General features: G+C 58.0%; 1 protein-coding gene and 1 non-coding gene across 4 annotated transcripts; one reads left to right on the top strand and one right to left on the bottom strand.

Moving 5' to 3' along the window:
- Positions 1 to 12,554: 12,554 nt before the first annotated feature.
- Positions 12,555 to 12,626, top strand: TRNAA-CGC (transfer RNA alanine (anticodon CGC)). The gene has a single exon. It is a non-coding gene; the product is annotated as a tRNA-Ala (tRNA).
- Positions 12,627 to 17,793: 5,167 nt separating this feature from the next.
- Positions 17,794 to 37,440, bottom strand: PDGFB (platelet derived growth factor subunit B). Of its 3 annotated transcripts, none has more exons than XM_053919587.2 (8): positions 36,646 to 37,440; positions 36,325 to 36,469; positions 28,617 to 28,713; positions 26,317 to 26,406; positions 24,811 to 25,016; positions 23,355 to 23,478; positions 20,053 to 20,206; positions 17,794 to 19,663 (listed from the first exon to the last, which is right to left on the bottom strand). In XM_053919587.2, exons 1-7 carry the CDS (start codon positions 36,672 to 36,674, stop codon positions 20,079 to 20,081), a joined length of 819 nt encoding a protein of 272 aa, XP_053775562.1. In that variant the 5' UTR covers positions 36,675 to 37,440; the 3' UTR covers positions 17,794 to 19,663; positions 20,053 to 20,078. The 3 variants fall into 3 exon arrangements, with proteins under 3 accessions (XP_053775562.1, XP_053775564.1, XP_053775563.1); XM_053919588.2 differs by having other exon boundaries at positions 17,797 to 19,663; positions 20,053 to 20,203; positions 36,646 to 37,438; XM_053919589.2 differs by having other exon boundaries at positions 36,325 to 37,440.
- Positions 37,441 to 68,157: the final 30,717 nt, after the last annotated feature.

Genomic DNA, 68,157 nt, shown 5'->3' on the forward strand with positions numbered 1-68,157 from the left:
CCCTGTCGGGCCCTTCCACGCCTGGCTCACCTCAGAACCCCAGGAGCAAGGCTGGGTAGGGATTGTCCCATTGCTCGGGTTGGGAGGCTGAGGCCCGGAGAAAGGTGACTCAGCCCAGGTGACCCGGGGAAGGAGGGTAGGGCAAAGCCAGGGCACGACCCTGAGCTGTCTCAAGACTGTCCCTTTCCCGTAGCACAGCCCAGAGTCAGGCCCATTCCCCCACACAATGTCACGTGATGGTGAGGCCCCTGGTGCAGAGGGCATTCAAATCCTCCAGGGAGACAGGTGCAAGGGGCTGCAGCACCCAATAGGCCAAAGTTCAAATCCTGCCTCCTCCACCCTGGTTGTGTGACCCTGGGCAAGTCAGCGTCCTCATTTACAAGATGAAGAAAGAAATACTTCTGTTAGAGGTCCCTGGGGGGCACGATGGACATCACATATGTGAGGCAACGAGCACAGTGCGGCCTATGGTGCATGTTACATCCCATGTCATGGAAGGAAAGTGTAAGGCTCAATTCCACCAGCATGGAATGGTCGGCTGAACCCAGTGCTGTGAGACGCAGACGCGTCGGGGATTCTTCCAAGTAAACACTGAGGAGCAGAGTGGGGGCACGATGTTTCTCAAGAAATGAACCAGGGGTACAGGTGCGGGGGTCCTCCCTTTCTGGGAGGGACTCAGGTCCAATTCCAGTGCGATCTCTGCGGCTCAGATATGGCAGGACACTTCCACCCATTACCAGGGCCAGAGCAGAACTGTCTTCCCCTGAGCCTGGGCTCAGCGGGGGCAAGGAGGCTGCAGAGAGGGGGTCATTGTCCATTCTGGCTGGGCCCAGGTCCTGCAGCTGCCAATCCATCTGGGGCATAGGGTTGCCTCGGACCAGCCCAGCAGGGCGTGGGGGTAAAGGGGAGCAAAGATCGTTTGTCCTCCAGTTGCCAGGGGAGACCCAGATTCTACACTGGGCACTCTCTCCAGTGTCCCGACGGTGACCCCAGAGCATCTCCGACCAACAGGCCCGGGTGGGGCCTGGCAGGACAAAGCCGCCTTTGGCTGCCCAGACCCAGGCGGGCAGAGTGCGTCAGCTCGGCCACCAGCCGGAGAGACCTGGAAGTCAGCCTCGTTGCCCCCTCGGTCAGTCACCACATGCGTCTTGTTTTTGTCATGACATGATGTGACAGATGTTGCTTGTCAATTCTGCCGCCGAACTATGTCTAGACCCCGGCCCCTGCCGTCCAGCTGCACAGCTGCTGCCCTGGTCATTCCCCCCATTGCACCCTCCTTTCTGGCCTCAAAGTCAGCCTCGCCCTGCAGCTGGGGAAGCTTTTCAAATCACAGGTCAGCCGCATCAGCCCCAGGTCAGAATCCTTCACTGAGGAAATCTGCAAGACACGCCCCTGACAAAGAACTCACATATCCTGAACATATAAAGAACTCCTACAAATCAATAAGAAAAAGACACAACCAGTAGGGAAGGAGCAAGAGACTTTGAACAAGCCGTTCACAAAAGAGGTTCTTCAAATGGCCTGTAAATACATGAAAACATTATCAGTATTCAGGGGGATGCAAAATAAAACCACAATGGGATACCACTATACACCCACCCAAATGGCTAAAAATAAAATCATCAAACATATCAAGTGGTGGTGAGGATGTGGAGCAACTGGAACTCTCAGAACACCGCTGCGGGAGGGACTGTAACCTGGCGCAAGCGCTTGGGGAAGCTTTGGCGTGGTCTACTAAAGCTGAGCATACACTCATCCTCTACCCGGCAATTCTGCTCCTGGGTGCGTGTCCAGCAGAAATTCACACACACGCCTACTGAAAGGCCTGTGCAGGGTCAGTTCCTGCAGCTCAATTCGTAGCAGCCAAAACACAGAACGAACCCAACTGTCCACCAACAGCAGAATGGATGGAGAGTGGACGAGGTACTTGTGCCAGCACCAGCTGGACGCAGCTCCCGGTGTTGAAAGGAAGAAGCTGGACACAAAGGCGTGAGCACTGGACGACTCCATCTATGCGAACTTCAAACACAGGTGCAACCATGCCAAGGTCAGGGCTGGGGTTCCCTTTGGGGGAAAAGAAGGACTAAGGCCTGGGGGGGCACCAGGGGGAGTCCTGGGGACTGGCAACATCCTGTCTCTTGACCTGGGCACTGGCTACACGGGTGTACGGAGATTGTGAAAATTCATGGAGCCAAACACATGATATGAGCACCTTTCTTGGCATGTAGAACCTTCCACTAAAAGCTGTTGAAGAACCTTTTCTGACATTGCCCAGTCCTCCATGGTGGTTCCCTCAGTTCCCTGGGCATGCTGTACAGTTCTCTCTGCCTGGACTCTCTTATCTAGTTGCAAACACCCTGCTCTGCAGTCACCGCCACCACCAGGAAGGCCTCCTTCCTGGCCCCAGGCCGAGGGGGTGACTCCTTCCTCAGGGAGCCCGATGCACTTTCATTTCAGCCTTTACTCATCTGACACTCACTCCACAGCGTTTGTTGAGCACTTGCTACGTGCCAGGCACCTACACTTGTGAGTAAAACAGTCATAAGTTAACAGGTTAAATAAGAAAATTTTTAAACCAGTTGCAGAAGTAAAAAGACACTGACAAATTGCAATAAATGCTCCGCAGGAGCTTCGCACCGGGCCTGGCCCAGCGAGGAGTCTGGGAGCGCTTTCTGGAAGAGTGAATGACAGAGGGCTGGACAGGGCTGGCAGGGCCGTCACAGGCAGGCGTCTGGGACCTAGAGGACACAGGTTGTCCCTTCACAAGTGTGCACGTCCAGCTGGCAGAGCCAATGCGGGGAATAAAGGTTGGGGTTCCCAGCAGCGCAGGACCCCCCACAAGTGTGCAGAGGCACCAACCAATCCTTCATTCATTCATTCAACTGATAAATATTAATTGAACACCTACTTTGTGTGGGGCCCTATACTTTGGGCTGTCTCCTTTGCCTCCTGTTCATGCCAAATTCCCAGCAGCTACTTCACCTTCTGGGATCTCTGGGGTGGAGGTCTCTCTCTGCTTCTGAATGTTTTCCCACCCCATACCTCAGTCCCCTCCAGTGGACCAGGCAGGATTCTGAGTTATGTTGCCTAGTTATACATAAACCCAAACATAATTTAGGGGGCAGCTGTTCATTTTGCCAAAATAACATTTGCTTTTGCCAAAGAATTCCCAAAGCTATCGTAGTTAGTTTTCCCAACAGGATTTCCCGGGTGCTGCTCAAAGGGGCATGGGTGACACTGCCCTCCCAGGAGCAACAGGCCGGGACTTGGGGCGGTCATGGAGGTGTGTGCCCACAACCCAGCAGCCCCACTCCGTGGCATGGGCCTTGGAGCACGCTCCGACCAGGTCTACAGCAGGCACGCCCGGGGGTTCCGGCAGCAGCGTCTGCCATGGCAGTGAATTGGGGAAGACTCGGGCGTCCCTCAGCTCGAGTGAAAGGTGGTGGATGCATGGGCGGTCAGAAGGCAGCGCTCCTGCAGGACAACGTGGGTCCAACCAGAAGACCTGGTTCTAGGTAAAAAGGGAAACAAGTAAGATGGGATGCCTGACACCATACATTCTGTGTGAACTTAAAACAAAGCACGCACACCCCCTCCCCAAGGAGCTGCGTACTCGCTGAGGACACGTGTGTTCAAGGGCGCCTACTGCGTGCATCAGAGCGGGAGACTGGGAAGGGGAGGGGAATGGGTGGGTTCAGGGATAAGGGGAGTTTCATACGCACGCTTACGTACTTTATAGAAAATAAAAGAGGGCCTTGCGTGGACAACAGAAGTGTACGAAAAACCAAGGATTTTAACAACTCGACAATGTCCACTGGAGGTATAGAGTACAATTTACATTTTAGAAGTTTACTGTTTCTGGGAAGATGTAACAGACATATATACTCTTTTTCCGATTCCTCCCACGAAGCACAACTGAAACGCACAGACCTAACAGATAAAACGAGCATGGGGCTGGGTGGGGGGCAGATGAGCTGGGGATTGCAGGATCCAAGGGACAACACGGGGGTGAGCTACCTGCTTTTGTATTTGCTTTACACACCCCACACAGGGAGCCGAAGAAGCCAGCAACCTGGAAGCATCAAGGGGCCTAGACCTCAGCAGCCATCTCTCCCCATGCAAAGAAACTGAAATAGGCACCTAGCGAGAGAGAAGCACTTAAGGCAATAATTAGTCTAGCCAAACACCTCAGAAAAATCTGTGGCCCCGTCCACACCAGGAAGACTGAGTGGGAAACCTAGATTTCCACCCGCAACTGGTTATCACAAAGTGCTCCAATCTCCCTGCCAGGGTGCTGTCTGAGAGGGCCCAGGAGGGAGCTGGGACTTTTCTCCCCACCTAAGCAGCAACAAGGAGCCCTCCAACCTCGCGTATCCAGACACCAAGTGAGGGACTCGGCCTTCTAACCTCATGTGGCGGCAGTGAGGTGGCATCCCCACTCCCCTGCTGAGTCGCATCAGAGGAAACCAGCGAAAGAAGGTTTCGTAAGATACCATCTCATAACGTAATACCCACCACCTCTATGGGCAGAACAGAACGCTGAAAAAGCAAACGGGCAGAACTAAACCTTCACAGATCAGCAATGACCTCTGTTACACTAATAATGCTAACATACAGATCAAGGACAAAGACTGGCGGAGTAGACTGAAGAACGTGACCCAGTTCCATGCGGTCTATGAGAAAACCACTTCCAGTGGAATGACACAGGTTGAGTGTGAAAAAATGGAAAACGATCACAATGCATGAAGAGACATGTCACCAACGAGGGTACATAGATGGCAGATAAGCACTGGAAAATATGTTCCACATCATTAGCCACGACTGAAATGCAAATTAAATCGCAAGGAGCTATCATTTCACACCTTTCAAAAGGGTTAAAATAAAAAATAGTGACCACACCAAATGCTGGCGGGGATGCGGAGAAACTGGGTCACTCACACACCACTGGTGAGAACATAAAGCGGCACAGCCATTCCGGAAAAGAGTTTGGCAATTTCTTTAAAAATTAAACCTGCAGCCACCATAAAACCCAGCAACTGCCCCCCGGGGCATTTACCCCAGAGAAACGAAGGCTTCTGTTCAAATACAAACCTGCGCAGGAATGTTTATGGTAACTTCATTCAGAACGGCCCCGCGCTGGAAACAATCCAAGTGCCCTTCAACAGATGAGCCGTTAAACAAGCCGTGGGGCCTTTATACTGTGGGAAACTACGCAGCGGTAAAAAGGAATGAACTATTGACGTGCGTAACAACCTGGACGGCTCTCCAGGGAATCACGCTGAGTGAGAAAGTCAGTGCCACAAGGTTACACACTGTACGATTCCATTCATGCAACATTCTTGGAATGACAACATTGCAGACGTGGCAGACAGATTAGTGCTGGCCAGGGGTTAGGGAGGGGTAGGGACTGGGGGAAGTGGGTGTGGCCCTGAAGGGGCAAAGTGAGGGATGGCAACGGTGTGTCTTGACTGTACCCATGTGAATATCCAGGTGGTGAGCCTGTGCTATTGTTTTGCCAGACATTCCAACTGGGGAGAAACCAGGTAAAATGTACACGGTTGCTTTGTGTTGTTTCTTAAAACTGTATGTGAATTGGCAATTATCTCAAACTAAAAAACCATTTCAATTAAAAAAAGACATTTAGCCACAAGGGCCTCCCTCTCCCCTTCCCCTCCTCGCCCCGTCGGTGAGAGCGACAGGGTCGTTGCCCAGCTTCTGGGGACCAGGCTGTCACCAACAGCCCAGACGGGGCTGGGGAGCTCCAGAACCGCTGCCTTCCTCTTTGAGGAAACTCAGAGAATGGGACCGGAGCCAGGTGCTAAAGGCAGGCAAATGTTTCAAATGTTGGAAAGACGGGAAATGTTGATACCAGAAAATATACACTGGAGCGCTGGACAGACGCCCTGGCAGACTCCCTGTGCGGACTCGGACACCGACGGTAGGAGGAGACTACGGGGCATGCGCAAACCACAGGGCCTGGGAGGGCGCGGGGCTCTGAGGAGCAGTCGAGGGGGAGGGCCAAACGTTTGCGTTCGCACAGGCCAGCGGGAGCCCCAGGACAAGCGAGGGACCCTGCATGCGGAAATTTTGCTGTGGCATGGCCCTTAGGTATCCCTGCGTTAAGACAGAGAAGTGGGGCTCACCAAAGCCGACTTGTGGTTGAGCGATGGAATGAGTGAGACCGAACCCTGGGGATGGTTTGAGAGCTGCAGCAGGCACTGCGTGGGCTGGCCGTGGGGGGACAGCACACACTCCGCACACGTCATCACTACGAAACTCCTGCATCTGCAAGGCACTTACGTTTGAGGCCACGAACTATACTTCTGTCTTCCTTTGTCTCTGTTTTCCCCACAGAATCCCCCTTTCCCAACCTTTCCTCTGCACCCTAGGGTTAGAAAGGACCTCAGAGAATTTTCGAATGCTGCCTTGAGACCCCCAAGGGTGCAAGGTGACACACCCTCGTTGGCTGCTATGCTCAAAAGGGACTGCCCTGCCCCCTCCCAAGCGGGCCAGGATCAGAACCCAGGCCCCGGATCTCCGCTCAGCTTCACTTGGTCAGAACTGGAGGAAAGGAGAGCCCCCTCCGCACCCAGAGGGGCAATGACCAGAGTCCCCTGCCCCAGTGCCCTCCCTTCGTCCCCGCAGCCACACCCCGGCTCTGTCATCACGCCTGTGACGTTACAAGCTGAGGACCCTCTGTGAGCCAGGCACTGTTCTAGGCTCTGAGGGCGCAGCAGTGAACAAAGCCTTCAGAGCCCAGAGGCACAGCTGTCTCTGCGCAGGACTCTCCTCCATCCTGCCCCCCGCCCCCATCCTACAGCCCTCCTCCCGGTCCCACACAGAGGGTCCTGTCCCTGGGTGGGGGGGGGGACGGGGGTCGGAAGGCCCGTGGGCTCAGGCGTCGTGTTCACGGAAGACCTGCTTTGACCTTTCAGGTTAATCCAGACAAGGACCTGCGTGCGGCTGTGCATCACGAACCTGGGTTTGGTGAATGTCAGATACCTAAAGCACAGCACGACTTCCCTAATCCCATCTGGATGTTTGTTTCTTCACGCTTTCGATATGACCCAAGGCCTCCACCAGATGGAAGTTTCCAGACCCCTCTGGACCTGCCTGGGGTGAGGTGCAGCCCCCTCCCAGTCTGGCCCCAGCCTCTCCAAAGGTGGTTCCTGCACCAGCCGTGTTGGCCTCGCCTGGAAGCTTGTTAGAATGCAGAGTCTCAGGCCCTACCCCGGACCTACTGAACTAGAATTTGCATTCTAAAAATATCCTCGGGGATTTTTTTGGACATTAATATTTGAGAAGCTCTGTCTCATAGCGTAGAATCCCCCAAATCCCCCTACTGAGCCCAGACACATTGGTCCAATCAACTCATCAATCAGTAAAAGGTTGGGTAAGTGAATTCCAGTTCTAGCACCTTCCACTGCTAGAGCCTGCCATCAGGGGTGAGTCCAGTGCTCCTGGGAGAGCCATCCATGAAGCCACTGGGCTCCATTCTGGAGGATCAGCACTCCCCTGCTCAAGACAGGCCTGGTATCCATCTGCTCCAGGTGGCCAGCCTGTCCTGGCTGTGACCAAGTGGCCCCCTCTGTGGGGGTCTGGCTGCAGTGAGCTGAAGGACTTAACTGTGAGAAAGCCGAAGCACGCCCCTGACCCCAGCTCAGGCCCCTCCCCCTAACAGATGCACACAGACACACTCAGGGCCCGGCTGTGTCTCCGTGAGTCAGAAGGTGACTCACAAGCACTCCCTCCCTGGGTCTTCTCCTCCGAGGAGACTGGAAAGGGGAGGAGAAGTGTCTCAGCTCAAAACCTGGGAAAACACCTGTGGACACAGCTGGGCTGAGGGACTGCCAGGGTCAGGCCTGGGGTTGGGGCTGGAGTCCCGGGTGGCCTGCCTGTGCTAGCTTGGAAAACAGGGTGAGTGCCCAGGTCAGGTTCTCCTCTCCTTCCCAAGTCCCTGGGACACCAAGGGAGAAGGACCAGCACTAACCCCAGCTCCCCAGGGAGTTCGTGGGGGTGGGAGCCATTCAGACTGGCAGCCAACCATCACCCTGGGTCTCGCCCCACCTGACCTCACCTGGGGGCCACACCCCCCAAAGGCAGGGGTGCAGACCAGGGAGGGAGTCACCTGCTTTCACGGATGAGTGGCCAGAACGGAGACCCAGGCAGAGCCTGGACCACACTGGTTTGAGTGATCGTGTGACCTGCTGCTGTCTCCTCAGCCCACGACACCTGGGACATAAACTGCATGAGTGACAAGCAGGAGAGCGGTGGGCAGGGAGAACACGTGGCCTTCAGGCAGGACCCTGGGGCTGGGATGACCACAGCACCCCTTGAGACCTGGGGCCCTCCTCGGTTTCTCTGTCTAGGTGACTTCCCACCATCACTGACTGCGCTGGGCATCTATTTATACCATGACCTCGAAAAGGAGTGGGGTAACCTGGGGATGCCCTGGGCAGGGCTGGCCGGGGGCAGGGGGCTCACAAGGAGGAGCCTTGGAAAGATAGGCACTCCCCCTCCCTGCTCCCCTATAGACACACAGTGTCCTGCTCCCCCACTCAGAACCCCTCCACGAGCTGGACGGTGGGCTGGACCCCAGGCCCTATTCTCCCACCTACCCCAGAAGGGAGCTGGGGGCTGGTGAGCAGTGCCTGACCGGAGGCTCGCTGGGACGTGGGAGCGAGCAGTGGAGTCCCCTGGGTCTGGGAGCTCCCCCCTAGCATTGCCCAACAGCTTCCCAGGCCCCAACAGGTGGTCACGATGCAGGGCTGAGGGCAGCCTCAGGCAGCGGCCCCCACACCCCTGCTTTCCGCCTTGATTAGCAGAAACATTCCTACATCTGTCACGGCAAGACAGCCTGCTCCCAGTCGTCAATCACCCAGGAAACGCAAACACATTCTGGCTGCACCCTGCCCTTCTTTCCATAAAGTCACAGGCACCCGCAGGGCGCCCCAACCCCACCCCAGAGCCAAGGGGACAGGTGTGTGGGAGAAGCCCCCCCCAGACTGAGCTTCTGCCACAGCTGGGGAAGGTCTGAGTCACAGCTCTCCCTTCCCTTCTCTCACACACTCACACACTCAGGCTTACACGGAGCTGCCAGCAAAACACGGATGCACGCAGAGCCACGCCCACGGACAGCTGTGCACACAGACACCCAATCACGCAGACCACTGACCACAGACCCACAGAGACGGGGGCAAACGCGCACTCCCACTAGGTAGAGCTCCCGGCATGCAGCAATCTCAGCTCTCTGTATCTGGCACATAGTAGGTGGGCAGTGAGCAGCCCTTCCACACGAGTCTCAGTGTGGTACCCATTTCTTTCACCCACTTCCACTGCCCTCTCCCCCCACTAGGATGTGAGTTCCGTATGGACAGGGACTTTCTCCCACTCACAGGTGTATCCCAGCACCCAGTACAGGGCTTGGCACTGTACTTGGCACTGCAGTAGGTCCTCGCTAAACACTTGTTTGTTGAGTGAATGACTGGGCCACCCCACCTCAGACCCCGCTCCACCCACAGTCCTGCAGTCCCCACACTCATCCCCCAAGCACGCCCCTCAAGGAGCTGCCCGATTCTCCAGGAGAATGGACAGACGTGACCACATAACCCTTCCAGGGCCCAGGGAGCACCAGCCCCTCCTGCGTCACCTGGCTGGGAGCTGCCACCGCCTGACCCACACAACCCTCCATCCTCAACTCCCCAGCCTGCCCCTGACACTCTCTGAGGACATGGCCCTGCCCACCCCACCTCCTGGCCCTGGCTGAACTCACTTCCTCTGCAGCCTGACCCACCTGTTGCAGGACAGCCTGCTTCAAGGTCAGGTTCACTCCTACGCCCTCCCTCAAGGCATCCTCCCAATCACCCCAGGCCATGGCAGGCAGTCTCTCTCCAGCTCCAAACTCCCCTGCACCTGTGTGGGGAGCAGGACACCCTCGGTCTCTGTCTCAGGGCCAAGGCGAACAGGCAACGACAACACAGGATGCAGGGGATGGGGTGTGACAATGCGGGCAGTGCCGGAGGCCCCAAGGAGGTGCTGGACGACCAGCAGAGACGGCTCCCTCGGGTTACTTTGGCTCTTTCCATGGCTGGTGCGCACGTCAGCAGGCACCACCACACCTCCCACCTCTTCCCACTTTTGCCCACATCCTGCCCTCTGGCCATGGACCCGCAGTCCTAAACACCCCTTCTCCTTCTCTCATTCCTGGGTGCCTGTGTGCATGCCAGGCCATCCCCCTCTCCCTCACCCACATGCTGGATGACCACCCCTACCCCCAAAGCCCGGGGCGAGGAGTCTCTGCCAGTCCCCCCGCCCCCGCCCTTTGAGACCAAGCTCCTCGAGGCTTCCACAGCCTCCCTGCCCCCCACCGTGACAGCCCCGTCACTCCATCTTCAGGGTGTTTACCCCAGTGGCCTGTGAATCTTGTTGGTCTCTGTGTCCCCAGTACCAGCAGGCCTAGCCAGGGCCTGGCACGCAGTGGGGTTCAATTGATGTTGGATAGCAGACCGTGAGGGGCAGGCACGATGGCACGGGCTTCACCTGCTGCAGCGCCTGACATGGTAACCAGAAGCTTCCGGCTCTTCCAGTGCCCAGGACAGGCCATGCTCCGTGGGACGCCACGGTCGTGCAGGACTGGAGTGCTGGCCTCTGCTCTCGCTGCCCTGGTGCAGGGCTGCACGTCCACATCGTGCGTGCCTTCCCCACCCCTGGGCTGTGGGCTTGGGTGGGACCTGCTCTGGCCAAAGGGACAGGACGTGAGCAAAAGTCAGAAACGTGCTTGACGATTGCTGTCTTATGCTCCTGCCTTTCGCCAAGAGAAGGCCAGAGAGCCACCGGTCCAAAGAGGATGAGAGGCAGTGGAGCAAATCTGGGCCCAGCACACAGCTTGGAACCAAGTCCCATGGACCCGCAGACCCGCAGACCCGTGAGGGGAAAAGGAGTGTGCGCTCAGCGCTCCGTGTCAGAGTTGGGAATCTGCCGTGGCGTTCGCGCGGCCACCGCTGGCTGCAGAGGCGGGTGCGTGTGCCCACGGAGCTCACCGCGGCTGCTGGGCTCTCAGGAGCTTCGGCCAGAGGCCGAGCCGCATGGCTTGTTCTTTCATCCACCCAGCATCCTCCGGTGCCAGGCACCAGACAGGCCTTTCGGGAACAGACTGGAGGCCGAGGCGCGGACCCTGCCCTTCCGGAAGGACCTTGCCACCCTGTCTCTCCCCATTCAAGGAAACCTTGGGGCGATGCGTGGAGGGATCCGAAGGAGAAAAGGCTCACTTCTGGCCACAGGGCAGTCTTTTTTTCCTCCCATTTTGTACTGTGGTAAAGTATTACCATCTGAGCCATGTTTAAGTGGTTTTAAGTACATTCCCATTGTTGGGCAGCCATCAGCACATCCGTCTCCAGAACTCTGCTCATCGTGCAACATCGCAGCTCCGTCCCCATTCAGCACTACCGCCCTCTCCCGAAGCCCCTGGGAGCCACCATCCTCTCATGTCTGTGAATCTGACTCCACCAGGTACCTCAGTGAAGTGGAAGCATACAGGTGTTCTGACTGGCACATTTCACTGAGCGTAGTCCCCTCAAGGCTCTCCCGTGCTGTAGCTTCCATCAGAACCCCCTTCCTTCCCAAGGCTGAACAACATTCACTGCAGGCACAGACCGCACCTGCTTATCCATTCATCCGTCGACAGCCAGCTTTCGGCTGCTGTGAGTAATGCCGCAATGAACACGGATGGGTGTGCAACCAGCTCTTCGAGACTCAAGGGCGTTCAAGTCTCTGGGGACTATATCCAGGAGTGGGATTGCTGGATCACGTGGTAATTCTACTTTTTTGAGGAACCACCATACTGTTTTCCACAGAGGTTACACCATTTTTTTACATTCCTGCGGGGGCAGTTTTACAGTGAGTTTGAGTTTGACCTTGAAGACGATCCTTGGGATTTAGATGTGGGGAAAGGCACTCTACACGGGGGATGGGAGGAGAAGGCATAGCCTGAACATGGAGGGGGAGGGCAGGCTGCGTGCGGGGCTGGCTGGGGAGGAAGAGGCGGGCGTGGGATCAGGACAGAGGGCTTTGCCTGTCTTAAAGGTGAGTGTGGCCCTCACCTGGGGACAGGAGCCACCGAAGGTTTTGAGCAAAGGAATGACTTGACCACTCGGCCCCCAGGAGGCTATCGGGGCAGCTGAGAGTGAAGCAGACAGTGGCGGGAGATTTTGGGGGTGGGGAAACCCAGGGCGGGGTTCTTGGTGGTTGGAGCAAGAAAGAGCAAAGAGATGTGAGACCCGGGGCACAAAATGAAGAAGAAAGAACCGTGACAATGGAGCCAGGACAGCAGGGCAGGGACTAGGGTGAGGCCAGTGGAGCTCTCAGCTCAGTCACAAAATGTTAAACACAGATATTTATATTTTGCTTAAATAAAGGAATTGACAGGGTCAGAATTAGGGAGAGACAAGTGAGGCATCGTGGAAGGAAAGGGTTGGAGCCTGTCTTTAACTGAAATTTGATACTTGGTTCGTTGCAGAATTTTTGCATTCATTTTTATTGGAGGGAAGGCTGGAGTTGGGGGTGTAGCTCAGTGGTAGAGCACGTGCTTCGCATGTACGAGGTCCCTGGTTCGATCCCTGGCACCTCCACTTTTCCTTCCACCAACCCCTTCCTCATGCTTTCCCTGTTCACAGCAGAAGGGAGTACAATGGATTGCTTTTATTGTTCTCTCATTTCTACCCCGAGGGGTTTACCATCTCCCGGCTCGAGGCATTGGCAAAAGGAAGACAAGAGGGGAAATATATATATATATATATATATATATATATATATATATATACACACACACACACACACACATATGCATATATATGCATATTGCATTAAAATATTACTTATCTTGGTCACTGAGGTTTTGGTGCCCCCTGGAACTTCGCTGCGGAGGTGAGCACCTCACTCACCCACCCTCATCCTGGGCTGAGGGACAGACCCCTACAGTCATCCAAGGACATTCACTGGGTACTGGTGACATGCCTGCAACTGCGCTGGGAACCGGGGGTCCAACAGCAAGGGCAGTAGTTATAGTTCTCCGTCCTCAAGTTTACAGCCAAGTAGAGATTGTAAATCAGAAGGTACAGAGACTGGGACAGGTGGTCTCCCTCTCTGCTAGCCTGGAGGAAATGAAAGACGTGGGCACAGAAGGGGACAGGCATGTGGCTGTTGTTTGGTTTCATGATTTTGCCCACCTGCTCTCTGAACCCTACATCGCAGGTCTTGAACCCCTCTCTATAGCAACTAAAACTACCAGCCACCTGCGGGCTCCACTTCCCTTGCACCCAGGGCCTTTGAGGCTCGCCAATCAGATGCACTGACTCGTGACTTAAAAACCAGAACTTGTGCTGCAAAGAAGCAGAGCACCTCCCCGCTGAGCCCCCAGGGCAGCAGTGCCCGGTGCTGGGGTGGATGTGGGGCCTGCTGGTCCCTGGGCTGCTGCCCCCTGCAGCTGTTTGCACCGCTCACGGCACGGGCCATCAGAGAGTATCGATCTTGTTTGCATGCCACAACCCCAGGTCTCCAGCTCGGGGTTCATTAGTCACCCAACATTCTTTGAATACCATTTTGCATATCTATTCTTTGAACATCCTCTTCTACTTAAGTTAACCTGAGTTTGTTTCTGATGCCCGCAGCTAAGAATGTTGCCTTATATAGAAATTGGTGCCAGGAGTGGTTGCAAGCAATAGATGTTGGAGGAAATTCAGAGGAGCTGCGGTGGGGTATCTGGGCTGCTCGGGCTGGAGACAGTAAAAACCCAGCACGTGGTACGGGCTCTGGCATCCTCCAGCATGCAGAGGGAAACAGGAATTCAGATTCACCACCGGGAGCCACCTGGAACCAAGGAGAGCCCGCTGAAGGCACAGCTTTGAGACTGAGACGCCAGCCTTCCGAGAGAATGACGAGACTGAGGAATTACACTGTGGGTGTGGGCGGCCGATTCTCACGGGGCCGGCTCACTGGAGAAACAAGGCCATCTCCTAAATCCTAAATTCTTGGCTCAAGCCCAGCGCAAAAAATGAGGACTTCTATGCTGGCTAAAGGCACCTCTTCATTCTTGCAGCCGCGAGGAAGAGAAAGCCAAAAATGAAACTCTAAATCTGAGCCTGCAGGGTGGCGAGTGACCTCACTGGCCAATGCCACGGTCTACCAGCCCTGTGGGGGCGAGACTGTCGAATGTGAACTAGTGAGCTCAGTGTTTGCAAGGAGCCACAGGGAAGGGTTTGGGGTGATGCTGAACCTTCTGAACCCCTGACCCCCACCCAGCCCCCCATTGCGGGCTGAAGCAACCTCTTCTCACTGTCTGTTGAAGCTGGTCCTACCTCAACAGTGCCTCTGGAATGCACTCCATGCCCCACGACACCTCAGTGTCACCAGACCACAGCTGGGTCCCCAGATAGCCAAAGGGATGGGGCGGGATTGAATATCAACCCAAAGCAAGCGGCTCTGTTTCCTATCATCAGAAACCTGTGGACGGTGTGTGAATGGCTTGACTGAGCGGAACTCACTAACACAGAGCACCAGCCGGCAGCACTGGGTCGGGGTGCCAGCCTCAGGGCTGGGGCTGGCTCTCATTGTTTCCGGGGCTGGCCTGTCGGTTGGCACAGGGCACTGAAGCCCGACTCAGCGGCGGCCCACACTCAGTGAAGGGGAGATTACAGCAATTCTGAGTATAATGTAGACAGGCGATTAACTACAGGTGACTGACACACCTAACCGCAGCCCCTGAACACTCTTGTCCCTTCACCAAGATGGCACAAGCCACCTTGTTGAGACAGCCCAAAAGCCTTGGTGTAAGGTGGGAGATGTCTGGGGTGCAAACCAAGGCCTCTAGGAGGACAAAGTCTCTCTGGCAGCAGCAACGGCCCGGGGTGGACACGCAGGAGTGGGTGGGGCGAACGGACCAAAAGGGCCGCAGGGCAAAATGGATGAGGAACCCACAAGGACCCAAAAGGTCTGGGAAACAGAACTCTGACTTGAGTCCCCAGATGCAGCCCCTAGTGTGTCCCCAGTCCCAGACCACAGTCAGTGGACAGATGGACAGACGCAGAGAGCCCTAACTGAGGAAAGAACCTCTGAGTGTGGGCCGTGACGCCCCGAGGAGACTGGCTGGCCGCTTACAGGAGAACTGTGCGCCCCAGGAGCCGGGGAGGGCCTCGCTGAGTCCTTGTTTCCGCATCTGTAACACGAGGACAATAATAGCTGCCTGAAAGGATTGCGGGTTAATTGAGTGGAATAACGGGACAGTGCCTGGAATATAAATGCACGCGTTGGCTGCAGCTGAACTTTTAATCCCTCTGTGATTTCGTGTTCATTCTTTCCATTGTTTCCATCTTCACTCCACCGTACCATGAGCAGCCATTTGCTGGGGGCTGAGAGTTAAGAAATAATCCCGACCGTGGACTGCGGGCGCAGCGTGCAACAGCCCTGCCGGGTCATGCGGCGGGAGGCAGCCGGGCTGGGGCGAGCACCTGCTGAGGGTTGCTGCGCTCTGCTGCGGTGCCCAGCTCCTCGGAAGTTGGTCAAGTGAGAGAGCAAGTGCAGGGCTTGGGACATGGTGACGCTGATAACTAGAGAGGAGAGGAAGGAGGGGGACGGATGGGTGGGTAAGTGGATGGATGGGTGGGTGGACAGACAGACGGATGGACTGATGAATGAATGGTTGGATGGAGAAGTGTAGACACAGAGGGAGATAATGGCCGGATAGACTTAGGAAATGGACTCGACGTGCCCCCAACCCTGGAGGATCTTCCAATCCAGGGAGATGCAGTGCTAAGCAGGGAGATCGCTGAGAAGCCAGACTGTCTCATCTGCAGTCTCTAGTGACACCCTCCGAGTCTGCAATTCTCCAGCCACATCACAGTGAGTGATGAAGACCAGCCAGGTGACCTGCAGCTTGACGCCAGCACACCTGGTTGCTCCAATAACAGACCTTTATGGCCATTCATTCAATAAGCATTTACTGAGCACCTACTATGTGCCTATTCAAGGCTCTGTGGGCACAGTCGTGAACAAAATAACTCCCAGTGGGGCTGGCATGGGGGAGACAAAGCTGACAAGGATAAGTGCTGAGGGGGTAACTGAAGCAGGGTGATGAGGGGTCTCTGCAGCAGGGTCTGCTCGTCTGGAAAGGTTGGACAGAGCCGGACTCCCTGCTGGGCTGACACTTGGCTTGGAGGCCTGAAGAAAGGGCAGGGGCCAGTTGGGCCAGGACCTAGAAGGAGCAATGGCATTCCTGGATCACACGGTAACTCGGAGGGTGAATCAGGACTATAAGCCAGGTTATGCACAGGTATTAGGGATCTGGGGCTCCTGGGGCTCCTGGTCTGGCCTGACACAGAGTGGAAGCACAGCTGATACCGTGCTGGCAGAGGAGGGCCTTGCTGGGGGCCAGCCGGCCAGGAGCTGTGTGGTCTTCATTCCTCTGAGCTGGTTTGGCATCGCTGTGCCACTCGTTTCTTCCTTTCTTAAAGCCACCTTGCCAGGATTAAGAATTCACAGATATCCCTGGCCCATGTGGCTCAGTTAGTTGGAGTGTAGTCCTATAAACTGAAAGGTTGCTGGTTCAATTCCCAGTCAGGGCACGTGCCTGGGTTGGGGGTTCAGTCCCCGGTCTGCACCCGTGTGAGAGAGAACTGATCAATGTTTCTCTCTCGCATCAATGTGTGTCTCCCCCCACCCCTCGCCCTGCCTTCCCCTCTCTCTAAAATCAATAAGCATGCCTCCGGTGAGGATTTTTTTTTTTAATTCATACATATTTTGCTTGATGAGCAGTAAACATTCGTTGTTTTGTTCTGTTATGGAGGCAGCAAACGCTAAGTCCCCGAAGAGGGCTCAGCACTGCTCTAGTGCATGTGCGGAGCCCTCTAGCTGCCCTGTCATTCTGTCACCTGGGCAGGCTGTCCCCTCTGCCCCCCAGCCAGAGCCTGCACTGGTGCCCGGGGAACCCAGGACACTGGGAGTGTGGTGGAGGGGACGGTCCTACACACAGGGTTGGGCAGGCAGGGGCAGGGGTTTCCAGGTAAACCCCTCTGACCTGCACCACCCACCACCCCACCAGTGGTCTCCACTTCCTCGGGCATAGGGCCCGGAATCCTAGGAGGAATTTAAACCACGCTGTTGTAACAGCCCCCCACAGAGACAGACACTCTGTGCTAGGGGCTCAAAAAGGTGAGTGAATGAACGAATGAACCAATCAATCAGCCAACCACTCAGTCATGGGGAACCCAAATGTTATTCAGTCTAACCTCAGCCAAGTGGTCACCCAGCTTCCACTTCCACACTTCCAGTGACAGGGAGCTCACTACTTCTGGTTTCAGATCATCCTTAAGATGAGTCAGATTCTCCACCTCCCGATTTCCCCATCGGCCCCAGTGGCCTGCAGGTGGGACCCACAACACATTTAACATCTCTGTTATCAGACGGTACCCAAGCCTTCACAGGCAAGGGAAAGCATGGAACCCCACAGCTGGACTTGAGGGGCCACAGGTCTCCTGGTCATCTTGTGTTTCAGATGAGGTTTTGGCCAGAGAGGGGCTGTGACTTGCCCAGGGCCACAGAGACAGCTAAGGACTGAACCACGATGAGACTGCAGACCCAACTTTCAGCCGTGTTCCTTCGAAACCCCAGAGCCCCTCTGGGACCTCCCCCAGCCACCCCCACTCTGAGAAGCCCCTCCCAACAGTCAGTCTAACTCTGCCATGCTGAGCACCTGCTTGCCTTATGGAGACCCTCAGCCTGGAGAAAGCCATTTCTGGTCACTGCCGGCGAGAGGCGCAGCGCTGAGGCCTGGGGTCCGGATGTCAGGAGCCGCTGCAGGACCAAGACCTACAGCTCTTGCCCACCCCCAGACAGGGGCCTCCCTCCAGCAGCAGGTCCACGTGTGTGCGCACGCATGTGTGAGCGTGTGTGTGCATGAATATGCGCCGAGCCTCCCAGAGCGAGAGGAACACGCCGCAAGCTGTCGGCAAATCCCGCCAACTCGGAAAGGGTAATCGCCACGCACGATGCCAACAGACAGACCTCCAGCGGATTCGTTTGGTTTGATTTTGTGGTTATTTTTTTTTTTACAACTTTAAATATGGAATATAAATAAATTTTACATTTAAAAAATAAAAGGAAAGCCCCCAAAAATATAATCACCGACTTTACAAACTGAAGGAAGCAGATTTTGGAGAGGGGGAGGGGGGAAGTGCAGTGGAAGCTGGGAAGGGGGTGGGAGCTCAGAGCCCCCTAAGCCAGGGGGCCTGGGGATCTTTGCCCTTTCCCCCCTACTCCCAGCCAGAGCTGCTTTCCTGGGAGAAGCCACCAGAGGCGGAACTCAAAAGCATCTAAGATGGGGGAGTGTGTGTGGTGGGGGGGGGCCTGAGGGCTGCCCCTCCCTTGGAGACCTTCTCTTGGTTTTTCTCATGCCTACGTGGAAAGAGACTGCTCGAGCTGAGGACCTGGGGAAGTGGAGGCCAGGAGGACCATGTCATCTCCACCCCCACCACGAGGCCCACTCTTGTCCCACCCTCCAAGCCACGGGCTGGGTCAGAGGCATATCCAGTCCACACAGAGCCTCTGTGTCGATAGGAAAAAGATCCCTTTCCTCAAGACATGTTACCTCCACTTGCCAGAAAACTGCCATAATAAGTTCACAAAGTGGCCCCGTTGACGGTGTGAACAGTGACCCCTGCCTGCCGGGCCCCAGAGCAGTGCGCGCCCTGTACAACCTGGCCGGGCAGTCTGGGCTAGGCCGGGGTACGCTGGGCAGTCCCCTGCGGCCCCGGCCCCTGGTCTCCTGCCCCAGGGAGCAGTCACTGGGCTCATCAGGAGCCTCAGTAAGGGGTGCTCCCCTTGGTGGAGCAGACTGAAGGGCCAGGACAGGGGGAAGGATGCAGGGTGGAGGTAGAGAGGTGAAACAGGAGGAAGCGGGGGGCAGGGGTGGGCGGGAGAAGGCAGTGGGTGCCCAGGTCGCCATCTGCACCCACCTGTAGCGCAAACTTCATCCCTAGCGCATCTGAGAGGGCACTCAGGCCAAGCCTGCCCAGAGGAGTCCACGTCTTCAAAGATGCCGTGTGTGTAAAATGAAAGAAAGCCACTGTGAGCAGAGGTGAGGAGGGAGAAGCGACTGGGCCTGGGCGCTGTGGGCGGGGTTTGCTCCATCCAGTCTGTGCCCCAGCCTGGTCTCAGCCACAGAAGTACGAGGCCCTCGGGCGGCCTGCCTGCGGGCGTTCCCATCAGACCTGGCTGGGGGCCAGGGACCCGGCAGGCCGTGCCGAGACATCGCAGGGCCACAGGCAGGGTTCCTCGAGCCAGTCCAATGCGCTCGGGGTGCCCTGGGCAGGCACTGGGGACGGGAGCCCCTTCCCCCATAAGTCTCTCTTGCACTCTTATCCCAGATTCTTAGGGTCAGGGGGAGGAAGGCTTCGATGGAGTCCAGGTTCTTCATTTCCTTCTCAAGCTTCCGGGTAAGACCGCTAGAGGCCACAGAGGGGAGACGCACTTGCAGAGGGGTGACAGACGCGTGGAGGGGTGGGGGAAGCACCATTGGCCGTCCGAATCAGGCATCGAGACAGACGGACGAGGGGAACAATATTATCACTCCAAGGACCCCATGGGGGCAATACAGCAAATACCATATTAAATAACCCTGTAAACCAAGCAGAGGGACAGCGGGCGCTCAGAGACAGCCCAGGAGCTCCCCGCCACACTCACATGCCCTGCTTGCCAGGGGCAGGGAGCCGGGGGCAACCTGGAGTCCCTGATTTCCAGCAGCGCTCAGGGCTGGACAGTTGAGGTTTCGACTGCGCCTTCTCTGAGGGCATGCTGGGACAGAGCTGGGCTGGGGTCCCCAAAGCTCCCCACCCACCTGTCCCAAGGAAAAACTCCGTTGATAACTGGGCAGAGGGGACCAAAGCTTAGCGCCTGCATTTCATCTGGGAAAATGCCTCTCCCTCAACGCCTTCCGCAGCCCCACCCACAGTCCAGAGAGAAGGAAACTCAGGGCTCTGGGCCTCAGCTTCCCCGCCCGGCCCTTACCTGCCCGCACTCTCCTGCCGATGCCCCTAGGCTCCGAGGGTCTCCTTCAGGGCCTTCTTGTTTTGCGTGTGCTTGAACTTCCTGTGCTTCCCCTTGGGGGGCCCGCGGACGCGCACCGTTCTAATGGCCACCCGAGTCTGGGGCATCCTGGCTGCTTGAGAAAAACGAAGGTTCGTCAGCAGGCGGGCAACCACTGTGGGGGATCTATCCCTCTCCACTGAGACCTGCCGTGGACCTCCCCGGAGCCTCGGGGCTGAGGGAAGGGGCCGGACCTCCTGGGTTCAAATCCCAACCCTGCTGCCCACCAGCTGTATGTGCCTTGGTAATAATCACTGAAACTCTCCCTGCTGCAGTGCCCCCATCTGTGAAGCAGGGTGACAAGACTGCCCACCACACAGCACTGGTGGGAGCAATAAATGATAGAGGGCCGGCAAACTCATCGTTACCCCACTGACATGCCCTTTATTTCCAAGCCCCTCGAACCTGGCCTGAACCTGGATCCGCCGGGCAATAAAGGGGGATGGAATGGTGCTGTGCCGGTCCCAGACGTAAGCCTTAAAAAGGCCTGGCAGCTCCCACCTTTGCACTTTGGGGAGCCCTGTGCCACCACATAAGAAGGCTGGTTACCCTGCTGTGGAGGCCCCATGGGGAGGAGAGGCCCTGGGTGACAAGAAGAGGGGCAGAGGCCAGCTGTCCCAGTGCAGCCTCCGGATGGCTGACTGCAGCTACAAGAGACACCAGCAGGACCTCGCAGCCGAGCCCGGTCAGCCCACGGACCAGAGGGGCGGAAATGGCTACCGTCCCTGCCACAAAGTTCAGAGTAGCCGTGATGGGCGAATGGCCGCTGCTCTCACTCACTTGCCTCTTATTTCCTCTGCTTGACCCCTGTTGAGGTTTCCCCCCACCAACCTTTCAGCCCCTTGCAGTTGTGTGGTGGGGAGCCCCTGGGCTTCTGGCCAGAACCAGACCCCCACCACAGAGTTGGCCCTTTCCCTCGTGGTGCCTATGGTCAGCCTGGCCCTCGCCACTCGGAGGAGCGGCACCGGGGGGCAGGCCAGAGCTCGGCCGCTGGGCCAGACCACCTGGGTTCAAGTCTCTTGTGTGCTTCGGGGCAAGTCAGCAAACTGTGCCTTGATCTCCACATTTTACCCAGCAGCCGTGGCCTCCTACGGCTGGGAGGTAATACAGGGAAATAGCCAGAAACTCGTGGCTCGCCCTCACCATGCACCTGGCAATGTTCAAAGCCCATTTGTCCGCACAGAGGGCACAAGGATCTACGTTTCACAGATGAGGAAACTGAGGCAGAGGGATTGGGATTTAAACCAGGGATCTGCCTCTGGAGTCCACACTGTCAACCCCTCTGCTATAAATCACACAGTGCCCACAAGCCTCGGTCAAGGTCAGCACTCACCCCTCTCTCCCTCTGGGCACCCAGGCGGACACCCTCGTAGTGGAAGCTTTCTCTGCCGAGCTCAAGGACCCCCCTTCCTGGAGCCTTCCGACTTCTCCCAGCCCATCCAGCCCTTCGGGGCCAAGGCCTGACCTCCTGCCTCGAATACAAGCTCCCATGAGACAGTCACCCCATCTCTGTGACTTGGGGACTTGGGGACTCAGGGCCTTTGCACCAGGAAAGCCACTGAAGGGCCTGGAGTTTCTGATGCAGAGACCAGGCCACCAGCAGGACGCTGGGCTGGCAACACCCGAGCCAGCTCCAGGGTGTCACACAGCTCAGGAGGGACAGACCAGCACAGACGCTGGAGCCCAGAGATTGACACTGAGCGCCACATCACACGGGCCACACCACCGAGCCTTAACCCGCCTGTGGACAGCTGCCAGAAGTTCTGTCCCACGGGGCCAAAGCGCTAACACTGAAACAGCAAGACCTTACCTAAATGCTAGCTGGTTCCACGTGCCCCCTCCCAGAAACTGGGTCGAAAAATCACGTGAAACAAATGTGTGTGAAAAAAGCCCCATCTAAACGTAAAGAAGAACGTTTTTCCCGGATTGAAAGTCATTCTCCATGCTGACTCTACACACAATTTACAACACGTCGGCTTGAAGCTGCCACATTGTCAGCCTGCGCAGAGCACCCAGGCCTCACCTCGGCCCTGGGAACAGGACGCAGAGGCGGAGAGGCGGCCCTGCCTTCAGAAGGCTCCTTAGTGAGAAATAACAGCGGGGGGCTGTTCTGTCCCCGAGCAGGAGCAAGTTCCTGAAAATCACAACAGTAACTCGGGGGATTTTTTTTTTAACCTTTAATCACATTAACTTAATGATTTTCGTTGGATCCTTACTGCGAACTTTTGAGGGAGAAAAGGCAGCTGGACATAGTCTAAAGAACCCAGAACTGGACATTATCAGACCTGGACTAGCTCTGTGACCCTGGGCAAGACCTCAGCTTCTCGGGCCTCAGGCACACCCTCTGCAAAATTAAACCACATCTTTATTTTGGTCCCTTTCACCTCTCTAAGCTGAACTGATTTGTAAAATCTGAAGATGGGAAGGAAACTCTGGTTCCACTTAGCCATCTGGTGCTTGAGGCCCGTCTCTGATATTCCTCTGCATGGTTGCCCAGCCTTTACTGACACACCTCCAAAGACAGGGAACTCACTCCATCACAAGGAAAACGATTCCATCCTGGACGTCTGACTAGTACATGGAATTAAAAATCTCTGTCTGGTGGCTTTGCCCGCTGGCCCTAATGTCCCCCTCAAGGCCACAGGAATTAGTTTGTTTCTTCACCCCCAGGAGAAGGTGTCACATATCTGAAGACGATGTGCATGGGGTATTCTCTCACCCAGGCTCTCTTTCCTCCCTCTTTCATGCACTCATTCAACAAAGTAGGGGCTGACAAGTCTGGGATGGGCTACACTGCACAGGGTGGTCAGGGCAGACCTCCAGGAGGAGGAGACTTCTGAGTTGAGACCCAAATAAAGAGAATAAGTAGACTTACGAAGAGCTGAGAGAAGTGAGTTTCAGTGAGATTGGCATGTGCAAAGGCCCTGGGGCAGAAACGTTTCTAGCCACTCAAAAAGGCCAGGGTGGCAACTATGAAGGGGACTGGTTGTCAGCAAGGCCAGAAGGCCAACTGGACGTTCTGTCCTCAGGTAGGGCCTCGCAGGCAGGGGAGGAACCTGACTGTTCTCAGCTGGACGGAAAGCTTCGGATGAAGTTAACCAGGGTGGGGCATGCCTGATCCAATCCTCCCTACCAGCAGCCACCATGGGTGAGGGGGGCTGCTAGGCCGAGCCATCAGAGGCAGACCCTGGACCAATGGTTACCTCGCTGCTCCTGGGACCTACCTGGCTTTCGGGTCACAGGTTGTGCCGCAACCACTGTCTCACACCTGCATGCCAGGTGGTCTTCCAGGGTCACTGTGACCAGCTTATTGATCGGGTTTTTCCTCACGATCTCGATCTTTTTCACCTGGAGGACAGAATCACCCGAGTGCCCGTGTAAGACGATGCGGGAAGGGGCTGAGGGAGCTGCCTGCCTGCTCTTCCTACCCCAGCATCCCCTGCGGGAATCTTTCCTCGAAAGCCAAAAGTCCAGAGAGCTGTGAACCTCAGGGCAGACACTGTGGCCCAAACAATAGCAGGACCCTGCCCTCTGCCCTTCTTGTAGCTTTTCCATCAAAACAAGCCCTCCCGACCTGGCCTCCAGCTTGGCCAGGGCCCCCTCAGCACTCCCAGAGAGGGAGAAAGGCATTTCCGGGTGGAGCATGGGGCCTGCGGTGTCCTCATTCCTGGAGCGCCAGCCAAGGTCAGGGGCTGTGGCAGGGGCGGGGGGTGGTTGTCTGGAAGGAAGTGGGGGGCGGCTTTATCCAGGAGGGAGGCGGAAAGGGGGAGGTCAGCTGTCAGGTGTCCATCTACAAAGATGGACGCGTTGGGGACAGGAGATAGCAGGACAGTGGGCGGTGTGGTGGAGAGTGACACTCATCAGCTCGGGCACATGGCTCAGGCCTCGGATGCAAGTGGGCATGAGGAAGGGGGGCAGAGTGAAGCCTACGGAGTGTGTGGCACTGGCCGCGGATCCAGCCCTCAGTGTGTCTACCACCCAGCAGCTCAGCCCAGCCTGCATCGGTGTGTGGCAAGGCTGGCCCGAGGGGTGCAGAGACCTTTCCACCTGACTCAGAGGCAGCTGAGGCTTCTCTGGCCCTGCGCTGCCCGGCGTGAGACCAGCGGCTCCCCCAGCATGGACTCGACTCTCAAATTCCCCTTGAGTCAGAGGTATACCCAGTGTTTCCAGGGGAGAGGCAGGGTTCGAGTTCTGACTGTGCGAGGGCTGCCCCACCTCTGGCGGTGTCTCTGCGCCCTCCTTATTAAAGACACAGCTTGTCAGAGGGGGTGAGCAGGTGCCGCAGACACGGGGGAGCCTTTCTCTCTGCGAAATGAAGGAAACCGACAGGCCAGGACAGGGGAGAGCTTTGGGGGGCCTCTGAACAGCTGCCCAGAACGTTCTGAGTGTCCAGTATGTTTGCTGCCATGTCTTTTCAAGAGACGTTTGGGGATTTTGTCCCTGTAAAACACGAGGCAGCACCCTTTACCTAACATCCTACACCCAGCCTGCCTTGGGGTCCGCCTGTGGCTCTGGTCACAGCAGCCTGGGTGGCCTCAGCACAAATGTCCAGACGGCTTCCTGAGGGGGTCCTCTCTGGACAGAGCCCAGCAGCCTGCCAGGAATGGCTTTCCACCGATTCGGAAGCCTGGGCAGCCCCGCCAGCAGTGCTGGGCCTCGGGAGCGGGCGGGGCCGCTCACCTGGACGGGCCGCAGCTGCACCTGGGTGGGGCGGCACTGCACCCTGTTACTGTTGCAGCAGCCGGAGCAGCGCTGCACCTCCACGCAGGGTGGCCACACCAGGTAGTTGGCGTTGCTGCGGTCGATGAGGTTCCGGGAGATCTTGAACACCTCCGTGCGGGTCTTGCACTCGGCGATCCTGGCTGGCTCAGCCACTGTCAGGGAATCTGAAGGGAGACAGGACCTCTGTCAGCGGGGTGGGCCTGCCTAGAGCCACCAGCTGGCAGGGAAGCACGGTGGGGCACCTCTGGGCCTGCTCTCCTCCTACATGACCGGCCAATCCCCTCTCCCTTCCATGGCAGGGGAGTTTTCGGGTCCGGGCCCTTATCAGCCCATCAGCCACGGGACCTGGGCAGTTGCCGATGTGCTCTAAGCCTCAGTTTCCCCGTGTGCACACGGGGACGATCTACACTCAAGAACCATTGCCAGGGTCAAAGAGAGGTCATTCGGAAGGTGCTGGCATGTTGTAAATGTCAGAGTCCTTCCGCCTGCCCTCACTCAGGTCACTCTGTAACTTCATACCCTTATGGGTTTGCTGGACATGTGGTCCTTACTCATCACATATGGCCTTGTAACCGCTTTCCTTAGCAGCTTTATACCGCGGGCTGTTCTGACACCGTTGCCTCTTTGGGAGCCACGGTGTGCTCATCCATACAGCGGGCTAATAACAGCGTCTGCACAACACTTGCAGACCTAAGGGGTCCTGGGAGGGACGCCTGGCCTAGGCACAGTCAATGCTGGGGCTTGTCATTGTCCACCCACGAGGAACGGAGGCTCCGGGAGCCAAACGAGCTTCCTGACTTCAGGGACCGAGGAGTGGAACTCAGGGCCCGACTCCTATGAGGAGCCCCCACCCCCACGGCACCATCTACAGTATTTTGGGTACTGCAGGTGGGAAGAGAGGAGGAGGGCTTGGGGTGAGCCCCGGCCATCCCTGGGAAGGCTTCCCTGCAACCTAACATTCTACATTGTCCCTCGGTTTCTGCAGTAGAGTGGGAAGCAGGTCCCGGGCTCTGCTCCAGGCCTGCTGTCCAGGCCTGCTGTCCCTGGCCATAGCAGCAATGCATAGCCAGGAGGGCACTGGGTTCACCTGAGAAGCGCTCTTGGGATCCCAGCCCTACCACTTGTTACCCGTGTAAGCGCACCTACTTCCTCACCCTCTCCTGGGCTCCAGTCTCCCACTCTGTGAAATGGGGTCCACAGTACCTATTTCTAGGGTTGAAGTAACAAAAAATAAGGTTAAAGGCATTATATTTAGGACACGGAGTATGTTGGGGGTGGGGCGTGACGCTGCACCTCAACGTAAGGTATTTAAGGACGCTGCGCTGTCTTAGTTCGTCCCCGTCCCGAGTGGGGGGGGGGGCACACGGAATCGGCCCTCGGAGCCTTGGGTGGGCTGCAGGCCCTGGTCCTCCTTCTCTGGCCCCCACCTTTGTGGAGGGGCCTTGTTCTCACACTCAGGCTTACCTAGGCTCCTTCTCCCTCGGGATAAGCTCTCCGGCTCATCTCCAGGATGCGACCGGGTCAAATTCAGGTCCAACTCGGCTCCATCTTCATCTGCAAGAGTCGGCACAGACAGATGCGCTCTGATAACTGCTGGCCTGACCCCGGGGCGGGGGCTCTGGGGGGCCCTGGGACAGGCAGGAGGATTGCCCGTCACCCCTCACCGGGACCCCACTCCAGAGAACAGGCTCCCCTGCCGGCTCCCAGTAAACTCAGGTCCCAGCTCTGAGGAGAGGCCCCCCTGGGCAAACCCCAGGTGGCCACGGGGCTCAGGGTGGGTGGAGCCCTGACTGTAAACTCTCGGGGGCTTCAGCCCCACTCTGGGCTCTTCAGGCACATTTTTGGACAGAACCCGTGTCAATGGAGTTAAAAATAACCCTTCCCCTTTGCTACTGTACTCGAACCCTCCTTGGCCTCCAGGGCAGGGCCAGGACCCAGAGCTCTGAAGGCCGCTTTCCAGTGCCCTCCGCCCAGCGTTCCCACAGGAAGTGCTGAATGGAGAAATTCCCAGAATCCCCGGGGGGACCGCCATGCCCTGGACACAGCCCCTCTGGAGCCCCTGACAATGGCCTAGTTGGGCGGAGAGAAGGGGGGAGGGAGGGAGAGGGATGTGGGTGGGGGCTGAAGGCAGAGAGGGGTGGGGAGCCGGGGCTGCTGAGATCACAAGCCTCACCCAGGGCCCTTCTAAATCAGGGTCTCTCTCCATCTCCCAGCCTCTCATTGTGTTTCTGTCTTCTCCCCTCTAACCTTTGGCCCCACATCTGCCCTCAGCTGTCCTTTTATGCCTAAGGTCACAACTGCAGCTCCTCCTCTCATCTCAGCGACATCAGCACTCTAGAGACATGACCGGAGCTGGCTGCTGGAGGTGCCGGCTGGGCAGGGGGACTTTGAGCTTGATGTTCACTGGTGGGCAGATTCTTCTAGCTCTCTGCTGGCCGAGAGCCAGCAAACAAACTGAGGGATGTGGGGGACCAGCTCCCGCCCTGTCCCTCTCTGCCCTACACAGCACCTCAGGCTCCCATTGTCTCTCCATCCTGCTGGTCCTGCTCGTCCCTGCAGGCTGCCAGCAGGTCCTGTTTGGAGGGGACTGTCCTGTAACTGGTGCATTCCCATCTAGCCTACTGTCCCACATCAGTGAGTCTGTCCTTGCCTCGTGGTCCCTTCCTTTCTCTCTGCCATCTCTGGAATGTCCCTACTGGGGAGGAGATGGGGAAAAGATGTGCTTTGTGGAAAGGTTAAGTTGATTAGGAAAAAATAGCCACATGGTTGCCTCGAAACAGGGCTGCTATTGAAAACTTCGTCTCCCTGATCCCGACCCCCACCAGGGTGTGGAGGGGCTGTCCAAGGGTGGGGGCGAAGGCCCTTGGAAAGAAACAGCAGAAAGGCTAAATTTGGAAGTTGCCCCATTGTGTTGACCAGGGCTGGCCAGTCGGGCATGGGGTGGGGGTGTGGGAGACGTCAGATGGGGGGCCTGGTGAACAATAGGTGGGCCCAGCTGGGGCCCCCTCCCGCCTACCTCACCGGCCCCCAGCACAGGCGGGTTTGAAAGGGCCCGGGAATGCTTTTGAGAGGGAGCCAGGGGCCCAACGGGGAGAGGAAACAAAGGCAGGAAATGCTGTCCCCCGTAGATAGCAGTCTGGGCAAGGATTACAAAGTGACAAAGAGACAAAACCCCAGAGGGAAGGGGAGCTGGGGGTGCGGGGGGGTGCTGACCAGGGCTCCAGGGATCAGGCCAGAGGTTAGAATAGAATGGAATTTGCTCTGAAGACAGCGTTTATAAATACATTCCCCACCCAGACCGCCAGCCCTGCCACGCGTGTGCCACCGAGCACGTGCCCATTCGCTGAGTGCGTTCTTGGGCACGGGCAGGGCAGCCCGCTGGCCTGGGCCAGGTGTCCCCAGGAGACCTTGTGGAGTGGGCCCTGGGCCAGAGGGGCAGGGATGTGGCTCCTCCAGCACCAGCCCCCAGCTGAGTCCACACCTGGATACTCATTGGGCAGATGCCCTGGGCACCTCTGGGTGCCCCACCCTCTGCACCAAGCCAGAGACACATGTGAGTGCTTCTCCTGCCACGCCTCACGTCCCAGGTACCAACCCGTCTGCCTACTCAGCCATGCCCCAGACAGGTGTGGCCGAGCCCTCCCTGGGCTGCCACAGGCCTCGGTTCTCTGGATGTCAAGGAGGAAAGGACGGCCTTGCCCTGTCCCTCCCAGCTCCTAGGCACTCGGTGGAGAGCCAGCACAGTGGACGAGGATTCAATTTACCTACGGAGTCTCCGTGCAGCAGGCGCTGGAGGTCATCGAAGGAGCGGATCGAGTGGTCACTCAACATCTCGTAGAGCTCCTCGGGAATGGGGTCCCCCTGCCAGGCAGACAGCACGGGATCAAGTGAGCTGGGACTCAGGGCTTCCTCTTGCCCCCATCACAGACACCTCCTCCTACTCGTTCCCACAGGGCCCCTCGGCCATGGACCTATGCACAGCCAGGCTGGGGTGGGCAGGCGGTAGAGTCCAGGCTTGACTGCCGGGAGCACAAAGTCCTGGGGCCAGAACCTGCCAAAGCCTCTGAGACCAGGCTCAGGCCACTTGCCCCCCGCCCTGCACAGAACCCCCAGCTTTCCCTGAGTTTGGGTGTGTATGTCCTTCTCCCCCCCTACACTGCAGGTTCTGGGAGGCTCCCCCATCTTTCTGCTTCTCCTCCACACCTGGCAGCTAATGACATCCAGCATTTGCCATGGGAGGTCTGATTATCCCCAGTTCACAAGTAGGGAAAGAGAGGCTCAGATAGGCGACACCCTTTGTCCGAGTCCTGCAGCCGACGAGCCGCAGAACCAGCACCCTAACCCCAGGCTCCCTGGTGGCCGAGCCTGTGCGCGTTCCCCGCCTCCTGGGTGCACGAGGGGTTGAACAAATGCTTGCAGAGGTGAATGGTCTCCAGAGGCCACAAGTACTAAGGGTGTTTATTTAATCTCTCAGAGAACAGAGAAGGGAATCCTCAGATGCGGCCGGGAACCTGAAAGCTCACCCGAGCCCCATGCCCAGCCAAACACTATTTTTAGAGCCCCCCTGGCCTGTTACCAAAAACACTTGAAACTAAATAAGCACTTGAACAGGCCCCGTTCGGAGCCGGGCTTCCTCCAGGGAAACCGCAGGTCCCACAATGACACGAGAGCATCCCAATAGGAAGGACGCGGCCTCGTCCCCTCTGGTCCAGGCAGACCCCAGGGGCTGATGCCAGAGGTCTGGACAAAGAGGTGAGGGACATGAGAGGCTGAGACGCAGGATCCGGACACCCACCTCCTCGGGACAAAGAAAATGTGCGGGGTGCTGCCGCACATCCGAGCTCACACCCCTGTGAACACACACACGTGCACGCACAAACGCGGGGTGGCAGGGTCTCGTGGAAGGGGCCCTGGGGAGGGCATCAGCTGACTTGACTGACCACTACTGTTTAACCTTGGTCCAGCAGCTCTGTGCCTCGGTCTCCCTGGGTGAGGAAGGGAGTAGCTCCTGTTCTAGTTGGTTCACTCCAAGGCCTTAAGCTGGAAGGCTTAGCACAGCCACCTCCCCTCACCACCCTGCAGGAAAGGGCGGGTCACCGCACCGTGTGGCCGGCCCGCGAGGTTCTCCCCCAAAGCTCTGGTAGATGTCTGGTGATTGATCAGTTTTTAGCCTGCCCCCGAAGTTCATTTCCTGGACACTTATCACAGCGTCTTCCTCCAGGGGTTCCAGCACGTCCAGTTGTGGCCACCCGAGTTGACCTCGTGGACATAACCACTTTTAAAACGAATTCCTTAAAACTCCTGAGCTCAGTGTCTTCATTTGAACATGGAGCTTATCATGCTGGCTGGTGTCCAGGGCTGCCAGAGGCTCCAGGGAGTGAAGGTTGGGGTGCAGCAGTAAGTCTGGCTGGAAATCGGGGTCTTTCCTTCAGGGTCCATGACTGTGCAGCCAGGCGGCCAGGGACCACATGTGTGAGACGGGCGACACGTTGGCTTGGCTGCCGCTCTCTTTTCTCTCCCATCTCCACCACGCACAGCCTCCTCCAGCCCCAGGAGAGAGGCCACACCTTGGGTGGTCTCCAACCATGGACACAGAATGGAAGGCAGGGGGCTGGTCCCAGTTAAGACCAAGGTAGGCCACTACCAGGAGGGTTCTCTCAGCCCTAGAGTCGGTGGGTGGTCCAGGGAGCTGGACCCCACTCTCTCCTGCTACTAACCACCAGTGACCTCGGGCTGGCCACTGTGCCTTTCTGCAGCTGGCTCTCACCTGTGACTCGAGGGAGTTGAAGACATTTGATTTGATTCTATTTCTGCCCAGGGATGGCAGGAGAGGCAGCAGAGGAAAGCCAAGGGGGAGGTACCCAGCCAGATAGCCCGGGCTGTGTGTGGAGTAATGATTCAATTAACTGCCCAGGAGAGGGGCCCGAAGGCCCAGTACCAAATGGCATGGAGCACTTGTGCCAAGACCTCCTTGTCCACTGGAGAGCTCAGCAGATGCCCCGGGCCTGGCCTACGATGCAAAGGAGGTGAAATCTTATGGAAACAAACCCAGAACGCCTCCCAGGCTGCATGTGGAAGAGCCCAGGACAGAGACGGGGGGGGGGGGGGGGAAGCACACAGTAGGTGCTCAGTAAATGCCCGGAAAATGAATGAAAGACTCTCCCCTTCACCCTGGGGTTCGCTCCTGTATGATTCTCCACCTGGGATAGTCTCCCCCACCCCACACGCAAACTGCCTCCTATGGAGTCCACTTTAGTCCCAGCAGAGGTCATTCCTGCACACGCTTCTATTAATTTGGCCACTCAATAAGAGCTCCTGGGTTTGATAAATTCCACAGCTAACGTTTTACTAAGTGCTGACTCTAAGCCAGGCACTGAGCTCAATTCATTACTAACTCCCCACCCCAAGAGGCTGGTGCTATTTTCATCCCCACCTTCCAGATGAGGAAGCTGAGGCTTAGACAAATGAAGTGAGTGGCTACAGGTCAACAAGACCAGTAGTAAGCCACCGAGCCGGGCCCCTCTCTCTTCCAGCTGCCACGGAGCTTCTCACCACTATTTCCAGTTCGGGCCCCTCTTCTTCCTATAGAGGTCATAGAGCAGAGGCTCCCCACCAGGGGCAAGTGGCCCCCAGGGGACACTGGCTGTGTCTGGAGGCATTTTGGGTTGCCACAAGAACAGGGGTGCTACTGGCACCTAGTGGGTAGAGGCCGGGGAGACTGCTAACCACCCTCCTGTGCCCAGGACAGCCTTCCGCAGCAAAGAACTGCCTTACCCAAAACGTCAGCAGTGCCAGGCTGAGAAACTGCAGTGGCGGATGAAAGAGCATAGGCTTCAGCTGCCAAGGAAAGCTTGACTGTTGGAATACCTCTTAACAACCTCAAATCTCAGCTTCTTTATCTTTTAAGTGGGGTTAATAACACCTCACGGGGGTTATTGGGAGGCCTAATTGCACCTAGCAGAGCAGCCAGCAAATAATAGGTGTGTAATGAGCTGTCACTGTGGTCATTCCTTCAGTGCAGCTCCTCTGAGGGCAGCAGCCAACCGCACGCACCCTCGGGGCCAGCAGCGTGGGACATTTCTGAGGATGGCAGTGGGTGGGCAGAGAGCTGCCTGCCCACGGGAGAGTGTGCACTTTGCCCTGTCCTCCGTGCTGGGCCACAGGAAATAGCACCTAGCCCCACAGTGGCGGTGCCTGGGGCCATGGGGAGTGCCGGGCTCTTTCCAGGGCTGGGGAGTAGGTGAAGAGTGAGGAAATTCAGTCTGTGGTCAGCTCCAGGGTGCAATGCCCTGAGGGGGCACTTGCGGGGCACCTGCTTGGGGTCAGAAGCTTTGGGTCAGAGGCTCTTCTTGATGTGGAAGGGTGAGTGCAAGGTGAGGGTTTTCCTGAACACAGGTTCTAGAAGCTTCCTTAGGTGGGCAGCTCCCCCTTGGAGCTGGGAAAGGAAGCTGGGCACCCCAGGGAAGCTGCCCCAGATCTCAGGCCTGGGGTTCTGGCAGGGTGAGGGTGTGGCAAGAAGGCAGCTGGGGCACAGCCAGCCACGGGAGCCAAGGCAAACAGCCTCCTCTCCGCCCCACCCCCAGTGCCAGCTGCAGAAGGTAGGAAGGGCACCAGCTAGAGCAAGGCTGGATGAATTACCTGCTCCCCATTGGGCTGGCAGATCAAAGGGGCCTGGACCCACCCTCCACCTGGGCCTCAGCACACACACAGATACACTCTCCCCAGCCCTCCTGCCCTTCAGCTGAGAGAGACAACTCGGAGCTCAGGGCTCAGCCCAAGCAACCAGGGGCGTTGGCTGTGGCTGGCAGAGGGAGAAGCCTACCGGGCTCCTCTGAGCGCCTGCCTGCCTGCCTGCCTGCCTGCCTGCGAGTCTCAGGCCTAATTTAGATTCAATGCCAAAGCCAAGCCCTTTGAAGAAGCCTCCTCTGGGCAGACCACAGAAGCCATTTAGAACCAGCCTTCCCACCTACCATTTCCCTTCCCTATTGCTCCTGGGAACCCCCCCCCATGACCCCACCCCTCCTTAATGTGAGTCCAGCCTCCCACCGGGCTCCCCACCTCTCCCTGGAGCAGAAAAACTGCTGCAGCAGGGAGAGAGAGGCCAGCGCAGCAATCTAATCCTGGCAGCCAGGCGATCACTGCCCCCCACCCCACCTCTGTCCCAGCTCCCAGCACACGGCGGAGCCCTGGATTCTGCATTTTCAAGAGGCCTGGTAACTCTGCTGCTCTTGGGGAGCTCTGAGCTAATCCGATGTTCTATTTTTAGGTGGCGGAAACTGAGGCCCAGTTCAAGAGACACAGAACCCTTGCAATCTGATTTTCCTTCTGTTCCTTCCCCTCTGTCCTGCCAGTCCAAGTCCCAAGCCGTGGAAAAGAAAGACCAGCTTGTCTCTCAAGATGGGGCAGAGGGAGCTCGAATGAGGGTGCCTGGTGGGGGGCAGCGGCCTTGCTGGTCTGCCCTGGGGGAAGGGCTAAATGCGGCAGTGTTTGTGAAGCACTCAGCAAGCGCTGGACACATATCAGTGAGGAAAGAGCAGGTAATAAACAACTGAATAAACAGGAAAATGCAAAGTGCTGTTCATTGCATCGCAGGTGAGGGAAGACTTTGCAAGGGGCTTCTGAGGCGCAAGGCAAACACTCTTCCCCACTCCTGCTGAATCTCTCTCACACACACACACACACACTCAAGCACAATCTTTCTAGGTCTTGCACCAGAGCCTCCAAATTCTGTTTGATCCTAAACTTGCAGACACTTCTAGGACTGGGAGATTCCTGCAAGCTGGTCCGCCATTAGCAAACCAGGTGGAAGCTGGGTCTGAAGGGCAGTAGGGCCCCTTCACTCTCCCAGCAGAAGGGTGTGGAGGCCAGAAGCATCACGTGACAGTGGGAGTCACCCTCCCCAGCAACCAGCTCAGCTGATGGACAGAGGAGCTCACAGGCCTCAGCCGACCCCCTATCAGGCCCTGCTTCAGACTTGCCCACCCTCCTTCCCGGCTGCTGAGGCCTCCACCTGAGGCACAGTCCATGAATGCTTGGGACATGGCCAGATTCAAGGCCACCTTTACCAGCAAGCCCTCCCAGAGTCCCCCTTCCTGGACTGGCCCCCAGGGCCACAGGTTTGCCCTTTAGCTCTCTTCTCCTAGAGCCACCTTGAGGCTTGCTCAGGCTCAGCAGGAAAGTGCTTTGTAAACTGCAAAGCACCGCCCAGCTGTGGGTTCCTAAGAGCCATGTGTTCAGGGGTGTTGTGATTGAAGAGAGGAGAGAGGCACCGGCTTCTGTGCCAAAGCGCTCCACGCCCCCAGCCCCCAACACACGTGCCCGTGGAGTTGTGGGAAAGGAGGAGGAGGTGCTGGATGAGGCTGGGAATGGTAAGGGCAGGCCTGGGAAAGCCTTAGCCAGCTGTCACCCAGCTGGGTAAGCAAAGGGGACAGAACAGTGCCGGCGGGGGGGGGGGGGGGGGCGGGGGACTCCTTCAGCAGCTCAGGGTCCGCTAGTCTCCAAGCCTTACTTGAAGGGAGAAACGCTCTGGACATGACAGTGGCCCCCAAGCACATCAGTACCATTCGCAGCCACACGGGATTAGCCGGAAAAGAGCAATCACAGAAGAGTAATGTTTGAAGGGCGTGGAGCTGACCTTAGGGGCGGGGGGACAAAACGTGGGTGCTGTGGAGCCGGGACTGATGGGAGGGTCCCTGTTTCCCCTCCCTCATAGCACCCAGGAAAGAAATGGAGTCGCTACAGAGGTGAGGCGGTTCCAGGGCCCACCATGGGCCCACCTGTGGCGCGGGGGTGGGTAGCTGGCGTTGGGCCGTGCGTGCGTAGGTGGGCGCGTACGTGTGCTGAGTGTGCGGGGGGCCTTGCGTACGTGTGTGTGCGGTGCGCGCGCGTGTGTCCCGCGTGTGCACGGGCGTGGCAACGGCGGGCGCGCGACCCGGCCGCAGTAGTGCGTGCCCGTCGCTCTGCGCGCCCGCCCGCCGGAGCGCAGCATCGCCTCCGGCCAAGAGTGTGCATGCGTGGGGTGAGTGAGCGAGTCGGGGGGCCGGACGGGGTGGGCTGCAGAGAGCAGCGACGGGGACGCCGCGGTTCCCAGGACATCCTGGCACCGGGCCCAAACCCCAGGCCCCGCGGCGAGGCGGCAGCTGGGGCCGGCCGGTGCCCCCTCCTCAACAGCTGGCCGCGGCCCAGGGGGCTGCGGGAGGAGAGGAGGGGGCGTCGGGAGGGGCCTGCAGGCGTCCTGGCCGAGCCCCGCGTCCTCCCTCCCGGGTGCGGGCCGCGGGGGACGGCCGCGGAAGGGCGGGGCCCCAGGGCGGGCGGCCGGCGGCCCTCAAGGATCCCCGAGAACAAAAGGAGACGGCGACAGCTCCTCCGTGGTCAAAACAACCTGCGCTGGCGGCGGCCCAAGGCCCGGCCCCGGCCTCGGAGCCCTTCGCCTTAACCCTTTCGCTGCCGCCGCTGCCTCCTTCCTGCCTTGTTAGAGGTCGAAAGGGGAGATGCGGGCTCCCGGCCACGGCCGAGCAGAAGCGGGACCGGACCTAGGCGCGCCGCGCTCCGGGCAGCCCTGTTCTCCCCTCCACCTCGCGCCTCCTCCCTGCCCCGCCCCCTTTCCCACCTGGATTCCGGGTACACTTGCCAACTCACTGCTACTTGAGGCTGGGGGGTGGGGGGACCGATCAGACGCGATAGCGCTGGCAGACGTTTTTATACCCCACCTCCCTTGCAGCTAGGCTTTTTCCAGGCACCCTGCAAGCGGGGGAGAGAGGTGCTTCCTCTTGCAGGGCTCGGGCGTAGGCATGGCGGGGCTTCAGGCACACACCGTCCTGGGGCTGGATTTCCTAAGAGCCCCCACTCCTCCCTAACCCCAAGTGCTCAAAACCTGTCCGAAACCCCCACCTCCCTTCCGGCGCACCCGAGACACAAGCTGCTCCTGGACAGCGCTCTGGGGCTGGGCATGCCCTGCACGGGCCTGAGGGTGCCCACTGTGACCGGGAGTGGGAGCCAGGGTGGGACCAAAACCTTGCCGAAGGTTGGTGTGGCTGCTACCAGTGCGCAAGCTTTCTCCTCCCGTGCAAGCCAGGTCCCAGACAGAACCTAAGCTGGAACCGAAGTGGGCTCGGGAGGACGCGCTGCCTTCTGCACACTCGGGCACCACCCCACCCCCTCTCCACTCGGCGGGGAAGGGGCTCATTCGGTTCCTGAGGGGTGGGGGACAGGACCACACACATCTTCCCGGACGCTTAAAGGTGGAGAAATCTGGGATAGCTCCTGGGAAGGAAAGCCACCTCTGCACCCTCCCCTTAGAGCCTGGCACCTCCCGCACCTCGCGTGTCAGCCCTCGGAGGTCACCTAGCGCCCAGCACCAGACCCACGGGTTGTAAGGGTCCAAAGTTCACTGTGGGGAGCAGAGGGGCGACCAAGGGATAGGAGTAGGTGTAATGAATGAAGCGAACCAGCCCCACCGCCTTCGCAACTCACCTCAGCACTGACCAGACGCAGGTAGCAGCAGAGAGACAGGAAGAGTGCCCAGCAGCGATTCATGCCGACTCCGGGCCCGGCCCCACGGGGCCCCAGACGTGTGAACCGACCGCGCCGCCCCCTCGGCCAGGGTGGAGGGCGGGGGCTGGGGAGGAAGGTGGGCTCGGCTGGGGTCTGCGGCGATCAGGCGCTCAGGCCGCTGCAGCCGCTGTAGCGGCTCACCCGCATGGCCCCCGGGCGCCCCCGCCCTCAGCCCCGACTCCGTCGTCGTTGGGGGACTGGGAAGAGCCTGGGCGCGGGGCAGGGGTCCAAAGCCGCTACCTGGGCGGATCCCGAGCCCGAGCGAGCATCCACAGCCGGGGGGCTGCGTCGCGAACCAGCCGAGGTGTCTAGCCGTGTGGGGGCGCCCAGGGGACTCCAACCTCCAAGAGGAAAAAGAACACGGCAGTCGATGGTTTGTCTTCTCTCGCCGGCTAAAGGCGTTCTCCTCTGCCTGCCGGCTTAGCTTTTTTGCAACATTTTCTGGGAAGGCCCTTGAAGTCAGAAAGCGCAGAGCTGGGCACCTCAAAACCAAAGTCACCCCCCCAAAACTTTTTCCAAAGTTGGCTTTGCAGCGGCGGCCCGAGTACCCAAGCAGCGAGAGGTGCAAACTCCCTCCCGGGCCGGGTGGGGGGGTCGGAGCGTGTGAGCCCTGGCGTTGGAGCCCCGGCGGCGGGCACGGCTGCTCCTCGGGCGGTGTGTGGGCCCTGGCGGCGGCGGGCACGGCTGCTCCGAGTGCTGCGTGCCCGCTGCTCTCTGGACCGGACACAGCAGACAGGTGGACGTGGCGTGAGTCCCTCGGTTAGTCCGCCCGCCTGCTTCCCACTCTGGGAGTCTTCTACGGGCTGCGAGCTGCGGCTGCTCTGGCTTTCTCTTTGCAGCGAGGTTGGAGGGTGGGCTTTTTCCCCCCCGTTTTGCGTGTGTGTGTATGTGTGCGTGTGTGCCAGATATCTCTATCGGGAATGAAAGATGGGCGCTGGCGGCCAAAGGAGAGCCCTCAGGGAGGCCGCGGGGGTTGGCTGCAGGCTCGAGGGGAGGCAGGCGGGCTGCTCCCCGTGGCAGGAGGAGAAGTTGCCACCCTTTCAGCTGTTCTGGCCTTTATAAAGAAGGGAGAGTGCGAGAGGTGGGTGGAGACAGCCTTTCCTCTTCTGGCTGAGAGTCAGCACCAGGAGGGAAGGGGGGGGGGGAGTGGCAGGAGCTCTGGAGGGCCTGAGGCAAGGATGAGGAGCTTGGTGGTCTCCAAGAGCCCAGCAGCCCCTCTGCCCAGGAATTTAGCCCCTGGAAAGAGAGAGCTAGAGGCAACCAACCCCTGAGCCTGTCAACGCAGTGATCGTAGCCTGGTTTCACGTGGCTGGGGAGAGTCTCCAGGACCACGGCCAGGAGTCTGAGCCGGCTCCTGCAGGACCAGGCATTTGAACCCTGGCACAGGAGTGGTGGAGAAAGACTCAGGCTCTGCGGCTCAGTTCAAATCCTGCCCTGGTGCTGAGTACCTGGGTCACCTTGGGCAAGTCATTTCCTTTCTGTGCTCCTCCATCTAGCCTCAAAGTAAGATAGGGTTACTCTGAGGATTTAATGCCAGAAATGGCAGAAAGCACCCAGCTCCATGCCAGCCGCAACAGCATCACGCAAACCCCACAGCCAGTACCATTCAGCTGAATGCTGGGTTCCTGCCTCCTTCTCCTAGCTGGTTGCCTGGCACATCACAGGCACTGCCGGCGTTAGCTGAATCTGAATTTGTTGAACTGCAAAGTCACACAACTCCCCCAATCCTGCAGCATCCAAGTCACCCTGATGTTTACTACCTCCCTCAGCCCCCAGTTTGGAGGCCCGGGCCCCCCACCCACACCAGCACTCACACAGTTAACACCTTCCGCCCCCAGCTCTGGGAGCTGCTATGTCCCTGCCTTCAGCAGTCACACCGTCACAGTCACAGAGTCACACGCACACCCACTGAACCCAGCACCCAGCTCACTGCATCCCTCTGCTCCTGGCTTTAGGATACTTTATCTGGTCCCCTTGCGGTGCCTCTCATCTGCCCTTTGTGCCCAAACATCCTTGGGGGAGGAGGGGGTGGCCTGCTCCTTACATGCATGTACACCCACTGTCACTGAGACAAGCATACCGACACCCCCTCGTCAGTCGTCTCCTGGGACCTACACAGGGTCAGTCGCTTGAGGAGGGCGTCTCAGGAGGGCCTGTTTAACCGAGGGCCGACAAAGACTGGTCTAGAGACTCGGACAGGATGAGCCATGCAGGAGCACAGAGCAGGACACCTGGCGCACGAAGCAAGCGCATCGTTCTCTCAGCACAGCTCCCACGTGTTTCCCGGGGGCCAGGGACCGTGCGGGCACTGGGGAGGCGGCAGAATGCTGATGCATGCTCCCGCCGGGGAGGGGCCCCCAGCTAGAGGACAGACAGGTGCATGAACAGGTAAGTTAGAAGGCAGAGTGACAAGGGAGATGGGGTGAGAGACTGGGTGGGATGATAACCCCAAAACATGAGATTTGACCTGTAAAGACTTAGAGATTAAAACTGTCCCACTGGACAGCTAGGTGATCTTGATCTTGACCTTCTATATTCTTATCTGCAAATGGGATGATAATAGCTACCATTATTATTGAGGTGATCACGTGGTAGGTAATGTCCTTACTCTGTGTGCAACCTCTCAATGCTCCTATGAGATATGTTACTCTTACCTTGCAAATGGAGAAATTGAAGCACAGAGAGGTTAAGCAACTTGTTCAGGGTCACACAGCCAGTAGGTAGTAGAGCCAGGACTTGAACCCAGCAGTCCAGCTGCAGAGCCCACACACTTAAACCACCGTGATGTGCTTTCTTCTGGCAGGTGATGATGGTGACAGTGATGACACTTTTTACACAGGGCTTGTGTAAACACCACACACATTAATATAAGTAAAAGTGTTTTGCCAACTGAAAAGGGCTGTACCAATATGAGCCCTCACTTGCGTACAAGGTGCTATAAGAGCAGGAAGGAGGGAGCACACAGCTCAGCCTTGGGAGGGATGCAAAGAGGGGAAGGCTACTGGGTGGGCTCAGCATCAGTGAGCACCTACTGTGTGCCAGCCCTGCGTGACACCCAGGGAATGGAATGAGGAAGGAGAACCAGTCCTGGCACCTGGGACCTCCCCAGCTCCTGAGATAGACACAAATCACACAGCCCAGTTGTCTTTGTGCCCTGGTTAGAAGTGGCAGGACACAGACCACAGAGGCAGCAGGGACCATGTGACACAGGGCCTGAATGCCATGCCTAGATGAACCCTTTCCTGTGCCCTCTCCTTGCAGACACCATGTCAACATGCGGGCCTTTCCACATGCAGTTCTCTAAAGAACAGCTCCTCTCGCCCTCCTGTCATGCTCAGCTCAGCCTGCGCCTCCTCCGGGAAGCCCCCCAGCCTGGCTTATTGCTTGCTCTGGGTTCCCATGGCATGTGTCTCATGGTGTTGTCATTGCCCATCAACAGGTCTAGCACTAGACTGAGCTCCAGGTGAGCAAGGGCCTAGTTCCAGTTCCCACCATGCAGGAGCTGCCCTACAAATGTCTGCTGAAGGAATGAATAAATGAATCAAATCTTACCTGTTTCTCGTTCTGAGCCCTGGCCTGTCGGTGCACAGATGTCAGACCCTGCCAGAGAGGTGGACAGAGGTGAGGAGGGGCTCGAGCCTCTGAACTCAGAAGCAAAGGGCACCACACTCATAGGCCTAGGGAGGCCCCAGCTGATCTCTGGCATTGGGGCCACTGAGGAATCAGGCTTTCCAGTAGGGCTAGAGTGGGTTTATGTGGGGTGGGGGGCCCCACCCCCATAACTCTCACCCACCAACCCCCTGACAGGTCCAAACCAAGCAGCTACAGCCCTCAGCCAAGTGCCCAGATGGTGGCTGCCCAAGGCCAGGGCATTGCAGACGGGGTCTTCAGAGCAAACCGTGCATACCCTTGTCCATTAAATTACCCCACCCGCCCACTAGGAGTGGGGACTCAGGCTGAGGAAGGAACCGGCCTCAAACCCAGGGGCAGACTCAAGTCCAGAGGATGGGGATGCCCTGTACCAGGCACCCCATTCCACCAGCGGCCCCTGGCAGCACCTGTGCCAGACAAGCGTGCCTTTCCTGGCTTGGTGGAGAAGGACATGGGGACCCAAACTGGGGACAGTCCAAGGGCATGCCCAGAAGGGCCTGAGACCCAGCCCTCTGCGATGGCAAAGTGCACGTACTCTGCGCCACACCCTTGAGCTGCGGTGTGCCCCCCAGGCCCCTGGCTGCCTCGTCCCCACCTCCCCGTCCTCACAGCTTTGCCCCGTCTCACCCTCAGAGTCCCCAGCAAGGGAGGCATTATGTTGTACGTGCTCATTTTACAGATGGGGAAACTGAGGCTCAGAGAGGGTGAGGGACTAGGTTTCCCGTCAAAGACTGCCTGGGCTCAAAGCCTGCTCCACCGTTTACACACTCGTGGCCTCAAGCCAGTTCCTCCAGCTTTCTGACCTCAGTCTGCTCATCGTTCCGTGTGGGTCGCAACAGTGGTCGACACACAGAGTCAAATGCGTGACTGCGTCCTGGGTGTTGAGAGCAGGGATAAGTAATCCACGCGTGCTGGCTGTCAGGATTATCAATGATCCACGCTACACGCATATTTTGCATGCACACACATACACACGCACAACGTGAGCTCCAGAGACAGCTCTAGGAGAGGAGGCCGAGGCTGGGAAAGCCAGGGCACATTGCCTCAGGTACGGCGTGTCCACGCACAGAGCCCCAACCCAGGCCAGGCTCTGGCCATGGCGACTATGGGTGGCAGGGAGGCAGGCAGGCAGACTGACCCAGCCTCTGCAGGGAGCCATCTCACCGCCTCTGCAGCCTTGGCCTTGTGTCCTGTATACAAAGGCAAGGGAAGCTCAGTGTTTGTTTTCCTGGGCCAAGCGGCACATTTTTAGCTCCTCAGTCTCCAGACAAGGAAGAGGATGTTTGGACGGGGCAGCTCAGATCTACCTGTCCTGGAAGCCGGCTGGACATGGAGTGAAGCTCCCCTGGGTGAGGGGAGCTGGGCTGCTCCAGGCTAGGTGATAACCCCACCGGGATTTCGTGATGGGCCTGTCCAAGCTCATTCTCACTGCACCCTCTGCTGCTCACCTGCCGGGCCTCGGGCACTCTCATACGGTGACACGCTCTTACAGAGCATTCGCCCGGCGCCGAGTGCTTTGCCTGAACTGAGTGCCTTGCCTGAACTGACCGCCATGAGGGAGGTACAGCAATTATTCCTATTTTATCAGCAACGGACCGAAGCGAGCTGAGTCCTTGCCCCCTTCCCAGAGGGCTGGCGCGCTCCTTGTGTTCAGACCTGAGGACGGGCTCCAAGGCTCAGAGAGGGAAACTAGTTTGTCCAGCACCACCCAGCAAGGAAGTGGCAGTGCCTGGATTTGAAATCTGGGCTGCTGTGTCGAAGCCCACCCTTTTGCCATCTCCCTGTTACGTGATTCCTCCCCACTCAGCCTGGGTCCCAGCTGCCCAGCTTTACGTGCCACTTTGCACACAGAAAATCAAACAAATGAGCTCGATGGAAGATGCTGCGCGGGGCTGGAGCCAGTGGGCCCCCACAACCCGCCCACCACCCCCAGGGCTAGAAGACATTTGCAACCCCCCAGGTGGGAAGCTGGGTCGGGGACCTGAGTTAGCCAGCCCAGGGGGGCCTTGCAGCCATGTTCTGAGGGTTCGGCTGGGGGCTCTGGAAGGGATGAGGCAGGAGGGAGAGAGGGGCAGACAGGCAGTAGCAGCCCCTCTGGGGGGGAGGGCATGGCTAGGAACACACGGACCCCCACCAGCTTTCCAGAGGAAGTATTTGTAACTGCAGGGAATGTGATGTGCCTGTCAAAGGCATGGGAAGCCAGCCACAGTGTGAAGGGGACCAATCTGCATCCACATTCCTAAGAGCAAGTGTGTATGTGGCGCTCACTGTTTCGGCCGGCAGCTTGCTCCGAGCCCCTCCAGAGTGTTAACTCAGTTCAGCCTCACAACATGCCTGGAAGAGAGGAGCTATGATCACCCTCCTTTAACAGATGGGGAACCAAGGTCCGGAGCAGCTTTGCAAGGTCAAGGATGAGTGAGGGCAGAGCTGGGATTTGAACCTGGGCAGCCTGGTGCCGGTGTCACTCTGGACATCTATGCCCACCTGCCAGGCCAGGAAACGATGAAAACACACAGGTCCACCTGGGCCCCAGCCTCACTCACCCACATATTTTAGCCGAGCCCCACCCTGTCTGGGAAGGGCCCTAGGGTGGGCATTAGGCTGAAGGAGCCTCCTCTGGCTGCAGTGAACACCCTGCTGGGCTGATGCTGGACAGGGGGCCCTAGAGGCCGCTAGAAGGAAACGCAGGTGGAAGGTGCAGTGGCCTGCAGCACCTGCAGACAGTCCTGTCCTTGTCCTCCTCCCCCTGGCTCATCCTGTACCCCAAGTCCTCACCTCCCGCTGCCATGATGGGGTTCCCCTTTGGGAGAAGGTCTGACACAGCTCCAGTGTTCAGGCTCTGCCCCACAGTATAAGCCCGGGGTGTTCAGAGGGGGCATCTGAGGTTCAGAGGTGTCATGTGACTTGCCCAAGGTCGCACAGTGAGGCAGGGACGGGAATGGGGTGACACTGAGTTCTGCCAAGTGCGGGGACTCCAGCCCTCCTCTGTGGGAAGTGTTTTCAGAAATGAGGGAGGGAGGCAGGGGCTGGGAGAAAATGGTCTGGGTGAGGCTGGGCTTCACGAAAAAAAGATGGTGGCTTTTTTCACCCCCAAACCACACCCGTACTCACGCTATTCCCAGGGTGCCCTTCACGTTCCTCTCCCGCCCCCTCACCCTTTTCCTCACCACTCCTGCCTGCCCACAGGGGAGCTTTCCCTAGGGCGGGTTCCCGAACGTAGCAAATTGCCCCTTCCCCCCACTGCCTGCAGGCCACTCGAGGATGTTTCCACGTCCTGGGTATATCTTAGGTCCTCGTCTTGGTCCCCGTCAGGACTGTAAGCTTCTCAAGGGAAGGGCCGGGAGCTTGTGCAAAGGTTTGGATTAATGGACAAGCACCCTGTACACCCTAGAGGCCTGGCTTTGAGACCCTGCTGCTCCAGTTTCTGGCTGTGAGACCTTGGGCGGGGCACTGACCTCTCTGGGCCTCAGCTTCCACATCGGTAAGCTGGGGGCAACCACGTCTGCCTTGCAGGGATGCTGTGGGGGTCGGACGTGAGAATGGGCAGGACGGCACAGCCCAGCGCCTGGCACAGTCCAGGGTGTAGTCAGGACCTACACTGCTGCCCCTGAGAGCGTGGCCCACTGGCCAGCAGCGCACAGTGTCAGGCCTGTGGGGACCTGCTGCATGTTCCGAAGGCCCCGGGGCCACACGCAGGACAGAAGCCCTGACCTAGACGGCGGGGAACAAGCGGCGGGGACTTCATACGACTCCAGCTACCGCCTCAGCCCCTGCTCCCCCAATAGTCCCGGCACAGCAAAGGACACTGTCCCCATTTTACGGACAAGAAAACCAAGTCCTGGAGGTGGCTGAGGCAGATTGGAACCGGCACCGTGGACATCAGGGTTCACCTCCTAGAGTGGCCACCCCAGCCTGCCCAGGGCTGGGCTTGGAGGAGCGAAGTCCAAGACCACAGTGCCCTCGTCTGTGGAGGGGTCCCGACGCCCACATATTGCGGGGAGCGTGTGCAGACAGGCCCTACCCGCTACCCCGGGGTCGTCCTCACACGGGATTGAGTCTGAGCTACTTTGCCTGTTCACCTCTCCAGAGCCCGCTGCCCTCGCCGTGCTTACGGGCTGAGGCATGCAGGTGGAAGACAGAAAGACTGAGACAACTGTACAAACACCCTCGGGTGGCGCTTACGTGAGGCAATAAGCAAACAGAGGGCAGTCCAGTGGGGTGACTAACCATCTTAACAGTAACTACCGCGGCAGCAGTGGGCAGAGCGCTCCTTGGGCGAAGATGCGCCCCCCTGGCCAGTGGGGCACATCCCTGCTGAAGCCAGGGCCTTGTCATCCAGGGTCCCAGGTGGGCGCACAAGGCCCAAGGAAACTGGGCCGCCCTCCTCTCACATCTCCCTCCCTCCCCTTCATTCTTCTCTGGGCTCTGATCAGATCTCCATTCTCCCTTGGATGCGCGTCGTGCTAAGGAGCGTGGAGTTCCCCGCCCACCAGCCTTGACCACATCCCAGCTGTTTGACCCTGGTGAGTCCCTGCCCTCTGGGCCGTGGATGAAGATAATTCTAGAACCTCCCACATGTGGTGAGGGGGTTGACCTAGCGACTGAATGTAGGTGCTTAGTACATAGAGAGCGCTCAGGAAACAGGAGCTGTGGTTCCAGCCCTACCTCCGCCCACACACACACTTGGACCAGGAAGTCTCCAAGACCTGCCCCGGAGGAAGTGACCGCAACCTTATTACAGATGAGAAACCTGAGGCTCGGAGAAAGAAGGTGACTTCCCTAAGATCACCTGCTGGTTCGGGCAGGAGCAAAGTCAAATTTGAGCTTGAAGTCACAGGACTCCCAGGACAGTGCTCGAGCGAGGTGGAAAGAAAGCAAGTAGGTCAGGGAGGCTGACCCCACCCTAAGTCCCACCCACCCAGAGTGAGACCTTTTCTCTGTGGCTTCTGGTGGGGGTGTGTGGGGTGGGCACGCACGTCTGTGTGGCTTGAGAATTGGGGAGAAACATGGGTCAGCGGGCCCGTGGGCATGTGTGTGTGCCCGTGAATGCACCCAGGACTGGGAGGAAGGAACCATGAAACCGCCCCCCACATCTGGGTCTGGTCCACACAGGGGACACCTGGGGCCAGACCTGGGTCAGTGGGCCTTAGAGGGCAGACGCCTGGGGGCTTTCCTTCCCTGAAGACCACCCCAGGGCGGAGGATGCATCTCAGCCTCCACCCGTCATCTCCCTATCCACCCTCCCACCTCCCCCAGCTCCTTCCTGTTTTGATGGAAGGAAAAAATTTCAGCTTTTTCCTTCTTTATTTTTCCAGACGGATGACTCGTTCGGAAAAGGAATTCCCCCCTCCCCAAACCATCATAGCACCTATATATCGATGCCGTGGGTCCAGGCCCATCCTGTTGTGCTGAGAGTCACGGTTATTTTTGGGTGCTTTACGGGGGTGGTACCCTAGGGGAGGGCATATGGGGGGTGCTCAGCTGCCTTCTCCCAGTCCACATCCCCCCTCCCAGGTTCCTCCCCACCCCCACCTCATCCTCCCTGCCCGAGTGCTGGGAGGAGGGAAGGAAGCCAGAGTATAAATAACTCAGGTGGTTACTCAGCCCCTGAGAACACGATAACATGAGTCATGGTGTGAAATCAGGAGGAGCAGCGAACAGCCTGGGGCAGCCGCCCGGGGCAGGGCAGCGGCACTACAGGGGAGGAGGGCTGCTGTCCGGTCCTGCAGTGGGCGGGGCCCCGGAGGACAGGTGAAGCTGCTGCCCCATGAATGGCCTCAGACAAGGCTCTTCCTAGCTCAGACCCTCAGGCTTCTCACCTGTAAAGGGCTGGGGGCGGAGGAGGGGCTGGCCTCTCTCTCAAAACCATCCCTGAGCTGGACAGAGGAAGGAAGGAAGGCAGGGGCCACGCTCTGGCCATCGTAGGTCCTCTCCCTGTGCTTGTCACAGGTCAGTAGGAAGAGCAGGTCTGTTGGGCCTTCTGGTCCCCTCCCCCATTTTAAAGGCAGGTGGCCCAAAAAGTTCCCCGGGCATCAATGGGACTTGCAAGAGGGGAGGTAGGGGGCTTGAACAGGGGCATGAGATTCTTGGACACTTGGCCTGCTGAGCCTTCCCCCACCAGGGTGGCCTTGAATTGGGGACAGTCCCCACACTTCTTTAGCTGCCTGGTCATAGTGTGGGCATGAGGCGTGGGTGCAGAAACAGGACACCCTCAAGGATCACTGGCCTAGCCCTGTGATCAGCCCAGGCAGCTAGGCCGGGCTCCTGGCCCAGTCCCAGGCTCTGGCAGGCCAAGGTCAGAAGGCACCCCAGCCCCTGCCGGCTCACCCGAGGAAATCCCCAGCTGAATTCAGGCTCATCTCCAGAGGAGGGCAGGCCTGGACCCTGGGTTGCCATGGCAATGGGTCCTAGAGCCTGTGCAGGCAGAGCCACCCTCTCCTGTCACCCTGAGGCTGCTTGGCCGGGTGGGAGGGCAGCAGGCCAGGGGCGCAGCTGACTGCTGTGGGCACAGGCTGGGAGTCAGGACACTGGGCCCACGTGGCCTTGAGCAGCTAGCTCCCGGTGTGAGCAACTAGCCACACTGGGTCTGAGCCTCAGGCTTCTGGCCTGTAAAGGGCAGAGTAGAGAGGAGGGCTGACAGTGGCCCCAGCTGCTGTGACAGCTGCATGGCCAAGAGCTTGTCGTCCACCCAGAGCCTACTCCTCACCTGCAGAGCATCCTCCTTTCCACCTTGGGCCTTAATCCCAAAGGCACCTCCCCCAGGCCCTGCCCCAATGACCCTGGACCTGGGTTCTCCCCTGGCAGGAAGGGGGCCACCCGTCCCACTGCCCCCAACCACTGCACTTCCAGACAGCTTGGCATGGCTCAGACCCAGCCATTCAATGGACATTCTGCCCTCTGGCCCCTCACAACAATGGGGACTCCAGGAATATTGTCTGGCCCGAGCTGAATCAAACGCTCTAAATTTAGCTCCTCTGATTCGTCCTCCACTTCCTGCCCCTGCTGCCCTCCTTTCAAGGCAATGAGGTCACCCCAGAATCACCACCCCAGCAGCCAGACCCAGGGGGTTTCCAGGTCCAGGGCTGTGCTCCAGCTCTTGGGGAATTGAGTACGAGGGGACCAGGGGTCACGGATCTTCCCTCTCAACCCTGCTGGCCCGTTGGCTGCTGGACCCAGAGCTGAGTCCCAAGAACCTCACTACCAGTCTGGGTACGGGAGGCCACGGACGGAGGGACGGAGCATCAAGCACCCGGGCGAAAAGGACACATTGAAGAACCAGCGGCCTGGGCAAGGTGGGCAAAAACACCAAGTCTCGTAGGCATCCATTTAAAAACGACCCACCTAGGGCCTGCTGCATGCTGGGCCCAGTGCTGGGCCAAGAGCCCAACCACGTTTTCCCTGAGTGGACAGTCCAGAGGAAGAAGGATAATCAGCAAGTAAACAATAAGTGACCAAGATCATTTTGGCATGACAAATGTTCTGAAGGAAATAGATCGGAGATCTGAAAAGCTGGCTGGGGTGGAGGGCCCTGGTGTAGAGAAAGGGTGAGCAAAGGCCTGCCGAAGAGATGACATCTGAGCTGAGTCTTGGATGAGCAGAAGGGACTATTCGAAGGCCTGGGTGGGGCCGAACCATCTAGGCCAGAGGAGGCTCAAGGACAGATTCCAGGAGAGGAGAAACTCATCTGGCTTAGGGCTGTCGGGAGGCGGGACCCCACTCCCAGGAGGACCAGAGTTCCCTATGTGATGGGGTCCCCTCCCCCAGGGTGATGAGCAGGGGAGTCAGTGCCCAAACCTCTGGTTTAAAAGGAACTGTTGGCCCGGACTGGTGTGGTTCAGTGGGTTGGGCGCTGTCCTGCAAACCAAAAGGTCACTGGTTCAATTCCCGGTTAGGGCAGAAGCCTGGGTTGTGGGCCAGATTCCAGGTTGGGGACATGAGAAAGGCAGCCAATCAATGTTTCTCTCACACGTCGATGTTTCTCCCCGTCTTTCTCCTTCCCTTCCCCTCTCTCTAAAAATAAAAATAAATGAATAAAAAGACCCGTTGGCTGCTGTGTAGTGATGGGACCCCAGGGAGACCAGGGAGGAGACCAACGTCATCCTATCTTGGGATAGGAACAACCCAAGAGGACCTTCAAGACTGACCTGCTTCCATCCTCTCCTGACTCTCTGAGGCCCAGAGAGGGCCTGTGTCTTGCCCAGGGTCACACAGGGAGTCGGAGCTCTGCGTGGAAAACCTTTTATAGTAGGTAGTAAGAGGAACTTCGCACCTGAAAAGTATGTGTCTTTTCAGGAACCCCGTATCCAAGACACTACCCCTGGCCCAGTGCCCCATTCTGTAGGCTGCACTGTCGCCCCAGCCCAGGCTGCCACTGGGGTGGGGGTGAGCAGGCTGCAGATGCACAGTCCCTGGGGGATGGGTGGGGGTCTGCCCAGTCTCTGGCCTGGCTCCTCCTACTTCCTGTGGACAGGTGTTCTGACTCTGGCCCCTCCCACAACTCTCCCCAACCGTAACCCTCACCCCCTTGCTCCTGCCCCATTCATCTCCCAGAAGCCCCCTCTCTCCTGCTCTGCCAAGAATCTGGGGTTGGCAGGGAGTTGTGGGGAGCCTCTGGAATGTCGCTTTCCAGTGCCAGCACCAGTGTGCCAACCTTGGCAGAGCCCTCAGGGGCGGATGGGGGATCACCGGATCTCGTCTGGAACGGGGAGGCTGGAGGCCATGAGCCATGGAGGGGAGGACCGGCCTGCCTGCCTCATCTCAGGGTGGGGGGTATCCTGTACTCCCACCGCCCTGAACTACTTACTGGCTCTCCACTTACCATCCCTCCCGGAGTGGGGGAGCGGGTCTCCTAGCAACACTGCCCCCCATCACACTCTTCCCTCCAGCTGCTCACACCCACAGTGCCTCTAGGTTTACACTTGAACCCTGCTGAGGGAGGGGGAGGTAATGCTGGGTGTTGGAGACTCCTGTTAACCCTTCGGTCACTGGGTGTAAGGGAAGAGCTTTGGGCTGGTCTGGGTTCCAATGCCATCTCATCAGTAACTGCCTCTCTGGGCCTCAGTTTCCTCATCTACAAAATGGGGACAGCCCACTGTGCAAGGGCTTGGTGTGAGATTTTAATAAGGTAACACCCCTGCCACACACACGCACACACACACACACACACTCAGGCCCTGGCTGTTTCCCTTCTTCCTCTTCCCACTCCCACCCAGTTTTCCCATCCCTGACCATTTTGGGGAAATAAAAAGCTTCTTCCCTCTGCTGGCCCTCGGAGGGCCTGGGGCAGGAGCAGGGGAAGGTGGAGCACTGGAGTGAAGGGGGCAAGGGGCACCAGGTTAGGTCCTCACTCAGGAGTCAGACAGACCTGGGCATGGGCGCTGGCTCCTCCACTGACCAGCTGTGTGGCCTTAGGCAAGTCACTAAACCACTCTGAGCCTTGATTCCCTCATTTGTCTAATGGTACTAGCGACAGCGCCTTCCCCACTGGGGTTGTCGGGCACTGCTGTTATCGTTAGTCTCATCAGCTGGCGGGAAAAAGAGGGTATTGGTGAAAGCTTGTGCCCCTGCAGTGGCCCCAGGTTGTTGGAAGCTTCTTTTGAAGGTGAGGGGCATCCTTGGTGGCCAGAGTGAGGGCAGCCGAAGACAGTGGGCAACCAGACACCCTCAGCCTGTGTCCCTTGTGGCAAGAAAAGGTGAGGTGCCACAGATTCTCTGGGGACCCCCCACGCTCCCAGCTATGCTGGTGGTGGCGCTGGGTGAGGCCTCCTCTTGCAGCCAGATGCCCTTCAGCCTGGGGCACAGCCGCCCCCTCCTCCGCTCTGCCAGCAGGGTGCGGGCCAAGATGCCTTTATTTTTAAACCTGAGAACAATGCCTGGCCAGCACAGCCTCCCGCAGAGGACAGAGGGATCCAGGACAGGCTGGGAGCTGCACTTCCTGGGCCAGCGCACCTCACCTTCAGACGGGGGCTGAGGGGACAGAAAGCCAGCTCTCCCTCCAGGAGTCTGCCTTCTAGAGTCCTCCCTGGTCCCTGTCCCCCTGGCTGGGACACGTAGCCCCCATCACAGATGTGAATGAGGCATGCCTGCTGTGCTCAGGCCCCTGCAGCGGCCAGGCCCAGGAGCGGCTTTGGGACCCAGGACACCTGCCCCTCAGACTCTTCCTTCACCCTCACAGCTCCCCAAGACCAGGCCGAACATCATGCCTGCTCGGGAAGGCTCCCCGCCCCGCCCAGCGTCCGTGATGCGCTATTGCCCGCTCACACCTCTCTTTGCTCACAGCTCTTCAGAAAAGTCCTGAGTCTGTGCCATAGAGGACAGTGGGCCTGGCGGAGACCAGCCGCTCAACACTTCCAAAGGGCAGGGCAAGGTGGATGGACCAGGCGGCAGGGACATCCGTCTAGTCCCGGTTTGGCTGTCAGGCCCAGCTTGACCTTGAGCGAGGAGACCCTTACCGCCCCTTCTCCCTCCAGTTCCTCTTCTGTGAAACGGAGGTAACTGACCCACCCTGCTCCCATCTCAGGGTGGGAGAGGGCTCCGTAAGCTCTGAGGTGCTGGGCACGTGTGGGGCACGGGGCCTCTGCGTGGGCAGGAGACACTGGAGACAGGTGTCCCCAACACAAGGTGGTGTCTATGGAGAGCCACAGACACAGGATCCCAGGGCCAGGCAGCCTGGCTTCAGACTGCGGCTCCCACTGTCGGGCTGGGACTTTGGGCACCCCCCTCCCAGGCACCTGTTTCCCCATCCATACCGTGGGGAGTGAGAGCGCCTGCTTCGCAGCGCTGTCGGGAAGACTGCGATAGAATGCGTAAACAGTAAGTGCTCAATAGCCTTAGCTCCTCCCGCGTGTGCAGCACAGCCGAGGAGGTGTGCCTGTGAGTGTGTGTGTGCACCGGCCTGCATGTGCTTGTGCCCGCAGAGAGGGTGGAAGCCACAGGATGTGTGTGAAAGAGGACGGGCACCAACACTTGGGTGTGGACGTGTACTCAGGCCAGAGTCCAGTGTCGGTGTGCGCGCCCTGGTGTCCTAGGAGGATGTGTGCGCCCAGGGCGCGTTCACAAGGACCTGAACCGGCCGGAGTCCCCTCGCCCTGGCACCGAGGTGGGAGCACAGGAGCATCCGCGTGTCTGTTCCCTCTGGCATCTCCTCCTGCCGGTACAGGGAGCATCAGGGCCCCTCTCCCAGGCTTCAGGGGAACTGCTTCGAGGGGACACCTCTGAGAGGAAGCAGGTCACCTGAGACCTTGAAATGAACTTGGCCTCTCCTGTCTCCCGGGCTGCTTTGATGTTCTGCATAGCCCCGCCGCCTGCTGTATTCCCTGGAGTGACTGTGTCTGCCCGTGAGGACGAGGACTTTGTCCATTCTGTCTACTGGTGTGCCAGGCACTTGGACAGCCGAGGAGCCTAGTTATCGTCGTCTTTATCAAGGTGTGATGTACACACAACAAAAGTCACCAGTTGTCAAACCTCAATGCACACAGTTGTGTAACCTCCTCAATCAGGATGCACGTAGCACATTTTGTCACTCTAGAAGTCCCTTCATGCCCCTCCGGCCCAGCTGCTGACAGCCACTGGCCTGCCTTCTGATGGGTAGTGTTGCCCTGTCTAAATCTGCACGCCTGTGTCCGAGGGGAGGACTCAGGCTGCTGCGTGGGCCCTGAAGAGGAGGACCAGGAGGATGGAGGCCCCTGCAGCGTGGAGGCGGCGGTGACAGGCCTGGCCCAAGGAAGGTGGAGGAGGGCCGCCTGAGGACTGGGCTTGAGAGGAACCCTCCGGGCCAGGTAAGCATCTGGTCCTGGAGGATGTGGCCAGGTGTCCTGAATGAGCAGCTGGCTGGTGGCTGAGACACCCCTCATGGCTTGGCTGGGAGAGAGCACATGAGTTCATGGGTGTGCACACACAAGTACCCCTGTTGCACACGCATGGCCACAGGTGCACACACACACAGAAAGAAGAGGTCAGCCTAGGGCCAGCCAGGTGGCACAGAGGGGGCAGACCCCTCCAGCCACTCAACACCTATTTCCATCCTCTCTGTGGAGGCAGCCTCTCCAGCTGCACTTAGGGGGTTGGGGGTCACAGGGCTGGTGGGAAGCAGGGAAGGGAAGCTCCAGTTCACTGAGCCCGTCCCTGGCTGCAGCAGGTTCATGTGAAATCCCAACCTTAGAATTAGCTAGTACCCACCCCCCTTACAACGGAGGAGATGGAGGCGTGAGGAGGCGGAGCCCTGTGGTTCCGTCACACAGCGACAGCCCTCAAACTGGCATTCCCAGCCTGTGGCAGGTGGTGTTCCCAGAGAGCACTGCCACCATATTTTCCACCCCCCGTGTTCTTACAGTGGGACGCTGGTGCTCCCCCCACGGAGACGTGTTTCCTCTCCTCGAATCTGCATAGACTTGAACTTGCGAAAGCAATGCCCTAGCTTTTGAGCCTGGTCACAAAATGCAATGCGGCTTCTGCGTGGTTCTCCTGGGATGCTGGCCTGGGCAGCTGCGAGCCGCCATGCTGTGAGGAGGCCCAACCAGCCCACATGGAGAGACCAAATGGAGAGGCCCCAAGAGTACAGGAAGTGGAGAGAGACGCCCTGCCAGCACCCACTGCTCCCACTCTGCTGCTCCAGCCACTGGCTGCAACTTTGTGAGAGGCCCCCACAGCCAGACCACTAGCCAAGCCCATCCCAAACCACTGAAACTACGAGAAATAATAAAAAGATTCTTATGGTTTAAAGCTACTAAGTTTTGTGTTGGTTTGTTACGCAGTAGTAGTTAATTGGAACCCGACCCATTGCAAACCCTGTCTGCCCAATGTTCAGAACTAATCCAGAATCCAACTGCTTGTCACGTCTTCCCCCAGGTCCCTGTTCCGGACCGCCAACATCCCTTGCCTAGACAAATGCAGTAGACTCCCGACCAGTCTCCCTCCTCTGCCCTGCACCCTGCAGTCTGTGCTCCTCCAGCAGCCAGAGCGAGCCTGTGGAGCAGAGACACCTCTGCTCAAAGCCCTCCAGGGGTTCCCATCTTCCTCGAATCCTGCCAGCGACCTGCAGGCCCCACACGGTCTGCGCCCGCAAACCCTCTGACCTCGGCTCCCTCACTGTGCTCCAGCTGTTTCCCCAAACTCATCAAGCCCATCCCTTCCTCAGGGCCATTGACCTTGCTATTCCTTCTGCCTAGGGTTCCTTCTCCACAACACCTACCTGGCTCACAGCTCTCCCCGTCAGCTCTCAGGTCGGATGTCACCTGTTCAGGGAGGACCCCTGGCCGCCTGCCCCCGCCAGGCCCCCATTCTCACCTGCTGTGTTTTTCTCTATTGAATCCCAATGATGAGGACAAGTTGTATCTCAGTTTTTTGTTGTTGCTTTTCTCCATCATCAAACGAGCTCCCTGCCGGCAGTGACTTTGTCTTTACGGCCTTACCCTCTGTGCCTAGCGCAGGGCCCGGCCCATGGTAGAGCTTCAGATGGCCATAGGATGGGTGGGTGGATGGATGGATGGAAGGTGACTTCAGAACCCTTCCAGTCAAATGAAGCCCCTGAAGGGACCCAGGGTGAGAGAGAGGGCGTTGAGACTCTCAAAATGGGCTGCCCTCCTGCCTGCTCAGGGAGCATCCTCAGGCTCCAAATGAGGAAACCGAGGCCTGAAGAAGGTTAACTCATTGGTGAAGGTGCAGGCCATCGACATACACAGAGGTAAAGGCTGTAGAGCATCCAAACCTTCCAGCATCTTTGAATTCAGATTTCCTGACCTCAATTACCAAGGCTGACACCTGCGAGCCAAGATGTTACTTAACCTCTCTGTGCCTCAGTTTCCTCACACCTAACAGGGGTAGGCCCCCACTCAAGGCACCGTTCCTAGTTAGTATTTCTGACTATGCGTGTTTTCCTCAAAGATCCAGAGACTGATTCAGCTTTGGGCCCACCATTCCAGGACGGGCCCCTGCCTGCCGCATTTTCAGAATTAAATGAGTTATTGCTGGGCGGACGGTGCCTGGCACGTGGCGTGTGCTCAGTGCTGTGCCACGTGGCCCCATGTGTGCCAGACACTGTGCCCGGATCTGGGGCTCAGTGGTGAGCAGATGGGCCAAGCCCCTGTCCCCATGGGGCTTATGTCCTGAGAGGGGGCAGACAACAGAGGAGTGAGCAAAGGGACCTTCGATGGCAGGCAGTAACGAGGGCAATAGTGAGTGTTGGGAACAGGAAAGATGGACGAGGATGGGGCAGTGCAGTTTTGAGGGGGCAGGAGACTTCTCTCCGAGGAGTGACATTTGAAGAGGTGAACGATTAAAAGAAGCCATTTTTGGCGGCGGGGACAGCAGATGCAAAGGCCCCGAGGCGGGAGTGAGCTGCACACATCGGAGAACCAGTGACCAGCGCAGTGGGAAGCGAGTGAGGAAGTGAGCGGCGGGAGATGAGGTCAGAGCAGCTAGTCGCTGGGTCCACTTCCCTCTGCCCCCCCAGCCTCAGAGGGACAAGCACTTGCAGAACTGTTCCTTCCCCGCCCTGGCCTGAATGGGGCTGCTGCTCCGCCACCATCGTTCCTGCCTTGTGACCTCAGCCCCACCCAGCCCCCAACCCCCACTTCCCCTTCCAGTTGTGACCCAGAAAGGCAGCAACCCTGTCCTTTTCTCAAAGGCACCTCCCCTCCCTCTATTCCTCCCCGGGAGTGGACCTTGGGTCTCCACAGTGGATGGCAGGGGACGAAGCAGCTGACCTTCAGCCTGTGACTAACTCCCTCCCATCTGCCTTCCCACCTCACCTACCCGCTGGCCCTGGCAGAGTCAGATCCTGGTAGCCCCTCTCCTCTTCCACCAATGGGGGGGTTCCCCAAATGCATCTGCCATTCCCTAGGCCCAGACCGCCCTTTCTTCCCCCCTCTCTCCAACCAAATCTCAGAGGTTACCTCCTCCTGGAAGTCCCTGGGTTATGAGCAAAAGATGTGTCTTGCTCGTCTCTGCACCCTCAAGGCCAGACATAGGGTTTGGCATCCAGAAGAATCTTAGCAAATGAATGAGCGAATGAATGAATGGAAAGAATGAATGCACGGGGAAGTTATTCCAGTCCCATCAGCCCGTCATCCACTGGCCTGTGTCCCAAGCACTGTGCTGGGCGCAAAAGCCAGGATGACTATGACAAACTCACTGGCATTCGTGTTCAAAGGGCCCGTTTCCCTAATCCAGGGGTCTGGAGCAGGTCTGGGCTCTGCACTACTTCGCTGTGTGACCTTAGGCGGCCACTGACCTGTGCTGAGCTTCTCATTGGCCAGAGCAGCAGCTGGAAGAGGCTCAATGATCTGGGAGCATCACAGTTACTAGTGTGGACTCCAGCCAGACAGCCTGGCTTCAAACCCTGGCCCCGCCCCCTTGCTGGAGCTATGTGACCTTGGGCAAGTTTCTTGACCCCTCTGAGCCTCTGTTTCACCCTCTGTGAGTGCTGAAGGGCATCAGGGCTTATCCCACAGACAGCTCAGAAGAGTCACTGCCACGGCCCCTGCAGAAAGCCCAGCCTCGGGGAAGCGCTGGAGGAGCATCCACCCTGTGGTTGATTAGACCATAATGAGGTCTGAGGCCCTTGAGCTGCGTCTGCAGGGTGGAGACAGGTTTGTGCACACACATCTACTGCGTGCCAGAGCAGGAGGCTGGGAGTGTCCCAGACTGAGTCTAGGGTTCCTGGTGGCAAGGACAGGGGCAGCTGTCACCCCCAGGCTGCGCGAGTGTGCAGGCTGCTTGTACGCACTGTCTGCCCTGAAGCAGCCTTCGCCCTTTTCCCCACTGCTGGACCCTCCGAGGGGTCAAAAAGGACAGACGGTGCTGAGAGGACCTGAGGGCGATCCCACCATGGCAGGCTGGGCTTCCAGACACCTGCTGGGAAATGCACCCCCTCTCCCCTCCCAGGGAATGAGGGGCTAGAAATGAGGCCACAGGCCAAGGTGAGAGGTTCTGGGCCCCCGCCTGCGGCGCTGCCTGGAAGGGCCTGGAGGAACTGGCCTCTCAAACCTAGTCAGTTCAGGAATCTTAGTAATCTCTGTGTCCAGAGCCTGTGGCACAGGGGAAGCTGACGCCAGAAAGGCTGAGTAACTCGCCCAAGGTCACACAGCAGTGAGGGAAGAGCTAGGACCTGGGATTCTAACCGCCCCCCCCCCACCATGCTCCTCCCCCACAGGGTGATGTGCTTCTGGAAATCACCCCAGTTCTACTTTCCAAAATGAGTCAGTCACATCTGTACCTCCACGGGGCCAAAAATACCCCTGGGGCACCCTGATGAGGATGCTGACACCTTCCTGAGGTGTCCGATATCAGAACTGGCTTTCCCAGGAACTGATAATAACCATACCACTTACTTCATTCCCTCAGAATTCCCGAAGGCCTTATAAAGCCACGTGCTGGTCCTGATCTCGCTATACCCCTGTGTAATAGGGAACCAGGCCCTCTTCGACAGGTGACACCACGGACCCCAAACGGGTGAGGCGATTTGCCCAGGGTCACACAGGCAGCCCTGACTCTGACACTCGGGTGGCCAGACCCCAAGCCCAGGACCCTCTCTGGCACCCCGGAGGTGAGTTTGACCTTCCTTCTCAGAGACGGAGGCAGATCTTAGACAAGCAACCACTCCCACCCCCTCATTCTAATTGTTTTTTTATTTCATGGCTTTACCATCAAAGCAACAATACATGTTCACTTACAAAAATCTGAAAAATGCATACAAGTCAAAATAAGGAAGAAAAATCACCACCCGCAGCCCCACCACGCAGAGACAATCATTGTTAAGGTTTGATGTATTTCCTTCCATAGTTTTTTGTTTCGGGACTTTTTTAAAAAACGTGGCTGAGATCATACCGTATATTAAAAAGAAAAAAACAAACCGGTGGTACCCTGCCTTTCTGACTTGCCGTTCTATCACGGGCACATTTCGAGATATTCGCTCTCAGCGAGCCCATTCCTTTCCTCTTTCCGGAGCCTCGTTTTTATTGGCTGCCTAGGGATTTGCCAAAGTGGAAGTTCCACGGTTTATTTAGCCGCTTCCTCGGTGTTGGACATCTTCATTGGTTCCAGTTTTTCAACGTTATAAATAATGTGTTTTGGTAGATCTCTGCACAGAAAGCTTTCCTTTTTCCACATTCAGGGACAGCTCCAGGGCTGCGGTGGAATGACTGGGTCAGTGAGTCACGTGCACGGGAGCAGAGAGAGGCCCCACGAGGCACCGTGAACTGTCCGTCACCCAGCCAGGCAGCAGCGCCTGCGACCCTTCCTCTGTACCCCACCTATCTCCAGCACCACGTGTCCCTTGGTCTTTCATTCATTCACTCTTCATTCAGGGGACACGGTGCACCTACCACGGGCCAGGTACAGGTGTAGGCCCTGGAGATACTGCAGTGGACGAAACAGACAAACCCCTTGCCCTCCAAGTGTTTCAATCCCAAAGGCGTGGACAGAAGGAGCACAGAGGAAGAAGGTCAGGTGCACTCTCCCTGTCTTTGCATTTGGTCATATGCAAATCAAGGTGTTCATTTGCATCGAGGTGCTCATTTGCATACCAGAGTCCTGGGCCTTATAAAGCCACATTCTGGTCCTACTTGATATCAGAGGTGAAAAGGCAGAGGGTGACATCTGGCAGCCCCACGACAGAGTCCAGCCCAGTTTTCCTTGACCCCAAAATGTTTTCTAAAATTTGGCCTTTCCTTAAAAATTGGGAGATTTCACAGAATGGATTTATGGCATCTCCCGAACACCACACACCTGGCCATGCTGGGCCTGATCTCATCTGGTCCCTGGGGACCAATGCTCAGCTGAGGCACCCCCACTGCCCAGGCCCTGACTGGCCACCCTGACCCTGTGGCCGTGCTTCCCACCCACATTCAGTCTGTGGACCTTCCTTAACGGGAGCTGGGTTGGAGGGACTCAGTGATGAGGACAATAACGATGATAACACTATGATAAGTAACAAGAAGGTGAGTCCCTCGGGGCAGACAATGGTCTGTGACAGGCAGGATTTGACCTGGGCCATGCGGCTGCTGAGTCTGGGCTTTTGAATGCACCTGCCTGGCGTGGAAGCCGTCAGGTACCAGGAGCCCCACAGGGGCACAGAGAGCCCGGCCGTGGCCTGAGGAAGGCCTGAGGGGTCCCCAGAACAGCGCAGGTCCAAGAAGCAGCACTGGGAAAACGAGCCTGGCAGCTGGAAGTGACTAGTCAGGTCGGAGATTTCCTGTTTTTTTGGACCTGGGGTTCCCTGTGCTCAGAATGCCCTCTCCCTCTTCCTCGACCTGCTTAATGCTTCCTCTTGCTCAGCTGATATACCTCCTCCTCCAAGAAGCCTTCCCTCCCAGGGGAGGTTTATAGCTGGCTCCTGAGCCTGGAGAGGGCACAAGGCCTGGCTGGGTGAGAGAGACGGGAACACCAGCAATACCCACATTCTCGAGTTCACACAACCCTCCCCCATGGGAGACCCTCACTCCCCAGCCCCCAACCCCCTATCCTGCTCCGTGTGGGTTAGGAGAGACAGGGAGAGTGAGCAGAGGCCCCAGGACAGTGGGTGGGGCTTGAATCCTGGGTGCGCATCCCAGCTTCAGCATCCGCTCACCGCGTTCCTTAGCCTCCCTGTGCCTTGGTGTCCCCCCTCTAAACCAGACTGCAATGGTATGTTTCTCTCCCTGTCCCTGTGAGACACAGCTGGCACAGGCCTGGCGTGGACGCCCCAGTGACTGTTCACTCTGGTACAGTGATTGGACAGGGAGCTACGCCCCAGAGGTCATAGGCTCCCAGAACACCAGGGGGTTAGAGAGCCACAGCCCCACTCTCCCACTGCACGGCTGAGGAACTGAGCCCAGAGGGGGAGGAGGCCAGGCCTAAACAAGCCCCTTCCCCCCACCACACTCACTCTCACCCACTGCCCTGGGTCCTGGGTCCTGGGTCCTGCTCCATCCCCTGGAAGGAGTTTCTGAGAAGAAGAGACTTAGTGACCCAGGGGTAAGCAGCCCCAGTCCTGGCCCCACCTTTAAAGGGCCATAGTGTGTCTTCTGCCTCAGGCCCTGCCCCGGCCTGCTCCCTGAGGCTTCACTTCTCTGGAAGGAACTTTCCCCCCAGAGACCGCCTGCCTCCCCTGGCCCCAGAGGGAGGGGGTGGCTTCCTGGCCTGAACAATGGGGCCGGGATGTCCCTCTGCCTCTGGCATGCAGGGGTGTGGGACATCTGATGAGGATGCCATTACCACTCAGGGAGCTCAGGGAATGTGGAGGCGGGGGCAGCAGTCCCGGGCCGGAGGCAGTAGCGCTGCTGCGGAGCACTCCCCAGCCTTGCTCCTGCAAGACGGACAAGACCCCACGTCTCCCCCGACCCCCACCCCAGGGTAGTGGTGCAATTCACCCGGGCCTTCCCGTAAAGGGCCTAACCCACCCGGGTGGGAGCAGAATCCACACAGGGGGTGAAGACGGGCGGTGAGGGTGGCAGCCACACGCAGCCACCCTGAGTCAGAATCCCACCCTGCTGCTTCCTGCGGTGTGGCCTTGGGAGGGTTCCTGACCCTCCCTGTGCCTTAGTTTTCTCATCTGTAAAATGGGAATAAGCACAGTGCCTCTGCAGAGCGGGGGTTGAAGGTTAACTGAGTCAGCCTACAGAAAGTGCTTCCAGGACCCCCCGCCCCTGCCCTGGGCCTGAGCACTCTCCGCCAGTAGCACCCCTTTACCTTCTGCATGAGCTTCCTGCGGCTGCTGTAACTAAGGAGCATGAACGGGGTGACTCAAGAACACATTTTTTTATCTTACGGTTTTGGAGATCCAGATGTCAGCAGGGCGGTGCTCCTTCTGGAGGCTCTAGGGGACAGTCGGCTTCCTGGCCTTTTCCGGCTTCTAGAGGCCCCTGCATTCCATCGTCAAAGCCAGTGGCGCAGCTGATTCTGTTTCCGTCACACGTGTCTGCTCTGACTTCGGCCCTCTCCCCTCCCTCTTTTTTTTCTTTTTATTTAGAACTCACTCTAGCTTTCCAGAGTTATAAAGGTAAATCAGAGTTCACGTGAAAGGTCGCCCAGACTCCCTCACATTAGCAGCTAACATAACTGCAACGTTTATCCAAATGAGCACATTAACGCTGATACACACACCCCTGTAACTACAGACTCCGTTCAGATGTCACCAGTTCTGCCAGCAGCCCCTTCCCTGTTCCAGACCCCGTTCGGGACCCCACGTGGCGTCTGGTCACCGCAGCGATGCTCCTCACTCTGTCCATAGTAGGTGCTCAGTGAGGATGTGCTGAGTGAGTGCAGAGGGGGACTTGACAACCCTCGAGGGCCCCTTGCTCCCCGCCCCATGTCGGGTCTACTCAGACTCACTTCTGTCTCCCCCTGTGGCCTTGGCGCTGTAGCAGTGCCCCCCCCTGTTTCCCGGGGGGCCAGTGGGCATGAGGGGGGCAGAACAAGAGGGCTTTGAAGCAGCTCTATCTCCGGAGGGAAGTGGAGGAGATAACACAGCTTCTCACGTTCCCAGCTTGTCCCAGACCAGAGATAACCCAGGGGAGACAGGGTGCCCGGAGCCCTACGAGCAGCGGGGCCACCCACCGGCCCCTCGGGTCTCCCACAATCCCCCTAGCACAGACTCCACCTGAGGCCGAAACCTGAGGAGCCACTCGGAAGGGCCGCCTGAGACAGGCAGATGATAAGTGGGGCCAGAGCTGGTGGGGAGGGGGACTAGTCTCCAGTGTCCCTGGAAAATGACCTGTAGGGTGTAGCCGCCCTTCCCTAAGCCTGCTTGCACCCATACCTCCCCCAGGAAAGTCACCCTGACCCAGCCTAAGACACAGCCCCTACCAAGAACCCTTCAAAAGCAGTGAAGAAGCTAGAACCAGAGAGGCTGGAGGTTCTTGTCCAAGTCACACAGCATCTTTATAGCGGAGTGAGGGCTTGAACCCAGATCCTCCCAGCTGCTGCAAGTTCCTCTTCAGCACACCAGACATTCGTCCTCAAATACCGGTCATATACTTGGAGAAGAGGGGAAGGCAGTGCAGAGCACCAGGTCTGGATTCTAGAGGGTGGGATGCGGAGCTGAGAGGAAGGGGCAGGCGGTGTGGGAAGGAGCCCAGGGCTGGGAGCAGGATGCCAGGTTTCTGCCCCTTGCTCTGCAACTAACTCACTGGGGCAGCTCGACCCGGTCCCTAGTGTCCCCATCTGTAATGGAGATGATGATGCCTGGCCCCTCACATTCTGACACCTGGCTCTGGCGGCGGTTCCTTCTCTTTCCATCTCTCCTGCTCTACCCGGAGCTCCAGGAGGGCAGGGCTGGGTGTATTCAGCTCTCAGTGTGGGCCCCAGGCTCGTGGCATCCACCCCTTCGTCAAGTTTCCTGAGATGGTGACCATGCTGTGATCAGTGCTGGTAGCAGGAAGGCACCAGGCTGGGGAAGGGCAGCACCCAGCCTGGGTGGATGACATGAATGTGAGTGAGCGAGTGAATGAATGAATGAATCAATCCCAATGAATCGATGAGTAAATCTGCTGAGTTTCTATACCAGAGCAGGGCCTCTCAGCCTAGCTCCCTCCCCAGCCTGACCCAACCCCACCCCCTTTTCAGCTTCCTGCCTCACCCCCGGCCCCAGGTGGAAGCAGCAGGTGGACAGTGGGAAGGACACGCTCACCAGGAACAAATGTACTGCTTCCCACAGACAAGTAGCCCGGGCTCAGCCCACCTGCTCTCTGGCAGCCTGAGCAAGGTCTCGCTGCAGGCTCAGCACCTCCCCGTGTTTGGTGCCCAAGAGTGCAGGCTGGCTCACCACCCAACAAAGGGCCCTGCCCACAGCCCACCCTGGCAGGCCAGTGACTGGAGGGCAAGAGACCCAGGGGTCTGCAACTTGCCCTCATGTTGCCTTCAGTGAATTCACTCATAGCACCAAGTCCGATTCTCAGAGCAGAATAGAGGTTTAGGTAGATGGGCGAACTGAGGCCCAGAGCAGGAGGTTTCTTGTCCAAGGTCACTGATTGAAACAGAGGCAGACAGGAATAAGACTCAGAGCTCAGTTCTTCCAGTCTGCAGCTCCACAGGGGGCTCCTCACACCTCCAGCCCACCCCCGTCACCCAGTCACCCACATGCTCCACTCCCACAACTTTGTGATGCACTGGCCCCTCCCCAGCCCACCCCCAGATTCAGCACCCCAGCACGGAGGCCCGGAGCTCGCCAGCCCTGCCCCTGCCACTGCCACCCCTGGTTAGCCTCTCTGAACCTCAATTTTCTCACTGTCATGGGTGGAGCTGATGACGGTACAAACCTCGTGATGTTTTGAGAATTGAATGAGACGCTGCCATTTGAATAGGCATTTCCCCCAAAAATATGTAGAAATGGCTAATAAGCACATGAAAAAATGATCGACGTGATTAGTGGGTGGGGAAATCAAAATTAACACCATGATGAAACACCAGTCCACACCCACCAGGATCGCTGTAATCAAAAAGAGAAATAGTAACAAGTGTCGGCAAGGGCGTGGAGGAGTCGCAACCCTCGCACATGGCCGGTGGGCATGAACAGTGATTCAGCCATGTTGGGAACAATGAAACAGTTCCTCAAACTATGAAGTAGTTCCCAGATGACCCAGTTATTCCCACCTAAATATAGACCCAAGAAAAATGAAAACTTTTGTCCACACGGGCTTGAACGGGAGAGCTCAGGGCGGTATTCTTCGTCGCAGACAAAAAGTGGAAACAGCCCACAGGTCTGTCCACGGATGAACGGATAAACCAGACGTGGTCTTTCCGCACAATGGAATATTACTCAACCATGAAACGAACGAAGTTCCAACACAGGCTCCAACATGTTGCTACGGGAAAGATGACAGTCACAAAAGACCACACAGCGCACGACCCCACGGATATGAAATGTGCAGGACGGGCCAATCCCTGGAGATCAGGGTGGCGGTTCCACGAGCTGGAGAAGGGGGAATGGCAGGGTCTGCCCGTGGGCACTGGGTTTCTTTCGGGGACAATCTAAAATCAGATTGTGAGGATGGTTGTACAACTGTAAATATGCCCCAAACCATTGAACCCTACACTTTAAATGAGTTGGCTCCATTGTATGTGAATTTTATGTCGAGAAATCTGTTCTAACAAATGAGCTGCTCCCAGCCCGCCTGCTGGGGGTCTAGGCAGAGCTCAGGGCACGGCAGCAGCTAGGACTGGGGTGCTCGTTATTTGCCTCATCGTCTCCTCTGTTCTTTACACCAAACACCCGTGTGAGGCGGGCACTCGGCCGGTGCGGCAAAGTGAGGCTGAGAGAAGTGGGGTGACTGACACAGGAAATGAAGGGACCCCAAGGCACGCTGGCCTTCCAGGCTGAGAGAAGTGGGGTGACTGACACAGGAAATGAAGGGACCCCAAGGCACGCTGGCCTTCCGGGCAGATGAGAACAGGGTGGGGCTGCCAGGGCGGCGTTTCCAGGGAGGTGGGCTGTGGGCACCCACAACTGGGTTTGCAAGTGCCAGGCTCTGTAGTAGACTGGAGTGGGGGGTGGGGCTGTCAGTGTCCCCAGCGGTCTGACTCTCCCTCAGTTCCCAGCTCCAGGCCTCTGTTTTCCCATCTGTCTGAAGGGCTCCAGCAGTGTTTTTCAAACTGTGTTCCAAGGCACCCTGGGGTCAAGAAGAGGTTTCAACCACCCCTGAGAGAGGGCGCCCCGGAGGCCCTCTGAACTCCACCCACATCCCTGCCTCCCTGCAGGCCTGACCCGCCTCCGAGGGCAGGATGTGGCTGCCAAATGTAGGTGGGGAAGAGGAAGGCGTGGGTCGTCTGCAGGAGTCCGCATCCTGGGGACCAGGAGATGGGAACTCCAGGTGCCTGTAGCCCTGCTTCCGGCTCCAGCCTAGAGAAGAAGCCTCAGCCACCGCTTCCCAAGATGCAGCCACCTGGCTCGGAGCCCAGAAAGCGTCCCGGAAACGGTGCCGGCACTTCCGCTTCCCTTCTGCTGGGGAGACACTCCGGAGCCTCCTGCTCTGTCTCTGTGTCCCCAGGTCTGAGTTCCTTGTGGCTCCCACTACCGAGTCCCAGACACTTCAGAGGGTGAAGCTGGGCCTGTGCTGGGCACGGGGGACCCTGTCCTTGGGGAGTTCACCAAGCCCCCATTAGGTTGGCATGACTCGAACCCCAGCATCCGAGGCCCTCCTGTGGAGGAGGCTGATGAGGTTGGGCAGGAATGAATGCAAGGGAACAGTGGGGAGAGGTGGGGCCAGGGCCCAGCCCAGCAGCACCCCTGCCCCGTGCAAAGGGCTCTCACCAGCTGTTGCCAGAGAAAGCAGAAATCTGAATTTTAGTGTGAAATCTCCAGATTTTGGAAAAACTGGGGGAGTGAAACACACCCAGGAGAATACAGCCCCAGGGGCCACTGGTTAGCAACATTATCTTATTGATGTCTTCAACCAGCATCCCACAGCTGAGAAAATGAGGCTGAGTTAGGAGAAGCGAGACATGCAAGCCTCCCTGTGGGGTGCGTCACAGAGCCCAGGCTGAACCCCAGGTCTCCCATAAGTCACCCCCATACGCAGCCCAGTCAAATAAACACCAGAAAGCCCATAGGCCACAGGTGCGGAATGGAACGAGGAGGCGCTGCATGCTCTGAGTCAGGCATCCCCGAAGGGCAAGGGGAGTCCGTGGCTTCCCGGGTGTGTTAAAGGAGGAGAAAAGAACATAGGAGTATCTCTGCATGTATCTGCATAGGCCCATATTCAACCGTGTCTCTGGGAGAAGACTCCAGAACTGGACCAGAGAACCGGGTGGGAGGGAAGCTTTCAATTTTTAAAATACTTTTATGTATTTTGATAGTTGGACATGTGAGTATGTTAGCTCTTCAAAAAGCAAATAGTTTTTGTTTATTTGTTTTCATTGTCCCCTCTTCTCTGCCCCCTGCCCCCTTGTCATTCTCTGAGCCTGGGACATGAAGGGAAATTTGCAGATGTCCAAGGGGCAGGGGCCAACAGCTCCATGGGAGCCAGAGCTGATGGGGGAGGGGAGCCACCCCGAACGAGGCCAATTGTGGGCCAGGCCCCTGCACGTCAGCCTCTCAGTTCTCACAACAAGTCTGTGAGGTGAGGCAGTTGTAACCCCATTTTACAGATGAGGAAACTGAGTCACACAAGCAGAGTTATGGGAGCTGGCTCAGAGCTCAGGGGCCAGGTTTCCAGGGTGTCCCTGCTCCTCACCTAGGTTCTCCCCTTTCTCTGCCAAGGATTCTCAGCCTGAGGTCTGTCACTGGCCAACTCCAGGCCACAGGCTCCTTCTCCAGGTTCCTTCCTGACAGCTGGCATGGCAGTTCCTGGCTCCCCCAGCCAGACCCTCTCACTCCTGCCTGACCAGCTGGGCTCAGCGCAGCTGGATTCCTTCTGGGAATGGCTCAACCCCAGGCCCAGAGACCATCTGCGTTTCAGCCAGAAACTTTTCTACCCCTGAACCTCCGGTCCAGGTGGGGGCTGCACAGCCCCCTACAGAGCCTATGACTGGGGAACCCCAGTGCATTCTGCCTGAGGTAGGATGTGCACCTCAGGAATGCATGGTGTCTCCTTACACAACACACAGCATCACCAGGAGGAGAGTAGTGGCCCATTGATTCTTCTGATAAGGAGACCAGAGAGGTTAAGCCATTAGCCTAAAGTCACACAGCGAGTGGGGACTTCGGGCCAGTCCCATCTCATCAGGGCCTCGGCACCCTCCCCTGTAGAGGAGGGCAGAATGACGCCTCCTGGACTGTGACTACAGGGAAGGCAGGAGTGAAGGACCACAGTGTGAACACGGAGAAGGCAAAGTCAAACTTCCCTGCCCTTAGAAGCTTCAGCTCTCCAGACAAGAACCCAGCTTGACTTCCAGAGTGAGCAGCTGCAACACAGGGAGTGGGGAGCTCCGGGCCTGCCTGGGGCTCAGCGAGGACTTCCTGAGGAAGGGGCTTAGGGAAGCCCCAGGGCAGCCCAGCTAAACCGGGAAGTGCCTTCTTCGGGGTGGGCATCAACCTTCCAGAGGCCAAGGCTATGGCCAGCCCAGGGCAGGACGTCCTCAGGGGCCTCCAAGAGGGGCTTTCTAGGCGGAAGTAGAGGTGGGTTCCTCAGGGTCAAGAATGAGGTCAGGGTGTGTCCATCACCCAGAGGTGATTCCTCCTGGCCAGTTCCTGCCCTGCCCAGAAGGGCGCCCCTACCCCATCGCTGGCCTTGTCTGCTGCCAGCCAGTGGTCAGGCCTGGCCACCCAGTGCCCCCCATGCTGACTCACGTCCGCCTGGCTGGCCCTGGAGGGAGGGGGCGGACCCCACTTCATGCTTGACCTTATCAGGCCCTGCTTGTGTCCAGTGGCCTGGACATGGGCAGGGCCTCAGCAGGTCCCCACCCCCTCCCTGCCCTGGTGGAGCAGGGCCTGCATGAGCTCATGGGAGCCCTTGGCAGGGAGGGGCCGACAGGGCAGTGGCCCAAGAAAGGAGGAGGTCAGCAGCTTGGCTAGGGCGCCTTGTGGGGCTGCCCATCAGCCCCCTGCCTGCTGGGGCAGGGCCGGGCATGGCTATTTTTAGTTCTCAAATGAGGAATGGTAGGACCCGGATGCAGCAGCTGCTACAAGGAGTCTTTTCAGTACAGTAGCCTGCCCCTGGACATGCTCGTGCACACGCATGGACACACCCATGCACACAGCACTCGTGCAAATGCGTGAGCATGTGCATATGAATGCATTCATGCAGAGGCATGTACTTGGGTGTGTGCCCCACGTGTGCACAGAGACATGCCACATGGCCCTGCAGACATGTGCAGTTTTTCACATGTTCACAGACATGCACACACACACCTCGTGCAGTCCCGCCAAAACACACAGAGGCCTGCACCCCAGGCCCACCCGAGAGTTCACTCGGGGCCCACAGGCTGGGTGAGGGTCACTCAGCTATGTAAGCACCCCAGGGCACCTGTGTGCATACATACCTTGTCTGGACATTCCAGGCACTTGCTGGCCGTTCTGATGATACCTGCACGGAGCTCCCCTCATGGGGCTCTAAACAGGCCCAGACCACACAGCGGAACCCATGTCGTGGCAGCAGGGTTGTAGGTGCACTGAGGAGAAGGCAGCACAGCCTAGGAAGGCTGCCTGGAGGAGGAGACCCCTGAAGGAATGAGCAATAAAAGGTTTACCTGTTTTACTGAAGCCTGGAGTGAGCAATTTTCTAGTGCCTATGAAAATAACAACAGCCTTGGCTGGGGTGGCTCAGTGGATTGAACGCTGGCCTGCAAACCAAAGGGTTGTGGTTTGATTCCCAATCAGGGCACATGCCTGGGTTGTAAGCTGGGTCCCCAGTAGGGCGCACGCAAGAGGCAACCACACATTGATGTTTCTCTCCCTCTATTTCTCCCACCTGTCCCCTCTGTCTAAAAATGAATAATATCTTTAAAAAAAATAACAGTCGCAGTCCATAGTGATAACAGCTACCATTTACTGCATGCTGTCACTAGGCCCCGCCCCCTCCATGCATCACCTTCTTTCATCTTTTCCACCCAGGTACCGTCACTATTTGCAGAGGAAGAAACCGAAACTGGGAGAGGCCCTGGCACAGAGCTGGTCCTACTGACCCCGAAGCCTGCGTTTGGGCCGTGGTGGGGACTTTCTTGGCCATGGAGCGTTCCGGTGCTCTACTGCGCTGCAACACGTGACCCCAAAGTGCAGTGGCTTATGACAAAAGTGAGCGTTTGTGCGGCTCACAGATCCGCACATTTGGCAGGGCTAAGGAGGAAAGGCGGTCCCTGCTCTCGGTGGCATCTGCCGGGACAACCCACCGGGGGCTGGATGACCCATTAGCTCTGTGGCCGTGAGAGCCAGGGCCCCTGTTCCTCTCCACACAGCCTTTCCGTGGAGCTGCTGGGCTTCCTCACAGCGTGGTGACTGAGTTCCCAGAGCAAGGGTCCTATGCGGGGGACATGGCAGCTGCAGTTTCTCACACCCTGGTCTGGGCTCCGACCCTCCATCACTACCACCACGTTGCCCAAGTGCCCACAGAGCTCCAATTCAAGTGAAGGGGACGACATAGAGCCCCACCTTCAGTAAGAGGAGCATCAGATAATTAGGGGGGGGCAGCATGCCCCCAAGGTAGGCAACCGCCCAGAGGCCCCCGCCCAGACCCCAGACCTCCGGCCGGGGCT

The sequence above is a fragment of the Desmodus rotundus genome, chromosome 3 (genome assembly GCF_022682495.2).
Source record: "Desmodus rotundus isolate HL8 chromosome 3, HLdesRot8A.1, whole genome shotgun sequence".
Taxonomy (NCBI): Eukaryota; Metazoa; Chordata; class Mammalia; order Chiroptera; family Phyllostomidae; genus Desmodus; species Desmodus rotundus.

Excerpts from the sequence above, each read along its gene's own strand:
- PDGFB (XM_053919587.2), bottom strand. The coding sequence starts at position 36,674 with ATGCTCGCTCGGGCTCGGGATCCGCCCAG. Across the intron at positions 26,407-28,616 it reads GCTGCACGGAGACTCCGTAG|ATGAAGATGGAGCCGAGTTG; the intron begins GTAAATTGAATC and ends CGACTCTTGCAG. Across the intron at positions 25,017-26,316 it reads CCGAGGGAGAAGGAGCCTAG|ATTCCCTGACAGTGGCTGAG; the intron begins GTAAGCCTGAGT and ends GTCTCCCTTCAG.